Genomic DNA, 72,089 nt, shown 5'->3' on the forward strand with positions numbered 1-72,089 from the left:
TAAATGTCTGTTTTTTAAGCTAGTCAGTCTGTGGAATTTTGTCATGTCAGTCTGAGTGGACTAAAACATATGTTGTATTGCATTAGTTAATGCTTAGATTTTAAACCATCTTTGCATTCCTTTGATAGATGCCACTTGGCCATGGCAATTGATTCTTTTATGTATTGCTGGATTCAGTTGGCTAGTATGTTATGAGGATTTTGTACCTATATTTATATGGGTAGCTTGATCTTTAGTTTTCTGTCTTGTAATTTCTTTGTCTGGGTTTGGTATCAGAGTTAATACTAACCTCATAGAATAATTTGGAATATGTTTACTCATCTTTTATTTTTTGGAAGAGTTTGTGTAGGATTGCTGTTAATTCTTCTTTAAAGGTTTGGAACAATTCACTAATGAAGGATCTGGAATTAGAATTTTCTTTGTTGGATAGATTTTGATTATTTATTCAGCCTCTTTACTTGTTTCAGGTCTATTCTGAATTTTATTTCTTCTTCAGTCAGTTTTGAGAGCTTGTGTCTTTCCATAAATTTTGTCCCATTTGATCTAAATTATCTAATTTTTTTATTGTTGGTGGTACAGCAGTCCTGCCCTTGTCATTTCACTTTCCATAGTTCCAGTTACCTGCAGTAAATTGCAGTCCAAAAATATTAAATAGAAAATACCAGAAATAAACAATTCACAAGTTTTAAATTGCACACCATTCTAAGTAGTGTGATAAAATATCATGTCATCTTGCCTAACTTTTTTTTTTTTTAATAGAGACAGGGTCTCACTGGAGTGCAGTAGTGCAATGATAACTCACTGTTGGGCTCAAGTGATCCTCCAACCTTAGCCTCCCCAGTAGCTGGGACTACAAATGTGCATCATCACACCTAGTCGATCCCGCTTCATCTTGCCCATGACATAAATCATCCCCTGTGCTGCATATTATACCCACACATTAGTCAATTAGTAGCTGTCTTGCTTATCAGATCAATCTGACATCCAACCATTGATATTGTTAATCTCATGCTGAGCCAAATTGATAAATCTATCACAGGTATGTATGATAAGGAAAAAATATAGTATATAAAAGAGTTCAATATTATCTGTGGTTTCAAGCATCTACTTGGGATTTTGGAACGTATCTCCCACAGATAAGTCGTTACTACTACATTTCTTTAAATCTTTTAATTTCAGCAGTAATGTCCCCTCCATTCCTGATGTTATTAACATAATTCTTCTCTCTCTCTCTCTTTTGTTTCATCAGTCTAGTAAAAGGTTCTTCAACCTTATTGGTCTTTTTCAAAGAACCAACTTTTTGTTTCCCTGATTTTTATCTATTGTTTTACTATTCTTTATTTCATTAATTTCAACACTAACATTTATTATTTTTAATCTGCTTGCTTTGTGTTCAATTTGCTATTCTTTTAGTGTCTCAAGGTGGAATATTGGTTCATCAATTTAACAACTTTAGAAAAATACAGTATTTTACATTTATAAATTTCCCACTAAGCTGTATGACTGTGTTTAGCTGCATACTAAGTTTTGGTGTGTTGCATATGTATTTTCATGTATCTTTAAGCATTTTCTAATTCTCTTTGTGATTTATTCTTTTACCCACTGGTTACTGAGCAGTGTGTTCTTGAATTTCAACATATTTGCGAGTTTCTCAAATTTCTTTCTGTCATTGAATTCTAGTTTCAGCCCATTCTGCTTGGTGAATATGCTTTGTTATTTCTATCCTTTTAGATTTTCTAAGATTGGTTTTATAACCTAGCCTATGGAATCTTGAAAGATCTTCCACGTGCGCTTGAAAAGAATATGTATTCTGCTGCTTTTGTGTATTTTATCTGTGTATGTGAAGTCTATTCGGTTTATAGTTTGTATAAGTTTTATATTTTCTTGTTGGTCTTCTGCTGATCTGTTCTGTCCATTATTGAATGTGTAGTACTGAAGTCTATGACATGTTGAATTGTCTATTTTTTTCTTTCACTTTTGTCAGTTTTTCTTTTGTGTATTATAGGGCTCTATGGTTAGGTGTACATATGTTTACAATTGTTATATCTTTCTGATGGATTGACCCTTTATCAATATAAAATAACTCTCCTTATCTTTGGTAATATTTTATTTTTACAATCTATCATGCCTGTCTTAATTTTATATTGGCACTCTAACAAATTTTTTAAGACTTTGTGGCTTAAAATATCAATTCATTCTCTTACTTCTCTTACTTGTCTGCGGTCAGAAATCAAAAATCTGTTTCTTGAGCTAAATTCAAGATGTTGGTAGGCTGGTTCCCCTGCAAACTCTGAGAGAATTACTTTACTTGCCTTTTTTAAGCTTCTAGTAACTGTCTGCATTTCTTGGTTTGTAATTCCTTCCTCATATCTCTACAATCTCTTGCTTCTGTTGTCATATCTCTAACTTATCACTCTGACATCCTGGTACCCTCATAATGACTCTCGTTACTACATGAAGCTCACTTGATAATCCAGCATAATCTCCCCATCTTATCTGGGGAATATTCAGTCATCCTAACACAGTGTCTGATAGAAGCATAGCCACTTAAGTTTTCTTATAGTTACTGTTTGCATTTGTTGTATCATTTACCATTATTCTACCTTAAACCTATTTGTATCTTTCAGTATAAAGTATGTCCTCTAGAGAGTACATTGCTGAATCCGATTGCCCACCCTAATTGATTGTCAGCAATCTCTGACTTTAAATTGGACTATTTAATCCATTTGCATTTAATGTTATCATTTGGTATAGTTATATCTGCCATTTTAGTTTTTCTTTTCTATGTCTCATATCTTTTATTTTCTCTATTTCTCCTTTACTGCTTTACTTTGCATTAATGTTTCTGAGTGTAGCATTATTTAATTCAATTCCTTTAATAATTTTTTCACTATGTATATATTTTTTCACTATTTTTACTGTATTAATATACATATATATTTCTTTTAAACCGGGTTGACAAAGCTGGAGGGCAGTGGCAAAATCATTGCTCACTGCAGCCTCAAATTCCTGAGCTCAAGCCATCCTCTTGCTTTAGCCTCCTGAGTAGCTTGGACTACAGGTGTACATCTCCATGCCCAGCAAATTTTAATTTTTTTTTTTGTAGAAAATGGGGACTTGCTATTGCCCAGGTTTTTCTCAAACTCCTGACCTCAATTCACCATCTTGCCTTAGCCTCTCAAAGGGCTAGAGGAGCTACCACACCTGGCCTCACAATATATTTTTAAGTGATTTCCTTATTGGTTTCTCTAAGACTTAGCATACTTATCATAGCTTATCAGAATCTACTTCAAATTTATACTAACTTAATTTCAGTGAGATACAGAAATGTAACTTCTACATAGCTCTCTTCCCTCTTTCCTCTTTTGATGATATTGTTATACATGTAAACATCTATGCATATTATAAAACCAAAATCAAAATAAATTATTATAATTTTACTTTATACAATTTTATATTTACTAAGGAGACTTACAGATAAAAGCAAAGCAAGTATATTTATAGAGTTTGTTATAATAGTCTTCTTACTTACCATTTTAGGTCCACTTTTTTTCTCCTGTGGATTCACGTTACTATCTGACGTCATTTCATTATTCCATGGCAGCTTTGCTCCTACCCACTTCGTTTTTATTACCAAATTACATATTTATTTGTTGTAGACTGAATAATACAATTATGCATATATATTTTATGCAAGTTATTTACATAATTTAAGAAAAGGAGAAGAAATATGCATGTATACTGTCTTTTCTAATTACATAATTATCTTTACCAGTGCTTTTTGTTTTTTTGTGTGTGGATTCAAATTACCATATATGATTACTTACTTTCAGTGTGAATGACTTCCTTTAGTATTTCTTGCAAGGTGGGTCTGCTCACAAAAATTATGTTTTTGTTTCTAGGAATATTTTGTTTCATGTTCATTTCTGAAAGTGTTGTCGAATATAAGATCTTGTTTGACAGTTCTCTTTCAGTACTTTGAATATTTAATACCACTACTTTCTGTCTTCCACTAATCAATTCTGAAGATTAGTCAGCTGTTAATCTTATTGGGGATTTCCTTATACATGATGAGTTGCTCTACTTTTGCTGCATTCAATATTTTCTCTCGTTTTTCAGCATTTTTCCTTTGCTGTTTCTAGGTATGGATCACTTTGTGCTCATCCTACTTGGAGTTCCTTGATCTTGGGTGTATAGATTGATGTTTTTTATCAAATTTGGGGGATTTTTGATCATTATTTCTTTGGATATTTTTTCTGCTCTTTTCTCTTCTCTCTGGCACTACCATTATGCATATGTTGGTGCAGTTCTTTGAGGCTCTGCTCATTTTTCTTCATTCTTCTTTGCTCTCTGTGTTTCAGATTGCCTAGTCTTGATCAAGTTTATATAAACTTTATGAAGTTGATATTCAATTTTGCTGATTACTTCTGCCAGTTTGATTCTGCTGTTAAGCCTGTCTAGTGAATTTTTCATTTCAGTGAGTGTGCTTTTCAACATCAGAATTTCCAGTTAGTTCATTATTTAAAATAATTTCTATCTCTTTTGATACTTCTCTGATGAGACAAACAGAGACAGTTTGATGTAAAACCATTTGATGTAAAAACTGTTTTTACAAAAAGGAAATTATCCCATGCCATAGTCATCTTCCAAGTGTTTACTTTGCTCTAGAATATGACTATAAAACTGGAGTATCTATAGCATTTAAATTGATCCAAGACACATTCATTTAAACACTGCTGACAAATTGTCTTTTTTTCCTTATGACTGGATAAAGAACCAGGTGAACAAAAGTTGAATGTGCATTTATCCATAATGTACTACAATGAGCATTCTTATTCAAAGTAAATTCATGTGTTTTAAAGAAGACATCCTATACTTTTGATCAACCTTATGGAAATCTAAAATAGCTTTTGATTTCTATATACTAGGAATCATAGAAAGCCCTTGCTAGGCCGGGCGCGGTGGCTCAAGCCTGTAATCCCAGCACTTTGGTAGGCCGAGGTGGGCAGATTATGAGGTCAGGAGATCGAGACCATCCTGGCTAACACGGTGAAACCCCGTCTCTACTAAAAATACAAAAAATTAGCCGGGCGAGGTGGCGGGCGCCTGCAGTCCGAGCTACTCGGGAGGCTGAGGCAGGAGAATGGCATGAACCCGGGAGGCAGAGCTTGCAGTGAGCTGAGATCACGCCACTGCACTCCAGCCTGGGGGACAGAGCGAGACTCCATCTCAAAAAAAAAGAAAGCCCTTGCTAGATGTGGCCACTGGAACCAACTGAGCCAAACGCCCACTTTTCACAAGGCCCTGAAAGGTAGAAATATCATCCCAAGATCACACAACTTCTTAAATTATAGAAGAAAGAATCACTTTCAATAGCAGTTCAATCATATTTACAAGCTCATTAAATAAAATGAGACTTTTTATGAGAAAACTGTGACATTTGATAGAAATATAAACCACATTCGTAGGCAAAAAATAAACATTTTATATAGCTTGACTTTAAATTGTTAACCACATCACTATTTTGACAATCCAAAAGGAGGAGAAAAATACAAGGCTCCTTCACCACACATTCTATTTAAATTTCTCATTTTATATGTGGAACAGTGAAGATTAGATTGTGGGCTCTTTAATTTCAGGGTTCCTCTGTGTAAAGTATACTTGTTGACATCTTACAAGGTAATTCTAATCTAATCTAATATTCAGCTTGTCTTCCTCTTACTTGACCTAAGAAGCACAGCACCTTTGGTGAGAGTCCAGTGATATTCAAAGGAACCATGTAATGTTACCAGATGGACTACAGGCCTCAGCTTTCTCCAAAATGCTGATGATCGAGGCACTCCTACCATGCCCCTCACTTCTTTCTGAATCCACACCAGAAGCCCAGTTAATGTCCACATTGCTACCAACAGTCTCTTTAAGGCAATCTACACTTTTCGTAGTGCATTTCTCAAAATTCTTCTAGCCCTATTCACTAACTCCAAAGCTATTTCCCCATTTCCTCTACCAAAATCTGTATTATCTGCCTATGAAAGCCGTAATAAGTTACCACAATCTTGGAAGATTAAAACAATGGGGATTAATTCTCTGGTCATTCTGGAGACCACAAGTCTGAAAAAAAAACCAATGTGATAAACAAATTTTGTAAATACATCATATTCACACACTCTGTTTTTTTTTTTTTTTTGAGACGGAGTCTCGCTCTGTCACCCAGGTTGGAGTGCAGTGGCGCGATCTCGGCTCACTGCAAGCTCCGCCTCCCGGGTTCACGCCGTTTTCCTGCCTCAGCCTCTCCAAGTAGCTGGGACTACAGGCGCCCGCCACCGCGCCCGGCTAATTTTTTTGTATTTTTAGTAGAGACGGGGTTTCACCGTGGTCTTGATCTCCTGACCTCTTGATCCGCACCTGGGCCTTATATTTGAAGATACTCAAAAAATTTCTTTACCTTCCTCTCCCCTTAGTAAGATAGGAGTTATAGTCTCTGGCCAGATCTAATTGTTCATGCTTTTTAGTGTGTGACAGAATGTAACGAAAGATTTGGACAGTGAAATGGGAATGTGAAAAAACTTATCTTTCAAAATTAAGAAATAGTAATCTAAAAACGACTTCACCCTGGGATTCAAGTTGGCGATCTTTCAGGGTAGTACATGAGACACCCTAGTTCCCCCCCAGATCTACCCATACAAAGATGGACTCCAATATGTGAATTCTTCATCTTCCCTTTCAGGGGACCATTTAAGATTCATCATACACTTCCTATTATCCAACTCATTCTGACATATTCAAGCATGCACATTTCTTGTTAGGAAAAGCAAGGTATAGGCCCCTAAAGGCTGAGTTAGTATCAGGCCATTATTTGATCATTAAAAACCATTAACTAAAACACAAACAAGAGGAGGAAAAAAGCATAAACTTTTTAAAAAAGCATTTTATGAAATCTGAAGGCAACATAATTATGAAGTTAAAATGTATTCATTCCTAGATTCAATTAACTAAAGAAAAGCATTAGGGATTAGTCATTCACCAGTGGTTCATGTATAGTTTTAATATTAAAATGTAAAAGGGATAATACTCTCTGGGGAAGGAAATATAAATCTAACTTCTATTTTTTATCCACACCATTACTAGAATAAAATTCATTAATTTCAGTGCAAATTCAGGAATTTTACATAACCATTGAGGAAACTTTAATGTCCTACCATAAAATTCTAGATTAACAATTTTTTAAAAAAGATTGAATACAAACTATCTGAAGACATTAATCAAATTTTTAATGTACCAATTTATTGCATATGTCAGTACAGAAAAATAGAAAGTATATTTTAAAAGAAATTTATTGTAAAAAACAAATGTAAATGTTTGCTTGCCATGGTTAGCACACAATGTACTATGACATTCAAATTTGAGTTATAAAATTTTATTACTTCAAATAAAATATGGCAAATAACAAAAATATGATTTACATTATGAAATGGGATTAACTTATTTTATACTGAACATACTTGAATATGTTAAAAACAATTTGAATTTTCCATATACGCTGTACTGACAGAAATCATTATAAATTATGTTAAACACACACTCACCTGTTACATATGTATATACCGCACTTTTTGTAAAAAAGTGTCTAATACATAGTCCTATTTTTAAACTGCATTTTAAGATACAAAATATAAATGGAGGTATATTTGTGCCATTTGGCAAAAATGTGTAGACTAGTATTAAGATGACTGCATTTATCTTGCCATACAAACGAATATATTATTTCCAATTTGCTAAAACGATGTGTGTGTATATATATATATAGTATTAAGAATAAACAGAAGTACATTTCATTTTCTACCCTATCAATTTAAAAAATAAATGTCTGTGCTCTGTCATTTCCATCTTTACCTGAGTAATATGAAAATACATAAATTTAACTGGATAATTCAAAAGGGTTATTTATGACTAATTTTTCCTCTCACAGTTTTTAAAAATACATATAATTATCAAACATAATAGGAAAATGGGAGAGGAGAAGAATGAGTGGAAGATTTCAGTATCTCAATCATGACTTAAATTAAAAAGTGACTTCTGTGACATTCTTTTTACAACTTTACCTTACCTATCCCTATCCTCAAGGAGAAAAGGGTCTCCTTAATATAAACTGCTCTTAAGCTATCTGAGCTTGAAAGATAATTCATAAAAAATGAAATATGGCCTTCACTCTTTAATTCCCCCACACCTATTCCCACGAAGCCAAATCTTACAAACATAAGAAATTAATATATAAGCATCAGATGGTATGAATTCTCAACAGGTATTACAGCGTAATTACTCCAGTGACATATTACCAAAGCTGTAATCTATGTAATTATCAAGTGTCTACAGGTAATCATAAATTCAAGCAGCCCTGTAGCAAAACTCAGAACACCATTTTTATGAAAATATCCATTTTAACAGTCAAAAACATAATTGCAAAAACAGGGTAGTTGCAAGTGCTCCAGTCATTTTTTGTTAGAAATGCTTTGCATTCAAATGTTTTGCACGATTTCCTTTCACCAATCTCATTAACTCATTATTTTCTATATCTAAATTTAAAAACTGTGTCACACTTTCCTTTCTAGTTGTTTCTATCCTACTAGTATTCTATTACCTGTCACAAATTATTTCTTCTCTTATTTTGCAGAATTCTTTTTAGGGTCCTTTTTATATTTCTTTTTCACCAGTTTTCCCCCCCAATCATTCCCTTTAAAATAATGGATGTGAGATTTTATTCTAAATGAGCTGTATCTTGCCATATTTAAGATCACTCTAGGATTCCCAAATTTATAGTAACTTAATAACTTAAAGTTCTTTTGTAAACTCCTATAGCTGCTCTTGTATAAGTACGTCAGAAGTTAATACACAAGATAGATACATATACTTCCATTCCCACTAAGCAATGGGTCCACAGTGAAGGAGTGACTCCTGAAGAAGTCTCATTTTACTAAACCAATTGCTTTGGCTACAAAACTAGAAATATTTTCAAAAATGATGCCATGGGCTTCACGGACCCGACACTAAGTTTGTTTTCCACCTCTTACCCAACAGTCTCAAATACAGATGCTAGTGAAGAAAGACATGGTATAGCCCTAGGCACAACCTCTGCCCTTAGTGCAGAAAGAAAGGCTCCTTAACTCTAAGAGAATGAAGGTAGGGGACGGCAAACAAGTACTCTGCAATTTTTGAAGTCCTAGCTTAAAATTTAAAAAGATAGTTTATAAACCTGGAGTATCAAAAAGAAAAAGCAGCATAAAAGCAAAATACTGATGAAGAAATAGCTTTTATACCTCATCAGCATATTTAGAACTAAAGCTGATACATTTCTCCATAGTGTAATGACTGATTGCATAAAAACATAAGGTGTTTTTTTGTAAACTTTAAAGAATGATACAAATATAAGGTATGCCATGTAAGCTCGTGTCTAAATATACATTTTGTTATATTTTCTTTTTAATACATTAATATTTAGATTAGTCATTCTACATAGCAAGGACTGACGAGAATAGTCTTTAATTGTGGTGAATTTATACATACAAAATATGCCTTCCATGATATGCATTACCAACTTGTTTTAAAAAGCAAGACTTTTTACAATTAGTAATTTATAGAAAAACATTATTCTTAGAAATCTTACTTGCTATAATTTATTTTTTCTAAATACTGGCATAAAGTGAATAAGAATGCTATTTGGCAAAAGTATTTCTAGCCCTATCTCCATTGAAAGTTTTAAATTGAGGTCAAGATTACTGACCCATTATTTCTCTGTTCTAGTTGCTTGCAGAAAGCCACTAAATATAGCTAAAATATTCAAAATATTATATGTTAAAGCTGACATAATATTACACAAAGCTCAATTACATCTAATTTTTGAGGACTGCATGAAACAACCTGGCACAATTATGACTCATAGCGTGTATTTTTATTAAGGTAAATCCTGCAAGTTTCAAGGGGCTTTTTTCTAAGCAAGATTTTCTTACTTTTCTATACATCTAAATCCTACTTCCCACCTATAGCCATTTACTTGCTAAATGTGGTAATAGGTTTTGTGTCAAAAAGCTCCAGAATTCCTTCATCCACACTCCTACATGTAAAACTTTTAAAATAAATAAATAAGACTTCCTAAAACTGTCTTTTGATTGTAGGAGTTCTATTTCACAGCAACTGGAACATTAAAACCAAGAACATTTTTTGTTGTTGTTGTTGTTGGATTTTGTAACTTTTATTTTCAAGAAGTCCAATAAATGATATCTTTCCTTTGATAGGTTAGATATAACTAGGTACTGGGATTCAAAATCAAATGTGAGAATTTTTATAAAGCAGTATGTACAATCCTGTAATGATAAAAGACTTCCTAATTTAATTCTAAGTAGTGCTAATCTTCACTATGACTGCTATTAGTGGTTCAGCGAAGACTTACAAAATCGATAGAAGCTAAAATTCTCTTTGCCACCAAAGTTACAAATGTTAAAAAGTTCAAATATGCACACCAAAGCTGCAGTAAAATTCTAAATTTCTATTTCTGCATGCCATGATCCAGACTGTACCTAACAAAAACACGGTACATTTATATTGGAAAACAGGGTCCCATTTATTTGTAAGAAAAAGCTGGATCTCAGCATTCACCAGAGCAAAATTCAATGGCAACCTGCACATAAGTCTCAATTTCACTTCTTGCCAAAAAACAAAATAGAGTTTACATAAAAATAGATATAACCCGGATAACCATATACATCAGTATATGACCAGTGCTATTTACATGTAAAATGTTGCATTGCATAATTCAAGGAATAAAATACCGTCATGCATTTCATTTAACTTTTAAGGTGAAAAATGCAGTTACAGAACTAAGTTTGCTTACCATGATTGTCCCAATATTTACTTAAGAAATAATACCCAAAGGTTTCTTGTTTACATATCTCTTTCCACATCTAGCTATTCATCTGTGTAACAGATTACACCACTTTAGCAACAAGAAACTTTTGAACAATATCTATTATACTGACATATTAAACTAAAGATATGAATGCATAACCACATTGAAAGTTTTGATGAAAATGTATGAAATAACCCCAATAATTATAGTTTTTTCCAATGTAAAAAACTATTTGGAATATTGTAAAGGAGCAGTGAAGTCCTTTCAAAGTTTAATGTCACTCTTCAGACAGGTACAGACATAACACACTTCTAAAAGGAACATTCTTTATCATTCTGCACAAATTAAAATACAATGCAATAATCAAAAAGGGAAACATTATATAATTGTTACATTAGATGAAGTTTTTGCCATTTCTTCAGGAGAATGGCTCTTTACGACTTCTTTGATGAACTGTTCAAGTGCAGTGAAATAGCCTTGGCACTGCCATGTATCATTGTGAGTCCCATCTGGAAAAATGGCTAATCTCTTAGTCCGAGATGGGGAGAGTTCATAAAGTTGTTTCATCATTACTGGTGGAATTAATTGATCTGAGAGTCCAGAGATGAAAAGAGAAGGCATTCTGCACTGAGAGATTTTTCTGTAGGACAAAAATTTATTTTTGTAGCACCATAAAGGAAGGTAACGCATCGGAAAGAATGAAAATAAAGTGCTGGCCATATGTGGTATGCTTAAAAATGTGTTCTCCACCATAATGGCTGAAATCCTATGTGAATTTTCAGAAGCCAAATGAATAGCCACCGCTCCACCCAAAGAACGGCCAAAAAGAAAAATTTTTGTTTTATCAAGGTCAGGTCTAGTCATCACATAGTCTAACACAGCTTCAGAATCTAAGTAGAGTCCTTCTTCACTTGCTTCTCCTTCACTTTTTCCATATCCTCGATAATCAACCAGCAAAAGGTTAACTTTGAGGTTAACCAACATAAGTAATGCATTTGGCAACCTGTGACCTATGTTGCCTGCATTCCCATGAAAATAAATTATAGTTGGGGAATAGGGTGAATTGTCTCCAGTGTATCGTATCAAAATAAGATTCAGACGTATTCCATCTTTGGTTCTGATGAAAATGTTTTCATGTGGAATGCCAGTGGGCATGGGAACATAAAGACGTGAAGAGGATGGCTGTTCTGGAAAATAAAGCAATACATCCTGGAATTTATACAGAATACCTGCTATTGATATGAATATTAACAAAAGTAAGATAATGCCTCCATACAGATGAAAAGTCACTATTAAAGGTAAAAGAGAAATACGGCAGAGAGCCCAAGACCATGAAGCCAAGGCTATTAGCCATCTTTCAACAAAGTTCCACAGCATCCAGGACTTTTCCATTGTAGCTCTCTGTAAGTATCCTAGAGAGAGAGAGGGAGAATATCAATAATTCAACATCTATCTATTTTTTTTAAAAATCCGTAATAAAATAAACTATGGTACTAGGCCTCATGTAATTGTTAAATATGGTAATAGGTACAGTCCATCCACAAAAGTAGCTGCTATAATTTCCCTTGTCCTTTCTGTTCTCAACAGTTTCCTTTCTACCATATCCCTCCACTGTCATATTTATGAAACACTAATATTCTTCAAATTAATTTATTTTTAAAAAGTGCTTATTTACTGCCAGCTATCTTCATTTATATGTTCTCACTGATTTGACCCCCAAAAAAGTTGATGCGATAGTGTCTTTTTTTTTTTTTTTTTTTTTTTTAAATGAGAAAACAGAAGCTCAGGGGCATAAGTAGACTGGCTATCATCTGGTTCTCAATGTAGATGAGCTGGGAGGCAAAGAAGCATGATTCTAGAGATCGTGGTACATCTGCTGTTAGGTTACGTATGTCCAGGGCAAATTGCACTGAAAAGGCAGTTCAGAAATTCTAACATAGCAAGACCAATCTAATATACTTTGTCAATTTTTTTCATATACTGTAGCAAAAACTAAAGAAACTAGGGTAAGGACTTGGGCAAAACAAAGCAAAATAAAAAAAAACAACTAGGGAAAGAAAGAATAAAAGTATCCCCCCCTCTACCTCGAAGTTTTAATACTAAACTTAAATAATTTGCTTAAACACTAGATTCTAATATTGTATTAGTTTTAAAAAAAGATTAATGATTTATCTTTCATATGTAATTAAAAATAAATATCATATTGCTAGTGTCATGAGATCGGCAGTATCTTTTATATACTCTTTATTGAAGTTTCACATCCTAGGGTCAATAGATTGCTAAAATGTATTGATAAGGCAATAAATCCTTGAGAGTTCAGTGTGAAACAAATACACAGAAATCCTCTGAGAACCAGAGATAAATAAAGTAAAATGACTCACTGGATAACAATTTTTGAAAAGATTACTAAAATATGTAACTGATACAAAGAAAGTAAAAACTATTAAAAGAGAATTTTTTATCAAAAGGTTTATACATGTTGTCTTAAAAAGGCAAAAGAATTGAGATATGTTACAAATTTTCTTATGTACTATTTGTCTACTTATGCTTATTTACTGAACTTTTAAAAATATTACATTTCCTTCTTTCCCACTAACCAAACTGCTACAAAGAAGTTATAGATTGATTATACAAATAATGAGTTGGATGATTTAACAAATTTGATTTTTTACTATTATTTCACTAAACATAGACTTTTACATTTGAATTATTATTCAAATGAACTGAACCTTTATGAACATAAACCAAAATTTTTCTGATTTCCCAGAAATCAACACTGCCACCCAGTGGTAGCAAGTTTTATTACAGTATCACATCCTCCCTGAATAACTATCACCTATTTCCAGTCTCAATTGCCTTTTCAGTAGAATGAGAATTTTTAAAATGCTTACCTATGAGTATCAAGTAAGATACCTATTAGTATCAAGTAAGATTAATAATGAGATCATTCATAAATGTTATAGACACGTTAATTTTATTTGCTTTTGTGACTGGTATTTCTGGCTCTACTACTTTCTTACTGTGTTCTGTTCAAATTAGTTCTTATTTAAAAAACTATTATAAAACCAGATAAAATAGCTCCAAATACATGAATAAAGCATATTTTAAAATTTGAATCTTATATTTACATTTATATCAATTTACATAGTTAAATTTTCAACTAATGAACTTTGAAAAGTTATTTTTGTTTTAGTAGCCTCTAACATCTAATTTTAGCAAACAATACTGAATTAAAATTTATAAGGCTAGAAAGTGTATTTCTCTTTTTCACTATTGCATCTCTAATGTCTAGTACAGCACTTTATATATACTTATGACTAAAACATTTTTAAAATAATCTAATTACATATATGAATTATTCAATTTATTCTTTAAAAAAGTATTCTGAGCAGTGGGCATATATGTTTCAAACAACATCAGAAAAATGGGCATATTTGTTTGGCTCTATTACTGCCTAGGAATAATACGGGATAAACTTACAGTTTTCCACAAAACATTCCTGAAAAGTCACATTAACTAAACTGTTTTGTGATAAACAATCAGTTGTTGCACTATTGAAGTCGGAATAAAAGTCCATTCATCTTGAGTAATATCAAGTGAAAGTCATTTTTAAGAACAGGTTAATAAAAATTGCTCTGGGGTGGTGGAGTGCGTGGGCATGGACATCTTTTCTCCTTAAGATATTCTTATATTGCTGGTTTAGAGTAAGAACTCCCCTCACAGAGAGCCTGATTTTTACCTAACCCCACTTGCTAATAATCTCTGTTCCCTAGTCTGTATGATATATATTTCCATCTCAAAGATAATCTTAAAGGAACCAGGACAAGTGAACAATATCAGGAAGGATTTTTAATTTACTGAATTTGCTGAAAGTATCGGAAAAGCACAATTACCATGCGCCATCTGCTGAGATGTAAAAACAACTTCATACCCAGATGTTATGACAGTCAATAGAAACAAACACTGCCTCTACTAAAGTCGACTGCATGGATCCTACAGCCAGCGTTATGTTTTCTATTGACTTTGTCCATAAATTAGTGTGAGTAAATGGTTAACAAAACCTTTCTCCCTCTTCAGATAAAAAATGACCTCTCCTTAACCTTCCTGCACTGTTTCCCTGGAAACCTGATAAAGGTGGGATATCAGCTGTGTTTCTAAGCAACAGTGTAGTAAAAATGGCTCCTACTGATGAGCTACATCTGGACTGAGAGGACAGTGAGCAGGGCTAAACATGCCCAGTGGGAAGTGTAAACAGGGGCTTTTCTGAATCGAATATGACTTGTAATTGGCTTGTCATTTGCTTAGTCCTGGATGCTATACTCATATGCTGTCATAAAAAGACACTGTTTCCTGTGGAGCATGAAGCAGCTAAGCCAGGGTGGCACTCACTCCCACCCTTGTATCATTTTCCACTAGACCTGAGCTATCATCTGGGAACAATATACCTAACACTGACATGTTGGGTTTTCAAACAAGCAGAGAGGCTGATGCACAGTACGGTCCACTATGGTCTACTGGGTCTTGTGAGTATCAATGTCCAGTTGACCCCAAGAACACTGCTTCTAGTCATGAAGAATGAGTGAAGCAATCAAGTATGTCCTATGTGGTAAAACACCTATAAAACGTGTCTTCAGAGGAGATGTACTGTTTGTCAGGTTCTTCTGCATGTGAAATGCATTTGCTGGTAACATCTTAGCATCATAAAAATCAGGAAAAAGAATGCATTTAATACACTCAAACTTATACCAACTAGAAGGGCTGCTGAGTGGGAGAGCTGATTAGATCTGTTCTATGTAGAATACAGAAATGTAGATAATCAATAACTTCTCATCTTCCAGTCTTCTTTTACATCATTATTGTATGTATTTTTAACCTTATGTCTACATCTTAAATGAATACCTGACAGTCCCATTTCTCAATTTTCTGTTTGCTATTTTATCAGATCTGGTATTACATGTCAAACATTTCTAAAACCCACCAATCTGTGGTTTTAACCACCCCCAGTAACTCCTTAACCATTTACTATCTGGAACTTGCTGACTGACTTATCATAATGATCTCTCATAAAATGTAAACTTCACTTTAAAATAAATCTAGTGGATTTTTCTCAATCCACACTGCAACACCAGACCCCCAAAGTGTCATTTGCTGTTGGCTTCTCCTCTATACTCAAATTGCTGTTTCTCTCTGCCCTATACCCCAAAAAGCAGGCATTTTCCAAGGTCTTCTCCACTCTTTTAGGTTATTATGTCCCTTCCCTCAGTGATTTCATTCCTTTTCATGGCTCCAATTATCACACATGTGTATGAATTATTCCCAATCTACACGTCTACTCTTCATCTACAATCTCAATTTACCTGTTCCTCACGTACCTGATGCTTCACTGATATTTCAAACTTATCCAAAACTAAACACATCCTGCTCCCTTCCCAACGTTTTGCGGGCTTTATGTTAATTATACACAAAAAAAGCATGATGTGTAAACAAATATATTTTTTAAAAACCCGGGATATGTAGCTAAGATTTAAGTATTACAGTTTATTATAACCTGTACCAGTCTTGTATTTGAATAAAAAAAAATCAATCTTAGAAACAACTTTTGTGCTTTCTAAATGAAGTGGTTTGAGGTGTCACATTGATATTAGTGTGTCTCAAAAAATAATCTACTGAAAGCATGACTAATCTTTATTATCATGTACTGTATAAATTAGATATGATTGTTTTCCTTTTACAAGAATGGTTTTGTAGTATTAGTGACATCCTGCTATACTACATAAGTAGTTTGATCATCTGATGCAATTTAATATATGATGCTCATCTTGAGAATTTATGGTCCTAATTGGCTTGTTGTAGTCACCTCTAGTGCTCCCTACTTACTGTCTCTAAATTTAAGTCCATTACGGGTATAAAATAAACAATTTGAGACTAAAAATAAGACCAATCTAGAACTGTAAAGCTCTCAGACCACCTTGCTGGCTAACAGTGTTAGCTGAATCTAGAACTGTAAAGCTCTCAGACCACCTTGCTGGCTAACAGTGTTAGCTGAATGGTAAGGCAGCTAATGGCATGAGTGATGGCCATGCTTATCTGATGTCTACTAATCATCTCCTGTGTTCATATAGGATCACAAATGGTTCCATTTTTAAGGAAAAATACTTCATTTAAATAACTATTTTATAAACTGATTCTTTAAAAAAAGAGATCAATATTGAAGTCATGCCCACTACGAATGGTATGAATCCTCAGAATATCACTGCAGGCTCCCAGGGGAGCTGTGAAACCCAGCGTGGACCACTGAAGCAGGCCTATAGTTGATTTCCCAGCCTCTTCCGGAAGAGGTGGTCATCAGATTCCAATGCATCCTAGTAAACTATACAGTCCTTGCTCTCAAGTAGCTTGTGATCTACTCAGTAATGTTCAAGCAACTCTTGAGGTACTCGGGAGACAGATATGGATATAAATAACTACATATCTAACATAAGTTCATTTAATTATAGAGCAGACAAAGAAAAATCAAAGAAATACGACAATTGTCATTACATATAGCAAAGGAAAATCAAAACCTTAGCCATATCTTTCCTTCACAACATAATTTTAGTAGTCTCTGGATTTCATCAAGGTTGATTACTAAGAGAAACCAAGTGGAAACTTATGCAATGTTTTAAAAGCAGGACAAAACGTAACTCCAGGATTAAGAATCTCTATTACTTTCCATCAAACAGCTGTCTGTGACACTTATTTTTATTCATTTAGCACAATTATTCACAGAAACTGCAAGTATTCAGCATAATCTAAATAAATACTTGGCAAGGATAGCATAGAGGAATTTAGAGCTGTTAAACTGGATGAACTTTGAGGGCTCTATTAAATCTGAGATCTTTCTATGCCAGTGGTTCTCAAAAGGTGGTCAGAAACCTGAGGGTCCCCAAGACCCTCTAATGGGGTCCACAAGATCAATATTATGCTCATAATCATACTAAAATATCATTGGCTTTTTTCACTGTTTGACATTTGCACTAATGATGCATAAGCAATGATGGGTAAAATTGCTGGTGCCTTTACAAGAATCAAGGTAGTGGCCTCACATGTTGGGAGTCACTGTATTCTTTATCACCATGAGCTCACAGTAAATAAGGGAATAATCCAGTTTTACCTAATAATGTCAAAGAAGCAGCAGTAAAAATTATTTTATCTCAATTAACAAGTACATATCTTTTTAACACATTGTGTGACAAATGTGTGACAACATTGAAGTGTACATAAAGCATTTTGTGCTGTGTATTGAAATACATTTGAATTGAGAGCTGAACTAGCTGCTTTGTTCAGGTGACAACATTTTTATTTAAAAAGACAACTGACAAACTATGGTTGTTCAGACTTAGAGGTCTGGCAGATATTTACTAGAAAATGAATGAGGTTGCTAATAGCTCCTAGACACTTAAGAGACCTTTTTGATGGCACTGTGGTAATCTATTAATATTAAATGTGTCACCATTTGGAAGAATCTGCATAACTCAATAAACCAATATATTCCAAATGACCAATGAATGGTGTCACAAAATCAAGCAAACATGAGTAAAAAATTCACTACAAACCAACAGATTTTGATGTAACAAGAGACAAAAATTTCTCTGATGTAGGTTTCAGATGGTACGATATAACTGACCTTTAAGGAAGTGCCTCCTGTTGGGTGACGGAGCCGTACCAAAGAGTATCCACAATTCTCTATTACAATACTCTTCCCTTTACAACTACAAATTTGTGTGAGCCTGACTTTCTTCACGTTTCACTTAAAGAGCCTAATAATCTGCCTGTCTTCTATGAGGCAGACATTAAAGATAATTACAAAAATATAATCCCACACCTCTATTTTTTGTAATTACAATTGTTTTATATAAAATTTTATTTATGTGAGTATGTAATGAACTTACTACTGCTATTTTTAAATGAATTAAAACTTCCAGTTTTAATTTATACACTTTATAAACTTCCAGTTTTAATTTCTAACACAATAAATATCTATATAATCCACATACATACGAAAAAATCTTTGGGATCTTTACATTTCTAAAATGTAAAGGGGTCTGAGACCAAAAAGCTTGAGATCCACGGTTCCACACTATTTAACCATATAACTGTATTGCACCTTATGCCCCAGAGACTTGCCTTCTTCAAATTAAGAAAGATATATTACATTTATTTAAATCCTTTCTGCATTATAACATATATAAATATATTTAAGGATTTTACCCAGTAATATTTGCTCCAAAAATTAAAAATAAAAACTTATATATATCAAGAACTGAAACTCAAAAGTATAGGAGTAAATACATTTTAATTATTGCCGTAAGGTTAGTAGGAGAGTAAACTAGACAAATCTATTATACCATAGATAACATTTAATGAAGGTCAGAACTGCCCTACAAATTAAATTCTAGTTACTCTAATTATTTTTAATTAAAAAGTGTACACTGGGCCAGGCGTGGTGGCTCATGCGTGTAATCATAGTGCTTTAGGAAGCCAAGGCAGGTGGATTGCCTGAGCACAGGAGTTTGAGACTAGTCCAGGCAACACGGTAAAACACCATCTCTACTAAAAATTACAAAAAAATTAGCCGGGCATGGCGGCGCGTGCCTGTAATCCCAGCTAGTAAGAAGACTGAGGCACAAGAATCACTTGAACCCAGAAGTCGAGGTTGCAGCGAGCTGAGATCGTGCCACTGCACTCCAACCTGGGTGACACAGTGAGACTCCATCTCAAAAAAAAAAAAAAAAGTGTGCATTGTATTGCATATTGTATATCGAGTTACGGATTCTGCCACCAGCAAATGGTCTTTTAAAAATACATAAAAGTGCATTACCCATAGGTGAATTACAATGAATTTCCCAAAAACAATGTGGCAAAAGGCTAAACAATTTCAAATACAATTAAAACTCCTAAGTTATAAATGCACTATTATTTCTTTAAAGATCTTTAAGTCCATCCTAAATTGATAATTTTGGGAACAGCTTGTTTAAAAATAAAAACTGTTTATATTTTAAAAAAAAGATGCCTACAAGTGGAAAGAACAATGTGCAGGTTCAAGTGAAGACTGTAAAAAGTGGAAAGGGAGTTCATGTGTCAATGCCGACATCCACATCCCAGCAGAGAATGAGGACCCCACACCCCATGATGCTCATTAATTACTCCGGGTGAATCACAGCTTCCAATCACATGTGAAGTAATGTGGGAACTCAGATTCAGTATTCTCATATCAATCTCTCTCCTCTTCTGTTAAGCATTGGGAAGTTAAGAAACCATGCCAGCTGCACAGCTGAAATGGAAACACAAATAGCTGCTATCAAGGTGTTGGAGACACCACAGAATGAATTATCTATTTCCCTAATGGTTACCCACATGCCATCAATAATGAAAAAGTGTGTATTAATAGTCCTATGGGACAAATGAACAGTAAGTGCCTATGGAGATGCTGGATAATAACTGGATAGTTCAGACAGCATCTTTAACTAGGATTTAAATCTGTATGAGCAGATAGCTCAAAAATTATACCAGGCAGCAACTTAGTAGCTTTCTCGTGCTTGAAAATCTTGGCAAATAGAGTCAACTCTGGCAGAAGTAAAATGAGAGATTATTGTTGTTACTATGGAAGCCAACCACAATTTGTTCTGGGATTATAAATATCTGAAATGTTTAAAAAAAAATCCACAAGCTAAAACTGTAGTGATGCTAGACTGATAATGAAATTCACAAAGTTTCCAATTTATAAATGGGCAATGTTCTAAAACTTTACCTATAAACTAGATGGATGAAACTTAGAATATTTGTTTTGTATAAAACCAGTGTTATATAACATTGAGTATGTGAAAGTAAGCACAACTAGAAGCCTTACTAGAAGTATCTAGATTCTCAGGCTAGCTCATAAGTGCATGTAGTCCATGTACTGGAAATACTACATCTTTGCAAGGGATTTCAGCAGAATACACTGTTGTAGGAGTTCACACCATGTGAAACAGAAACATAAAATGTAATAATGTATTACAAAATCTGTCATTTGAGGAAAAATATCTTACTTAGAAGAACTAGAGCATTTTTTAAGTCTACACGAAGAAAGGCTATTTAGAGGTCTTAAGACTTTCCTGGGGCAACTAAACAAGGATTAGAAAGATTTCAGAATCTGGGTAGTACATTAAACAGAGAAACAGAAATAGATTCCCCTGAGATAAGTTATGAGGAGAGGTCATGGGAAAATGTTAGATCCAACAGTTTCCTGTACCTATCACTAAGTCATATTGGCAGCCCAGGGCAATTTGGTTAGTAAACCCTCTAATTCACATGCCAAGAGGTCTTTGATGTGCCCAAGAAGAGGTCAGTGTGCCAAGAGCTACCTGTAGGTACCTGGCTTGCTTTCATCACTCCAAGTTAACTATCAATGGGAGGCAGTGTGGTGCAATGGAAAGGAGACAGTCTTTGGGGTCATGGTCTGTTAATAGATAGGTAGCTTTTGCCAACTCGCTTAGCCTCTCTATATATTTCCTCATATGTAAAAGAAGGATGAAAGATTAAATTGAACTACTGTTGAGATAAAATGTAATAGTGTGTTAAGTGCAGCTACTTCTATGAGACAAAATTTAAATTACTTAATTATGTACTATAGCAGAGTATGTGAAAGTAAGGACAACTAGAAGCCCTATTAGTCCTGGATTAAATAATGGATATGATTCCCCAGAGGTACCGTATCTGAACACAGGAAGTAATCAGAGCAATGCACTCTTTTTCTGTTAAGACCAAACTCAGGCAGTAGATCCTCTAGAAAGCTTTCCTTGGACCCCTATTCCCTCCTGCCATCCATTCCATATTCTGTAGTTTGTGCAAACTTACGTGGCAGAAGTTACTATTACAGTGTAATTAAGCTGCTTACACAGGCTGTGAGTTCCTCAATGACAGAGACCTCACCCTATTATTCAACTCAACACTTTCAGTACGCAGCAGTGCCTGATACATAGTGGGCCTCTATTAACAATTATTTAATTGAGCAGCTGATGTCTTAGGATATCATGACATTAACACTAAATGGGCAATCATGAAATCTTACACAGTAAAATAAAATTTGATATTTTAGTCAAAGACGAGTGATTTCCCTAAGCATGCATACAAGTACGTATTGATCCACGAACCCTTTCCCGTCAAAAGAGATCAGTGAAAATCCAATATCAACACACAAAGCCAATATACTCATCTTTCCATCCAGTTACCATCACATAGTAAACACAAATAAGAGTTGTTAAATGCGGACGGACTTTCTTTTGGTTTCGATACCTTGGGCAGTAATACTAGTAACTCATTTTACTTAAATGTTGACTAAAATCTACAGCAAAATTGACTTCGATTGTATGGGGTGCTTTTTTGATGTTTCCTGAATACCCCAGAACTTCCTGCCATGATATTAACAGGTCTAAAGCTGTCACTGACGTGATTAGATCGGGGCTCTCCCTCTCTCCAACCTAGTAGCTGGAATTATTCTATTTTACTTTTCCTGTCTGTGCGGGAGGGTGGGGGAGCGGAGGATTGGATTTTAAGGATCGTAGGTTTGTACATATTACTGGAAATACAATTGACATAGAACACTAAGATACGTTTTAGGTTCCAATTACAAAACGACACCCGGCGAGCCTCTGGCAACGCGCGCACCTTAGTTTCCAAAATAGGTATGTGGCTTCAGTTGGCTGCCCCTGGTGAGGGGTGAGCGGAGTCGGGGCGGCCGGCAGGGCTGCAGCCCGGACAGACACGGCGCCCCGGGCTGGTCTTCCACAACCCCCGGCGCTCGGCCCCCGCACGACCCCCCCCCCCCGGGAAGCCGCACTAGCCCCGGGGCTCCCCCAACGGCCTCCCGGGAGGGTTTAGCTTCCGCCTGGAGGAGCCGGCGGCTCCCCGCGACCCTCCTAGAAGGCGCGGACCGGAGCTCGGGCCCCGCGGGCTCGAGGTCCCCGAACCTCACTTACTCAGACTTGCGGACAGGCTGCGCAGTCGGCCGCGGGCACGAAACCGGGCGCCGCGCAGCAGCGTACCCCCGCGTCGCTTCCGTATCTCCTCATCATCCTCCTCCAGCCCAGGGGCCGCTGCCGTAGCCACGGTCTAGCCCGGAGCTCCTGCGGCGAGCTGTGGCCCCACTTCCGGCCCCCGCTCGGGTGTTGCCGGCAAATGCCCCCGCCGGCTCCCACATAACCTGTTCTCTGTCTCCGCTCCCGGAGTGGGAACCCTGCCCCGTCTCCTGAGCATGCGCAGAAGCCGCTGCCTGGGAGCCCCCGCGACGGTGGCCCGGACGGAAAAGATACCTCGGCGGCGTGGGCCCGGCTCCCTGCTCCAGGACCTGAGGATCTTGACCTTCCGCCCTCCTCCGAGCACCAGGACTCCCTGCAGTTCCGTACCCGAGGCCTCCGGGGTGAAGAGGCGCCGGACCCGATGAGCTCGGTAGTCCACCACCGCTCTGCAAGCCGCAGGTTTGCGGAGGAATTTGTTCTGCCTGATAGGGTTGTTAGAGGGTGTCACAATGAGGTCCAGGATTTAAAGCCCTTCCATAACTATTTTTCTCCTTTTACCTCTACCAGAGTGGACTGTCAAAGGCGAATGCAGGTTTTGTGAGGCCTGAACCTTGTGCCATTTGGAGAGCCCTTTGAAAGAAAAATAATGTAAAATTATCTTATTTTTGCAAATTTTACCGAGGTACACGACCATAGGAACACCTCATTAGGGCCCCTCTCAAGGCCTTGGAAGTGTTCACCACAAAAATGGGCCCTTAAAGCTTGGGCTTCATTAGCTTCACTGTCAACCCCCCTACGCACTGAAGTGTACACACTTGTTTACAGATGTGTGCCTCCCCCTCCCTTGGGCTTTCCTTATTCTATGTCCCCTATTTTATATATACGGAGGATATTTCATAAATTTGTGGTTTTTGTTTTTTTTTTTCCTTTTGAGACGGAGCCTCGCTCTTGTCTCCCAGGTGGGAGTGCAATGGCGTGACCTCGGCTCACTGCAACCTCCGCCTCCCTGGTTCAAGCGATTCTCTTGCTCAGCCTCTCAAGTAGCTGGGATTACAGGTGCCCTCCACCACGCCCCACTAATTTTTGTTTTTGTTTTGTTGTTGTTTTGAGACGGAGTTTCGCTCTTGTTGCCCAGGCTGGAGTGCAGTGGCAAGATCTCGGCTCACCGCAATCTCCCCTTCCCGGGTTCAAGCGATTCTTCTGCTTCAGCCTCCCAAGTAGCTAGGATTACAGGCATGCGCCACCACGCCTGGCTAATTTTGTATTTTTCTTTAGTAGAGACGGAGTTTCACCATGTTGGCCAGGCTAGTCTCAAACTCCCGACCTCAGGTGATCCGCCCACCTCGGCCTTCCAAAGTGCTGGGATTACAGGCGTGAGCCACCGCGCCCGGCCTAATGTTTGTATTTTTTAGTAGAGACAGGGGTTCACCATGTTGGCCAGGCTGGTGTCAAACTTCTGACCTCAAGTGATCCGCTCACCTCAGCCTCTTAAAGTGCTGGGATTACAGGCATTAGCCACCGGCCCGGCCTGTGGCTAATTTTGTTTTTGTTGTTTTTGTTGAACATATGTGTCTTGCTACCAGATCGAGAGCTCCAGGTCAAAGCTGGGTTCTTGATTCATAGCTTCCTAATGTTGATCACGGAATAAGTGCTAAGCATATATAAAGTAGACCATTTACATAAATAAATTAATAATCATGGCAACTCTAGAAGATACTTAGTGAAAAAAACCCTTGACTGTCTTTGAACCAAGCAACTAAAATAACATGATAAAATGGAGACTGGGCTTTGAATCAATTTGGAGTTTGCCTGCTTTCATAATTCATGGTTCCTCTCATGTAACTAATACAAAGTCCAGCTTCTGACATTGTAGGAGCTCAGTAGAGGTTGAACAAGCTACAAACGTACACGGATAGGTACCCTCTGGTAAGATGGGCAAGTGGAGGCTCCTCTACCTTAACACTATTCATTTTTCCTCCAAAATAAATTGATAACTAAATTGAAGAGTAGATACTCACAAAACAATATCATGAGACTTTACAACATCACAGATGATTTTAGATATTCAGGCATCTTAGGTCAATTAGACATACAAAGCGAACAACTGAATGTTCTTGGGCTAGATGGAACCCTCAGTTCTAGCTCCACTACAAACTAGCCCTGAATTAAATGTGTCAGTTTTGAAAAACGAGGTTTTTATACATTACGCAACCTCTAAGGGCACTTAACAGCTCCAATATGTTTTATCAGGGCCCATTGCAGCAAAATTTGTTATATCGTAAAGCAATATTTTATGCTAAAATAAAATAGTTCTAAAAGTTGTTTCCACCACTCTATGAATAACTTCTCACTTCTCCATGGCGAAAGAGGACGGACCACAGCAAAAATTCGGTGGAAACCAACAGCTCCTGGAACATAAAAACTGGGGTTGTTTTTAATCTCTCTAGCCTGAATATCTAGCACCATTACTATATAATAATAGGTGCTCAATAAAGGTTTGTTAAATAACTTTATTTTTAAACCTTAAACAGATACTAGAAGAGTCCATAGTTGATTTCTGGTCATGCAACGGTTTATTTCTGTATTGTAAATTATGTATTGTTATGTATTATTTCTGTATTAAGAGAACTCAGACCACACTAGCAAACATCATGAAAAAAAAAAAAACAGCTCTGTATAGTTTGCAAAAGCCTATTTTTTAAAAGTTTAAATGAAACAACCAACGTTTTGAGTTGGGGGGGATGCCCTGTTCTCTCTTGCGAGCTTTCACAACCAGCGAAATCAGTATAGTTACCACTGTTTTACGTACAGAGAACAAGAATTAGATGCTATCACCAGCCAGGGCGGAAAGTAATCTTAGGTCTCCCTCAAGACAAAATCCACTGGCCTGTGGATCAATTGCTTGCAAAGAGCATCTGCTGCTGAGGCCAATGGGAGCCGTGTGTACTCAAGACCCTAACCAGGATCCTCCAGGTCCCGCCTCCGCAGCCCTGCGGGGCTGCCGGCCCTCCCACCTCCCACCTCCCACCTCCCACCTCCCACTGCGAGCCTGGCTGCGCCGGCGTGCTTGAGCAGGGTGACTGCACAGCCCCCGGGTCTCCCCTGCGCCTGCGCGGCGAGCAGCTGGCGGAACCGGCATCTTCTGGCGCCAGCTTCCGGCTTAGCGGCTGAGCCTCAGGCTTGACGTCAGGTGGGAAGGGTGTGGGATGGCAGGTGGGAGGGGGTTGGGAGGTGGGGGAAGGGGGTTGGCAGGTGGAGGTGGGGGTGGGTGGTGGCAGATTGAGGGTGTGGGGGGAGTCAAGTGGAGGGTGTGGTCCAGCAAGCGGCGAGAAGTCTGTGGGGCAGCAGACCGAGGGAAGGTCTGAGGGGCGTCAGGCGGGGTGTCTGTGGGACGTCAGGTTGGGGTCTGTAGGGCGTCACGTTGGGGGTCTGTGGGGCGTCAGGCGGGGGAATCTGTGGGGCGGCAGTTGGGGGGTGTTCGGGGCGGGGTTTGAGGTGTGGCGGCAGGTGGCGGAGGATGTCTGTGGGGCGTCAGGCAGGGAGTCTGTGGGGCGTCAGGCGGGGGTTGTGTGGGGTGGCAGGTGTGGGGTGTGTAGGGAGTCAAGTGAGGGGTGTGGGGTGGCAGGTGTAGGGTGTGTAGGGAGTCAAGTGAGGGGTGTGGGGTGGCAGGTGTAGGGTGTGTAGGGAGTCAAGTGAGGGGTGTGGGGCGTCAGGTTGGGAGTCTGGGGAATCAGGTGGGTGGTGACTGGGACGTCAGGCGGGGGACGGGGGGTCGTCAGGCGGGGGTTGTGTGAGGAGTCAAGTAGGGGAAGTGGGGCGTCAGATTGGGGGTCTGGGGGATCGGTTGGTGGGGGTGTCTGGGACGTCAGGCGGGGGGCCTGGGGGGCGTCAGGCGGGGGTTGGTCTATGGGGGGGCAAGCAGGGTGTTTGTGCAGCGGAAGGCAGGTGGTAGGGGTTGCCGAGTTCACAGCGCAGTAGACTGTGCCGCATTAGAAGCCTGGCCTCTTGATGCTGTGCTCTTCATCTAGACCCAAGCCCCAGGTCGTGGGACTATTTCTCCCATTTTCGACTCCCTGAAACTATGTTGCCTGCTTTACCTGCGTACATGCTGATTCTTTCTCATGGCAACCCCGCAGGAAAGCATCAAGATCTCATTTTACCGCTGGGATTCTCTCGTTCACAGAGGTAGCGGAGCTTGCCTGAGGCCAGGTATTCACTGGGAATCCCTTAAGGGTTGGGGGAGAGTAGGGGGAACGTAGAGAGGAATGATGTAGACTCCTTCGGGATTTTCCGGGAGGGCACAGGGGGCACTGGAGCGGGAAACCTTGGAGGGAATTACTTTATTTCTCTTCTTACACTTGGTCTTTCATTAACTTTTGGGATCCCAGAGCCCTTCTAGCCTCTTTGTCGGCTCATTTCTTTCTGCTGAGATTGTCCCAAATTGTCACTAAGTGCTGTGGAAGATAGGCAACTGTAAACTCTTTGTTTCCTAGGGAAACACAGCTTGTCAAGGGTTGCATGAAGGATACTTAAGTTGCATTAGTCACTTTCTCCTGTTTTTCCTCTCTCTTTTTTAAGTGCAATAACATAGCACTTAATCACCTTCCACAGTCACTGAATAAAACCTGCCGGTTTATTTTCATGTGTCACTTCAGGACAATTTAGTCAGCAACTGAATGAATGATGAATCGTTATTGTGTACTAATTGCTTGCATTCATTCTCCTGAAAGCTTTGCTTATTGTTAAAGAGTGAAGCTTCTTCCCACCTTTTTATCTCGTTAGTATTTTGCAATATTTATATTTTAAATGTTGCTTGGATCAGCAAGCATTATAGTATTAAAATTATCAAGACTTACTACTTTTTAAAGCACATTTTATAGATTATCTGATTTTATTTTCATTCTAATTTCTGCATAGTTTTTAACCCCATTTTATACTTTAGGAAACTGAAGCTTAGAGAAATTAAGTAATTGCCCAGTATCACACAGCTGTTAAGTGTTACCATCCACATTTAAACTCAGATTTATTAGAGTCTAAAACCTGAGCCCTAACCAGGAACCTCCTCATTTGTCTTACTGCAAATGGAATGAATCAGCTAAAATCTTCAGAATCCAAAAAATAAAATTAGCATGTAAAAATGAATGGAAGTCCTAATCTTTGACTTTTTATGCTGTTGTAATGAGCAAAAGTACTTATGCCTAGTTTATAGCAATTTTGGAATCCTTGTTATCTGTGTAGCCATTTTAGGATACATGTGTATCCACACCATTACCTACATTTTGTCATTATAAAGTAATTTAAGTCCTTGCCTGGGATTTGTTGAGCGAAACCTTAACTTTGAGACCATATAGAATCTATAGATATATCTGTAGAAACTGTATACCAATATTTGAATATTAAAGAAATATTAGTTAACCTACTTCATTTTACATAGTTTATATAGAAATTGTAGATATAGCATTGTGTACCATGATGTACTCCCCTGAGGGAGCATATTTTGAGAGATAGGGCAGTGAACATACATAACCAGGTGTTACAGTCAGTTATGCAAACCAGATTCAGAGAGAGGAAACAACAGTATATTCAAAGATAAAAGTTTCAGGAAAGTGGTCTCTCATGCGCTTATCCCTCGATCTAACCCACTCAGTAGAAGTTGGGTTTCCTTTGTCAGAAATTAGACTGAGAAGTGCAGCTTTTTTCTCTATAGGCCACCAAATGGCTGTTGTGAACCATTGCCAGGGCAGTCAGAGCTACTAAATATTTTTAACCAAACTGAATCTCACCCACTGTGTGTCTGCGTGCGTGAGTGTGTAGTATGTAACCAGACTATAGCTTTTCCTAGTGTGCTTATCCAGGAGTCAACTCTAGTTGTTCAGTAATTCATTCAGCAAACCTCCTACATGTCTGCCACTGGTAGCACAAATTACAGCACAATTTCTGGCCTCTAGAGACTGACAGTATAGTAAATGTAGTATTGTAATTAGCCATTTGATTTATTTTACTGGATACTAGATAATGTAGCCTTGTGCATGTGTGTGTTGCTCATTTGTTTGCTGTGATGGAGAATTGGAAGATGGGGAGTCACATGTTTTCTGCACTGTAATAGATCTCCCCACTCCCAGCAAAACTTCTCTGACTCCACTGGGATACATGGTGGTGTGCCAGGAGGTGTCTGAAACCACAGGATAAAACATAGTTTCTATTCATGGAGCATAATTTTACTTAAAATCTTTTTTTGGAAAGTTATTTTAACGTTTTTACATAGTTTAAACCATATTAAAATTACTCTAATATATTTATCTTCCAGTAGAACTTGTATGAATATTTAAAAGTAAAGAAATTTACACTTGTGAAATTTTAGGAAATATTCTTGCCCTAGCTCTGCAAGGTACCCTTTATTTGTTCTCTGACTTTAGCAGATACTTTAGGGAAAAGCTCTCCCTTCAGGACATTTTACGTTTGTTTTATTTTGTTAAAGCACTTGGCATTTTATTATACTCAGTTTCCATTACACTCCCCCACCTTTTTTTCTTTTCTTTTTTACAGAATATATGTTCTTTTAAAGCAGAAACATGAAGTATTTTCCCCTAGCACAGTGTATGTAGCACATCTCATATGTAGTCATTAAATACTTAGGGAATAACTGGCATGGAAATATGAAAAAAGAAGCATACTAATACATTTATACTTATAAGGCAGTAAGTAACTATGGTAAAATAGATAAAGTGAGGATTTTTGGGGTAGGGCATTTTGAGTTGGGACTGAATGCTGGTGTGATTTGGCATAGCTAGCAGTGAAGAAGTGAAAGGAAACATAGACGTAGGCTTTGTTTGGCTGGAAGAAGAAGGTACCAGTTTTTTCCTTTGTTTTGTTTTTTGGTCAAGGGCCCTGCCTATGATTAGGATTTCTAGGAAGTCAAATTTCAATTCAGCAAACGGGTAATTTGTTAAAAACATCTGTTTGAAGATCAAGTTCATTTCTGGTGCTATGTGGTAGTCTGACAGGGAAAGAAGAGACATACATGAAAGGCCTTCCCTCAGGAGCTCAGAAGTGAAGTGAATTCAGCCTGATGACTTTTTCTTGTCACCACTGTTAGCAATATTTGTTTGTATTATGTGCTAAATAATTTATAGAATAACTGGAATTTAAGGAGAAAATTAAAATTATTTCTGCATTATAAATACAGGAAATACAGCTATACAGCTGATGATACTTTTCATAATAACTTCAAATTAGGGTTAGAGCAAAATCGTTATTAAATGTAGAGGTTGAAAAGATACATCATTTAGAGCATTGGTCTATTTTATTTAGCAAACATTAATAAACATTTATTATGATCTCAGTGATCTGTGTAAGATCTTTACATTAAATATTTAGTTGAATCTTATCTTTTACTTAAAGTTATTATCTTTTTGCTTTACTAGTTAAACGAGAAGATTCGTCACCGCTTTGATGGCTGCCTCACAAACTTCACAAACTGTTGCATCTCATGTTCCTTTTGCAGATTTGTGTTCAACTTTAGAACGAATACAGAGAAGTAAAGGACGTGCAGAAAAAATCAGACACTTCAGGGAATTTTTAGATTCTTGGAGAAAATTTCATGATGCTCTTCATAAGAACCAAAAAGATGTCACAGACTCTTTTTATCCAGCAATGAGACTAATTCTTCCTCAGCTAGAAAGAGAGAGAATGGCCTATGGAATTAAAGAAACTATGCTTGCTAAGTTTTATATTGAGTTGCTTAATTTACCTAGAGACGGAAAAGATGCCCTCAAACTTTTAAACTACAGAACACCCACTGGAACTCATGGAGATGCTGGAGACTTTGCAATGATTGCATATTTTGTGTTGAAGCCAAGATGTTTACAGAAAGGAAGTTTAACCATACAGCAAGTAAACGACCTTTTAGACTCAATTGCCAGCAATAATTCTGCTAAAAGAAAAGACCTAATAAAAAAGAGCCTTCTTCAACTTATAAGTCAGAGTTCAGCACTTGAGCAAAAGTGGCTTATACGGATGATCATAAAGGATTTAAAGCTTGGTGTTAGTCAGCAAACTATCTTTTCTGTTTTTCATAATGATGCTGCTGAGTTGCATAATGTCACTACTGATCTGGAAAAAGTCTGTAGGCAACTGCATGACCCTTCTGTAGGACTTAGTGATATTTCTATCACTTTATTTTCTGCCTTTAAACCAATGCTAGCTGCTATTGCAGATATTGAGCACATTGAGAAGGATATGAAACATCAGAGTTTCTACATAGAAACCAAGCTAGATGGCGAACGTATGCAAATGCACAAAGATGGAGATGTATATAAATACTTCTCTCGAAATGGATATAACTATACTGATCAGTTTGGTGCTTCTCCTACAGAAGGTTCTCTTACCCCATTCATTCATAATGCATTCAAAACAGATATACAAATCTGTATTCTTGATGGTGAGATGATGGCCTATAATCCTAATACACAAACTTTCATGCAAAAGGGAACTAAGTTTGATATTAAAAGAATGGTAGAGGATTCTGATCTACAAACTTGTTATTGTGTTTTTGATGTATTGATGGTTAATAATAAAAAGCTAGGGCATGAGACTCTGAGAAAGAGGTATGAGATTCTCAGTAGTATTTTTACACCAATTCCAGGTAGAATAGAAATAGTGCAGAAAACACAAGCTCATACTAAGAATGAGGTAATTGATGCATTGAATGAAGCAATAGATAAAAGAGAAGAGGGAATTATGATAAAACAACCTCTATCCATCTACAAGCCAGACAAAAGAGGTGAAGGGTGGTTAAAAATTAAACCAGAGTATGTCAGTGGACTAATAGATGAATTGGACATTTTAATTGTTGGAGGATATTGGGGTAAAGGATCACGGGGTGGAATGATGTCTCATTTTTTGTGTGCAGTAGCAGAGAAGCCCCCTCCTGGTGAGAAGCCATCTGTGTTTCATACTCTCTCTCGTGTTGGCTCTGGCTGCACCATGAAAGAACTGTATGATCTGGGTTTGAAATTGGCCAAGTATTGGAAGCCTTTTCATAAAAAAGCTCCACCAAGTAGCATTTTATGTGGAACAGAGAAGCCAGAAGTGTACATTGAACCTTGTAATTCTGTCATTGTTCAGATTAAGGCAGCAGAGATCGTACCCAGTGATATGTATAAAACTGGCTGCACCTTGCGTTTTCCACGAATTGAAAAGATAAGAGATGACAAAGAGTGGCATGAGTGCATGACCCTGGACGACCTAGAACAACTTAGGGGGAAAGCATCTGGTAAGCTCGCATCTAAACACCTTTATGTAGGTGGTGATGATGAACCACAAGAAAAAAAGCGGAAAGCTGCCCCAAAGATGAAGAAAGTTATTGGAATTATTGAGCACTTAAAAGCACCTAACCTTACTAACGTTAACAAAATTTCGAATATATTTGAAGATGTAGAGTTTTGTGTTATGAGTGGAACAGATAGCCAGCCAAAGCCTGACCTGGAGAACAGAATTGCAGAATTTGGTGGTTATATAGTACAAAATCCAGGCCCAGACACGTACTGTGTAATTGCAGGGTCTAAGAACATCAGAGTGAAAAACATAATTTTGTCAAATAAACATGATGTTGTCAAGCCTGCATGGCTTTTAGAATGTTTTAAGACCAAAAGCTTTGTGCCATGGCAGCCTCGCTTTATGATTCATATGTGCCCATCAACCAAAGAACATTTTGCCCGTGAATATGATTGCTATGGTGATAGTTATTTTGTTGATACAGACTTGAACGAACTGAAGGAAGTATTCTCAGGAATTAAAAATTCTAATGAGCAGACTCCTGAAGAAATGACTTCTCTGATTGCTGATTTAGAATATCGGTATTCCTGGGATTGCTGTCCTCTCAGTATGTTTCGACGGCACACCGTTTATTTGGACTTGTATGCTGTTATTAATGACCTGAGTACCAAAAATGAGGGGACAAGGTTAGCTGTTAAAGCCTTGGAGCTTCGGTTTCATGGAGCAAAAGTAGTTTCTTGTTTAGCTGAGGGAGTGTCTCATGTAATCATTGGGGAAGATCATAGTCGTGTTGCAGATTTTAAAGCTTTTAGAAGAACGTTTAAGAGAAAGTTTAAAATCCTAAAAGAAAGTTGGGTCACTGATTCAATAGACAAGTGTGAATTACAAGAAGAAAACCAGTATTTGATTTAAAGCTAGGTTTCCTAGTGAGGAAAGCCTCTGATCTGGCAGACTCATTGCAGCAGGTGGTAATGATAAAATACTAAACTACATTTTATTTTTGTATCTTAAAAATCTACGCCTAAAAAGTATCATTAGATATAGGAAAACAATAATTTTAATTTTTAAGGTTGAAATGACAATAGCCCAAAGCCAAGAAAGAAAAATTATCTTAAGAGTGTAGTATTCAATGATTTCTTATGATTAAGGTGAAATAATTAAACAGTCTAAAAAAGAGGTGTTTTTAGAATATCCATATAGAAATCTAGAATTTTTACTTAGATACTAATAAAATACATTTAGAAACTTTTAAAGTCATGAAAAGCATTAACCTTCTAAACAGTATATTCTAAAAAATCAAAACTTTAATAATAGTTTTTATCTAAAAAAAGCATTGCAAGAAAATAGGGTAGAATTGTTACAGTTGGACTTGTAAAAATATGTCTTTTTACTCAGGGTTTAAAATGTCCCTTTAAATGTGAAATGTAAACAAATTTGTTTTTTAAAGTTAAGGCCAAATGTAACAATAAAACCCTGTCAATGATGGTTTTAGCTAAATTAGAGGAAGTTGTATGAGACTTAATGATCTAAAAACTTAAAATTGAATGGGTTTGATTAAAAATAAAGCTTGCAATTTTAAAAGCTCACATTTAATTTCTTGCATGAAATAGAACATGCTTTAAAGGAAGTATTTTTATGTGAATTTGCATTCCAGTATAAATAGTATTCACAAAAAAGATTTTCCTAGATTTTATCTATTGAATAGGTGTCAGTATGGCATGCATATTGTAACTTTCATTAGAAATAAATTGCTTTGACTTTTAAAAATGACTTTTATAGTTAGATTATTTAAAGTCAATGTATATAGTATATATTATGTATGGATTTATGTACCGAATTTTGGAATACAGCCTATCTCATGACCATATTGAAATGAATGGAATTTGATCCGTGAGATACTATGTGTGCATTATTTGAAAGTTATTGGAAATTTTATCCAAACCGTGGAACAAATGTATATGATTTTGTTATACTTCTTAAATAAAATATTTAATGTACTATTAAAATAATTTCTTATGTTCTATTCTTTTTAAAACAATTCATAAGTTGTATCACATAGATTTTTCGGTGTCAGTAAAAAAAATTTTTTTTTTTTTTTTTTTTTGAGACAGAGTCTCGCTCTATTGCCCAGGCTGGAGTGCAGTGGTGCAATCTCGGCTCACTGCAACTTCCGCCTCCTGGGTTCACACCACTCTCCTGCCTCAGCCTCCCAAGTAGCTGAGACTACAGGCACCCACCACCATGTCTGGCGAATTTTTTTTTTTTGAGACGGAGTCTTGCTCTGTCACCAGGCTGGAGTGCAGTGGCGCGATCTCGGCTCACTGCAAGCTCCGCCTCCCAGGTTCACGCCATTCTCCTGCCTCAGCCTCCCAAGTAGCTGGGACTACAGGCACCCACCACCATGTCTGGCTAATTTTTTTTTGTATTTTTAGTAGAGACAGGGTTTCACCGCGGTCTCGATCTCCTGACCTCATGATCCACCTGCCTCGGCCTCCCAAGGTACTGGGATTACAGGCGTGAGCCACCGTGCCTGGCCCAGTGTCAGTAAAATTTTTGACTGGTGCCAATCTATTTCCTCTTTAAGAGCCTTTGTATTTCACATTACCCATGAGCTGTATTTAAAATTTTAAACTTAAGAAAAGTACAAAATAAATATTTAGTGTAACACATATGTATAAAGCAAAGTATATGCTTCATTTAATCAGCTTTTCTCAATGAATTTTGAAAATATTTACAATTCACTAAAATATAGCTCCATCATTTTAAATTGTCGTGCAATATTTCACTGAACTCCCTTTATGTAGCCCATTATTGTTCAAATTTTAGACTATTTCACCATGCCACCCCCATCTTTTTTTTTTTTTCCTTTTCCTTTTTTTTTTTTTTTTTTCTGACAGAGTCTCACTCTGTCTCCCAGGCAGGAGTGCAGTGGTGTGATCTCAGCTCACTACAACTTCCACCTCCTAAATTCAAGCTATTCTCCCACCTCAGCCTCCCAAATAGCTGGGATTACAGGGGCCACTAGAATAAAGTACATGAATAAAGGCACTAGGTCAACTATTTACAGGATAAATATTCTGAAGCCAACTGAGAAACACACTTGGTTCTTAATTCTCCAAGGCTATGGGGCTATGGTTTCTTGCCAGAAAACAGGACAGCAGATTTACCAAGAACTGCTCCACCCTATTCCATGTATGTGATGACTTAGAAGTGTCCTCAAGGAGTTCATTTCAGGCTGATGGCAACTTCTTTGAAAGTAAGGTGGCTAGAGTAGCTGCCTTATACTCATGTGCTTGACCTGGGATCTACGTGAACAGGGCTCCTTTGGCCCCTTGGAATTCTCACTTTTGGGAAAATACATTGTGTTTAAAATGTCTGACATGGAATTATTTGAGCCCCAGAATGTATCCTGTAAACAACACTACAATTCACTTTCATTCAGTAGAATAAGTTCTTACTCTCATTAGTAGCCCTTTGGGTAAAAAGAGGGATAAAGCAATCCCTGCCCTCAGAACTCACAGTGTATTGACAGATAAAGATAATTGGAATACAAAAGGTAAGTGTATTCCTGGTTAAAGGAATGATGGATTGTCCTGGAAAGTCATATGGTATAGGGGAAAGAGCACAAGCTTTAGAATCAAGTCATTCCAGGCTCAATTACAGCTCAGCCACCAATTATCTGTTATTTTGAGCAATCACAACTTCTTTGAAACTTAGTTTCTCAAGTTTCAAATGCAAATGACACCTGTCTTATTAGAATGTTTGAGGACAGAACCATAGCCCCCTGCACATACTAAGGACTCTGGATTTTACCTGCTATTCTTACCCACACCCAGGTTAGTAAGTGAGTAACTGGGGGAAAATGGGTAGAATTTCATCAGGCATAGTGGTATGGAAGGTTTTTCCTGGCAGAGGAGAGATTACAAATAAAGCCATAGGGGATACAAAAGTGTGTGGAAATACTTGTAAAGCACTGAGATTTAGGGGTGAGGGATAGAGATAGATTAAAGTAGTCTAGGGTAGATTTTGAAAGGTCTGAAATGCCACACTACATAATATGTAGTGTGCTCAAGATAAATGCACAAAGAATTGTAAGCAAGACATTTTAGCCTCTCGTGTAAGGCTTTTTTTTATATCATTTTTTTTTGTTTATTAGACCACTTAAAGTATGATAAACATACAAAAAGCAGTACCTATTTGACGTATACAACTTGATGAGTTTGGAGGTAAGTATACACCTTGTGAGACCACCACATTCAGGCCATAAACTTATCCATCAGCTTCAAAAGTTATCTTCTTCCCCAGTATTTATTGACCGAGTCCCCACCTTGCCTTCTGTTATTTAATGGTTCACAAATATGAGTCCCTCTTGAATTCTAGGCTTTGTCCTAGTCCTGGACAAACAGCAGTAATCAAAGTGGGCAGAAATTCCTGCCTTCGCTGAGTTTACATTTTAGTGGATAAAGAGAGGAAAGAGAAAAATTCATGTTTCCTTCTCTCTCTGATTCTTCCTCTTTGGAGGCTATTTCCCTCAGCATTTCAAAACCATATATTTTCTGGCTGTTTCTTTTCACATGCAAGCATTTCTAAGAATTGTCTAAACTTCTAGTTTCACCTTCTGGCTTTTCACTCTTAAAATTACATATATAATGTTCCAACAAAGTCTTTGACCTCTTCATTGATACACCCCATAAATGTTAAAGAGCTTGTTGGGTGTTCCACTAAAGGAACGCAGGCACTTACATAGCGTTCACCAGGAAGAAATGATAATCATGTTCTGAAGTTATGTATCTGGAGTGAACATTGAAGGAAAAAGATAATCTACCCAACTAGTCAGCTAGATGAACCAAATAAGCATTAGTAATTCTGACTGATAGACATCATGAGGAGGTTGCCTTTGATGGAACACATGCTTCCTTTGATATTTGAAAAATTTCGGAGCATAGAAAAAACATGGAAGCCTTCCAAAATCATTTCTTAGGGCTTAGTAATCTTGACATCACCCTCTATCAAAAATAGCATAGAATGTGGAGCGACCAGAACTTTCATATGTTGCTAGTGGGAACATGCAATGGTGCCACTTTGGAAAACTGGTGATTTTTAAAGTGATATACCTATTCTGAGACTCTTAAACATGTGATCTGCTCATTTTACTCTGAGTAAATTGTACTTCAAAAAATTATTTAAATAAATATTTGAAACAACTATTGATTGTATAGTTACATAGATAAAACATCCCAATAATGTATTTTAATTAATATTGCAGTAAGAGGAGCAAGAAAATGTTTCCAATGTTTTAAGAAATGTGAGGATAATACAATATTATATATATATTATGGCATGTAGCTGTATTAATAGACTAAATGCAGCAATAAAAAATTGGTGTATGAAATTCAAAGGCATTCTTTTTTAATAAGAACAAAAATAATTTAAATAAAAATTCTTAAAAGAGATAATGCTACAAAAAAAAAAAAAAAAAAAAGCCGGTAGCTTTTGGGATTTTAGGATGATGGTGGCAGTGGCATCATAGTTTTTGAATTCCTATAAATTCCCACACAGGAATGAAACACAACTGCATAGCAATCAAAAACCCGTGAACAACATTTACAATAGGACTAAGTGATCAACAGATGAAAACAGACAGGGGACCATAATACTTGCATGGCATACACATGTGTGTGAAGAAAACAGACGGACCTGAGAAAAGCAGAAACTCCTTAGTCAGCAGGGATTTACTGGAAAGCACAGTGGGCAAGACTGAGAGCAGCACCTGAAACTAAGAGGGATTTTGTCCAGTGGAATAGCAGGTGAGGGAAAGGAGCCCTGGGTAAATCTGAAGGTACCTATGAATTCTCAGAACTGAGCCACCATTGATGCTTTCCAGGTCAGGACCTGATAATGAAGAAAAACTGGTGGGAACGGAATAAAATGTGAGCAAAATAGGGGCAACAGAAAGACAAAGGAAATAGAAGGTCCACATGAAGGTGAAGAGGAAGCAGCCAACATTTTAGGAAGCAAACCATTATGGTTCTGAAAAGCAACACAAGTAGGAATTCTGTGACATTAGAAAAATTACCATTAACTACATTTTCTTCTAGATGTTCAGTGAAGCTAAGCTAACCTAAAAACGAGAAACCAAATGATATGGGGGCTAAATTTACACAAATAAGAAGAAAATAGTGTAATTGAAAGAATACATTTCCACAGAGAATGAACTCACATAAAAAAGAAATGCCCCTAAAGCATTTGTAACCTGTAGCTTCAAAACATCTGAAAGACTTTTTTTTTTTAAATACAAGATGTGAAAGAACAACGTATTATTTCAGAACTGGAAAAACTCAGAAATTAGCTGACAGAACTTAGGAACTAGATATAAAAGAAAAAAAAATCTATGCGCTATTGGAAACTTAAACCCATAGAAGTTGGCCGGGCGCGGTGGCTCAGGCTTGTAATCCCAGCACTTTGGGAGGCCGAGGCGGGCGGATCACGAGGTCAGGAGATCGAGACCATGGTGAAACCCCGTCTCTACTAAAAATACAAAAAAAAAATTAGCCGGGCGTGTTGGCGGGCGCCTGTGGTCCCAGCTACTGGGAGAGGCTGAGGCAGGAGAATGGCGTGAACCCGGGAGGCGGAGTTTGCAGTGAGCCGAGACTGCGCCACTGCACTCCAGTCTGGGTGACGGAGCGAGACTCTGTCTTGAAAAAAAAAAAAAAAAAAAAAACCCATAGAAGTAATTAATATGTGTAACATAAAACATATTAAACTACATAAAATATTGAACAACATAAAATATCATTAAGTCAGCATTGGTAGGTGTGGAGCAAGAAGAGGTCTGGGACATCTGCCTTCTTCCGACATCACCCTTCCCTAAATCTAACCCATTAAAAGGCACGTAACCTCCTGGTCCTTGGTAGTTCAGTAGGACATAAATGTGATGATCTCTGAGGTCCTTTCCAACTTTAACACTGTGGTACATCCAAGAACCATTTACTGGCAACCTTGAATTAATTTATTAATGCACCTTTTATATTTATTTATTTACCTACTTACTTGAGATGGGGGTCTTGGTTTGTCCTCCAGGCTGGAGTGCAGTGGTGAAATCGTGGCTCACTAAAGCCTCAACCTCCTGGGCTCAAACGATCCTCCTACCTCAGCTTCCTGAGTAGCTGGAACTACAGGCACATGCCACCATGCCCTGATAACTTTTCAAAAAAAATTTTTGTAGAGATGGGATCTAGCTATGTTGTGTAGGCTGATCTCAACTTCCTGACCTTCAGCAATCCTCCTGCCTCAGCTGCCTGATCTTTTATTTTTATGGTGAGATCTTGAGCTAGTATCCATGGTTGGTTTGGGAGATGGGACTGGGTGGCCAGCTGATAGAGTGATCTTGGGGAGGTGAGGGAATCTGTATACATGCATCTAGCAATGGCTTTTTCAAGTCATGGTTTTTCCAAGGAACGGCTCTTCATTTCCAACAACCTTTGGTTTGGATACACGAGATTCTTCTATCTTATGTAAATAAAATGTCTTTCATAGATTTGATACTTTCATTAATCTCTAACATCAATATGTGTATGAACAAACCACTTCCTAAACAAATGCACCTTTGAGACAAATAATCATGTCCTTTTCCCCAGAATACAATTAGATGGAATTCTCTCCCTTTTGTAGAGAGACTGTGTATAAAAATTCAGGAGCAGCATTGCCTAGTGATTAAAAGCCAAACCTTACTTACATAACGCTGGCAGAGGATTGTTGCTCAAATAATACTGAGTTTTGTTTTTATATTAGTGCTACATGCTTTCTGTTATGGGATAAGATAAATAAATGAAACAAAAATCATGAATTCTTGAGACTCTTGATGAGCTGGAATTTACCCAGTTTGAAATAATGATGGTAAAATGGCCAAAGCTCTTGATGCTCTTAGTGAAAAGCACTAGCATTTCTTAGATTTTTCTACTTGCTGATTAAGGAATAGATAGGCATCTGGCAGCTACTGTTAGATTTAAGGGGTACCCTTGCAAGATATAAAAGGAAATTGAATTCAGTGACTAATACGAGTCTTCAAATTCTTACAAAATATATCTCTTAGTATTTAAGGACAAAAATATCATTCAGCACTATGAATTCCTGAAATTCGTACCTTATATAATTTAAGGGAGTAAGGTACATTCTTTCCTTATGACTCTAACAGTGGTTTCTACAATTATTGGAGCAAGACTGTTGGGGTTGCTGAAACTAAATTACCAAAAGAAGTGTACTGACTTTTTTTCCATTTCATTCTGTTAATTATTTCCTTTCTGCTGGAAAGTTGGTAGTGGTAACAGCTGTAGAGCATGCTGTGAGTTATGTAATTTAGTCTTAAGTTGACAACGAGCTATTTATAGTGTGTCTGGCTTTGGGGTAGAGCATCATTATTCAACAGATAGTTTGGGAACCTCAAGGGTGTACAAAGAAGTTTCCATTAAAGTTAGTAATGGTTTTAATATCTTTGGCTTTTTATATAAATTGATAAATAACTAATAATGTTTCCTTTAAAATTGAGTAATTTGAAAGCCTCTGAGTAGAAATTCAGTAAGCACTTGTAATAGTTGAGGCTGACAAGTGGCGAATGACTCATTTACTGAATCATATCATCATTCAGCTGAACATCCCGTGCTGACATAGAGGTTATGGCCATTATTCAGTTTTGAATAGTTTTTATTCCTAATCATATACAACTTAATTTGTCTCATAATATATATTTAATAAAAGAAGGAAAAATAAGGTACATTAAGACAACACAAGTTAATGAAGAGCATGTACATAATAATATTACAAATACATACCAAGATAATTGTCACCAGATTAATAAATTGTATTCACCTGATCAAAATTCTTATATATCATATCAAATTTTTCCTAGCAGTTCCAAAAGCAATGTTACACAAAGGAGAAACTATATTGGTAATCATATCCAGTTTACCTTTTACTTGTTAGTAATAGAACACCATTCATAACCTCAATGTATTTATTTGTAGAGTTGTTTTCACAAAGAACTCCAAACATTCTCTTTTTCTAGCCACTTAGAGAAAAACCATGACCTTTTTCAAAAATCTAGTCCACTTGACTTTTTGGAAGTCCAATTTGCAAAAATTAAAAATCAGAAAATTAAAGTATTTTAATATATTCTTGGTGCTGAAACATACAGTTAATTTTTAGCATATATTTAAATATGCAAGAGGATATAGTATGCTATTTTAAAATTTTTTCCAACAAAGCATGGCTACTTTCATAATTTATATAAAGAGAATTCAACTGAGTTTGCTTATTAAAGAAACAAAAATTGGACTTATGAATATTGTTCCAGTTACTATTATTACACAGCAAGTTGATCCAAAACTTAGTGGTATAAAAAGCCATTTTAATTATGGTCAGGTATTAAGTTTGTTCATAGCAGGAATGTCTTACATGGTTCTATTATGTCTGGGGACTTAGCTGGGTGTAATCTTCTTCTCACTCCTTGCTAGCTTTGAAGATGTGATAGAACATGGATCTCACGGTCTCCAAGAACTGAGTTCAAGCAACAGTCGTGAGAGTAGGGAAGTAATAGTTCCCTAGTTTAACCTTCAGAAGAGAAAGCAACAGTAGAAAACTAATGTAGATTTTTAGTCCCAGAAGTGGGGTGCTGCTTAACAAATACCTAAAAAGTGACTTGGGAAAAGAGTAAACGGTAGAGTCAGAAGGAATGTTGAGGTGTATAACACAAGAAGGGTAAGTTACTAAGCAGACTATTATTAGAAGTCTGGATTTCAAGGTCACTGCCAGTGAAGTCTCAAAAGGAAGCAAGGAATATATTATTGGAAAGTGAGGGAAGAGGGATCATTGTTATATAGTGGTAAAATCCTTAGGCAAATTGTCTCCTGTAGTTATGTAAAAATCAGAACTTGTAGGTGACAAACTCAGTTATAGAGCCACAGAGATTTTCAAGCAAAGTGCTGGTTTCTTGTTGCTTATAAAATATGGTAAGAATTAAACAAATCTGTTTTTGTCTTTTAAAAAAAAAGAACTGCAAGTTGATGATATTGAAAATTCTCAGCATCCCCGGAAAGCAAAAACTGCTGAAATTAAGAAATTGCTTCCAAAAATATGGTATGCAGAAAATTCCAGAGGTATGATTGTGCAAACTTTACTCTAACCTCAGATATACCTAAAGATCAGATTATTCAATTTCACAGAGTCCTTTCAAGAGATCCTCTTAGATCTTCACAAGCAAGCTATGGGGCCTGTAGGAAAGTTAAGTATGTTGTCTTTAAGCCATCTGATATGGTTTTGCTGTGTCCCCACCCAAACTTCAACTTGAATTGTAGTTTCCATAATTCCCGATGTCATGGGAGGGACCCAGTGGGAGGTAATTTAATCATGGGGGCGGTTACCCTCGTGCTGTTTCCATGATAGTGAGTGAGTTCTCACAAGATCTGATGGCTTTATAAGGGGCTTTTTCCCCTTTTGCTTGGCACTCCTCCTTCCTGCTGCCATGTGAAGAAGGACGTTTTCTTCCCCTTCCTCCATGATTGTAAGTTTCCTGATGCCTCCCTAGCCCTGCAGAACTGCGAGTCAATTAAATCTCTTAAAAATAAATACCTAGTTTTGGGTATGTCTTTATTAGCAGCATGAGAACAGATTAATGCACCATCTCAGCAAGAAGATGAAGTAGAAGAAGACTTATATTGCACTGATCTATTGTGTAGCTTTTGTTTAGTGGAACAAACTCAATTAAAATCTTCAGGAGTCAATATTGTTGAGAAAATTATTTTAGCATAAACACTACCAGCTTGGAGTACATGGAACAGAGAGACTATAAAATAAAAGGAGTCTGAGGGACCATAAAAATTCTACTGGTGGGAAGCAGTCTCAGAAAACTACTCAGCTGCAAACATTTGCTTTCTTTCATGAAAAGAAAAGAACCAAAAATGGCATATGATCTGTGACTTTAGAGATGAATAGCTTTTAGAAGTTTGAGGACTGCCATGGCATGTACTCAAAGAAGGCATTTCAATAGAGGAAACAGGATATAGTTGGATTTTGAAAGAGTAAAGCATAACAAGTGAAGAAAGGACAAATGCATTTTTTCTATAATGCACCTCCTTTTATTACTATATATTTCATGTGCGTCCCTGTGAAGAGACCACCAAACAGGCTTTGTGTGAGCAACATAGCTGTTTATTTCACCTGGGTGCAGGTGGGCTGAGTCCGAAAAGAGAGTCAGCAAGGGAGATAGGGGTGGGGCCATTTTATAGGATTTGGGTAGGTAAAGGAAAATTACAGCCAAAGGGGGGTTGTTCTCTGGCTGGCAGAGTGGGGGTCACAAGGTGCTCAGTAGGGGAGCTTTTGAGCCAGGATGAGCCAGGAGAAGGAATTTCACAAGACAATGTCATCAGTTAAGGCAGGAACTGGCCATCTGGATGTGTACATGCAGGCCACAGGGGATATGATGGCTTAGCTTGGGCTCAGAGGCCTGACATTCCTGTCTTCTTATATTAATAAGAAAAGTAAAATGAAATAGTGGTAAAGTGTTGGGACAGCGAAAATTTTGGGGGGTGGTAGGGAGAGTTAATGGGCGATGTTTCTCAGGGCTGCTTCAAGCGGGATTAGGGGTGGCGTGGGAACCTAGAGTGGGAGAGATTAAGCTGAAGGAAGATTTTGTGGTAAGGGGTGATATGTGGGACTGTTAGAAGAAACATTTGTCATTTAGAATTATTGGTGATGGCCTGGATACGATGTTGTATGAATTGAAAAACTAAACGGAGTAAGAGAAGGAGAAAAACAGGTATTAAAGGTCTAAGAATTGGGAGGACCTAGGACATTTAATTAGAGTGCCTAAGGAGATTCAGCATAGTCAGCAAAGATTATTTATTTACTTCAAGAGTTAAGAGTGGCAGGTTGGGGATAGCACCAGGAGATATCAGCTGTGATGGCTTGGAGAAACAGTGTAAACTGGCAGTGTAAACAAGAGCAGGGCATGTATGAGCAGTTGAGAATGGTGAATAGGAGTATGACTAGACAGAAGATAGTAGGGATGACAAGTTTTTTGGGGGCACAATCTAAGTTGGTCTGGTGTCTGGAATGAGACTGGGGCCTAATAAAAAGGAGCATCTATACAGGAGCTCAAATGGGCTGTACCTTTTAGCATTCCAAGGACAGGCCTGAATTCTGAGAAGGGAAAGTGGTAAAAATATTGTCCAGTCCTTTTTAAGTTGGTGGCTGAGCTTGGTGAGGTGTGTTTTTAAAAGACCTTTAGTCTGTCACTGAATACTAAGAGCCAGAAAAAATGCTTGGCTGAGTTGACTAATAAAGGCTAGTCTGTTATCAGACTGTATAGAGGTGGGAAGGCTAAACTGAGGAATTATGTCTGACAGAAGGGAATGACAAGGCTAAACTGAAGAATTATGTCTGACAGAAGGGAAGAAATGACTGCGGTGGCCTTCTCAGACCCTGTAGGAAAGGACTCTATTTATCCAGTGAAAGTGTCTACCTAGACTAAGAGGTATTTTAGTTATCTGACTCGGGGCATGTTGAGTAAAGCTAATTTGCCAGTCCTGGGTGGGGGCAAATCCTTGGGCTTGATGTGTAGGGAAGGGAGGGGGCCTGAATAATCCCTGAGGAGTAGTAGAATAGCAGATGGAACACTGAGAAGTTACTTCTTTGAGGATAGATGTCCATGATGGAAAGGAAATGAGAGGTTCTAAGAGGCGGGCTAGTGGCTTGTACTATAGCATAGCCTGCCTTTGCTGGTGTGTGGTGATTAGGCCTGGTGGAACTGCCATCAATAAACTAAGTGTGATCAGGGTGAGAAACAGGGAAGAAGGAAATGTGGGGAAATGGGGTGAATGTCAGGTGGATCAGAGAGATGCAGTCATGAGGGTCAGGTGTGGTATCTGGAATAATGTGGGAGGCCGGATTGAAGTCTGGGGCAGGAACAATGGTAATTGTGGGACTTAACAAAGAGTGAGTACAGCTGAAGGAGCCGGGGAGCAGAAAGTATATGCGTCAGGTGTGAGTAAGAAAATAGATTTTGGAAATTATGAGAGCTGTAGAGAGTGAGTTGAGCATAGTTTGTGATTTTGAGGGCCTCTAAAAGTATTAAAGCAGTGGCAGCTGCTGCACACAGACATGAGGGCTAGGCTAAAACAGTAAGGTCAAGTTGTTTGGACAGAAAGGCTACAAGGTGCGGTCCTGGCTCTTGTGTAAGAATTCTGACCGCACTAACCATGCCTAGGAAGGAAAGGAGTTGTTGTTTTGTAAGGGATTGAGGTTTGGGAGATTAATTGGACACGATCAGCAGGGAGAGCACGTGTGTTTTTATGAGAATTATGCCGAGATAGGTAACAGATGAGGATCAAATTTGGGCTTGACTGAAGTAATGGGAGCTGTCTGTGAAGCCTTGCAGCAGTACAGCCCAGGTAATTTGCTGAGCCTAATGGGTGTCAGGGCCAGTCCAAGTGAAAGCGAAGAGAGGCTGGAACAAGGGGTGCAGGGGAAGAGCGAAAAAAGCATCTTTAAGATCGAGAACGGAATAGTGAGTTGTGGAGGAAGGTATTGAGGACAAAAGAGTGTACGGGTTGGGCACCACAGGGTGGATAGGCAAAACAATTTGGTTGATAAGGCACAGATCCTGAACTAATCTGTAAGACTTGTCTGGTTTTTGGACAGGTAAAACGGGGGAATTGTAAGGAGAGTTATAGGTTTTAGAAGCCCACGCTGTAGCAGGCGAGTGATAACAGGCTTTAATCCTTTTAAAGCGTGCTATGGGATGGGATATTGGCGTTGAGCGGGGTAAGGGTGATTAGGTTTTAATGGGATGGTAATGGGCATGTGATCGGTTGCCAGGGAAGGAGTAGAGATGTCCTATACTTGTGGGTTAAGGTGGGCGGATACGGGAGGAAGATGCGAAGGAGGCCTTGGGGTGGGGAGAAGGGCGGCAGTGAGATGCAGCTGTAGTTCAGGAATAGTCAGGGAAGCAGATAATTTGGTTAAAATATCTCAGCCTAATAAGGGAACTGGGCAGGTGGGGATAAGTAAAAGGAGTGCTTAAAAGAGTATTGTCTAAGTTGGAACCAGAGTTGGGGAGTTTTAAGAGGCTTAGAAGCCTGGCTGTCAATACCCACAACAGTTATGGAGGCAAGGGAAACAGGCCCTTGAAAAGAAGGTAATGCGGAGTGGGCAGCTTCCGTATTGACTAAGGGGACGGACTTACCTTCCACTGTGAGAGTTACCCAAAGCTCGGCGTCCGTGATGGTCTACGGGGCTTCCGAGGCAATCAGGCAGCGTCAGTCTTCAGCCGCTAAGCTGAGAAGGAGTCAGTCAGAGGGCCTTGGGCCGGAGTTCCAGGGGCTGTGGGAGTGGCTGCCAGGTGAGTTGAACAGTCCGATTTCCAGTGGGGTCCCGCACAGATGGGACACGGCTTAGGAGGAATCCTGGGCTGCAGGCATTCCTTGGCCTGGTGGCCAGATTTCTGGTACTTGTAGCAAGCTCCTGGGGGAGGAGGTTCTGGAGGAACGACTGGCCACTGCGGTTCAGGCATTTGGAAGTTCTTGTGTGCTGGAGATGTGGCTGGGGTTTGTCTCACAGAGGAGGCAAGGAATTGCAACTTTTTTCTATTATTGTACGCCTTGAAGGCAAGGTTAATTAAATCCTGTTGTGGGGTTTGAGGTCCGGAATTTAATTTTTGGAGTTTTATTTAATGTTGGGAGCAGATTGGGTAATAAAATGTATTTTGAGAATAAGACGGCCTTTTGACTTTTTAGGGTCTAGGGCTGTAAATTGTCTCAGGGTTGCTGCCAAACGAGTCATGAACTGGGCTGGATTTTTATATTTGATGAAAAAGAGCCTAAACACTATCTGATTTGGGAGAGGTTGGATAAAGAAAAAGGAGCATTAACTTTGACTATGCCTTTAGCTCCAGCCACCTTTTTAAGAGTAAATTGCTGGGCAGGTGGGGGAGGGCTAGTCACGGAATGAAACTGTAAGCCGACCCGGTGTGAGGAGGGGAGGTGATAAAAAGATTATAGGGTGGAGGAGTGGAGGCTGAGGAAGAATTGGGACGTAGCTTGGCCTGGGGAGGAGGGGAGAGGTCAGATGGGTCTGTAGAAAAGGAAGATTAGAAAGACTCAGTGACACTTGAGGTTGGGACTGAGGAGAGAGGCAGGAGGGAAAGAAGGAAGATTTGGGACGAGTTGCATTGGGCACAGAGACTAGAAAGGGACCGATGTGTAAAAGAATGCCTGGACGTCAGGCACTTCAGACCATTTGCCTATTTTACGACAAGAATTATTTAGATCTTGCAGGATGGAAAAATTGAAAGTGCCATTTTCTGGCTATTTGGAACTACTGTCGAGTTTGTATTGGGGTAAAGTGGCATTGCAGAAGAAAATAAGGCATTTAGGTTTTAGGTCAGGTGGGAGTTGAACAGGTTTTAAGTTTTTGAGAACACAGGCCAAGGGAGAAGAAAGAGGAATGGAGGGTGGAACGTTGCCCATAGTGAAGGAAGCAAGCCTAGAGAAAGAGAGTAGAGACATGGAGGGAAGGGGTTTGGGGGTTCTTACCTTCCAGAAAAGGGGGAAAGGGGTTGGGGCACAGAGATAAGAGGTTGGGGCATGGAAATAAGGGATTGGGGCACAGAGATAAGAGGTTGGGGTGCAGAAATAAGGGATTGGGGTGCAGAGATATGACGGTGGGGTACTTGCCCCTCCTCTAGAAAAGCGGGACTTGCCGCTCAGCGTGAAGGAGAAGGGGTTGGGGGTTTCTTGTCCCCCAGAAAGGCAGAGAAGGGGTAGAGACATGGAGAGAAGGGGTTGGGGTACTTGCCCCTTCCCCAGAAAAGCGGGACTTGCCGCTAAGGGTGAAGGACCAAGGCAGGCGTCCCTGCGTGGTCTGACACCTCTGAAACCTGGGTGAATAATCAGAGAGGCGTCCCTGCAATGATTAAACACCAAGGGAAGGCTGCCTTCCCAGTCCATGACTGGCGCCGGAGTTTTGGGTCCACGGATAAAACGTGTCTCCTTTGTCTCTACCAGAAAATGAAAGGAATTGAAATTAAGAGAAGGGAGAGACTGAAGTGTGGCACCAAGATTGAAAGGAGAAAGAGGTTGAGGGATAGTGAGGGAGGTTGGAAAAGAGAGTAAAAAGGGGCCACTTACTGGATTTGAAATTGGTGAGATGTTTCTTGGGCTGGTTGGTCTGAGGACCTGAGGTCATAGGTGGATCTTTCTCATAGAGCAGAGAGCAGGAGGACAGGGGATTGATCTCCCAAGGGAGGTCCCCCGATCCGAGTCATGGCACCAAATTTCATGCGCGTCCGTGTAAAGAGACCACCAAACAGGCTTTGTGTGAGCAACATGGCTGTTTATTTCACCTGGGTGCAGGTGGGCTGAGTCCAAAAAGACAGTCAGCAAGGGAGATAGGGGTGGGCCCGTTTTATAGGATTTGGGTAGGTAAAGGAAAATTACAGTCAAAAGGGGGGTTGTTCTCTGGCGGGCAGAGTGGGGGTCACAAGGTGCTCAGTAGGGGAGCTTTTGAGCCAGGATGAGCCAGGAGAAGGAATTTCACAAGACAATGTCATCAGTTATGGCAGGAACAGGCCATTTTCACTTCTTTTGTGGTGGAATGTCATCAGTTAAGGCAGGAACCGGCCATCTGGATATGTACGTGCAGGCCACAGGGGATATGATGGCTTAGCTTGGGCTCAGAGGCCTGACAATATATCAGATCACCTCTGCATCTATTATTTTTCCTTCTCGCATCATGTACAAAATTTAATTATACAGTACAGCATTCTAAACATCATCCTAATACACACATGTGTGTACATTTAGTCCTAAAAACAACTCTGTAAAATAGATACCATTATTAAACTACTTTATAGAAGAGGAAACTAAGGCATGGGAAGTTGTATAACTTGCCCAAGTAGAGTAACCCGATTTCAAATCCAGTTTCGTTATTTCCAGGGTCTGTATTCTTTATCACAGAGCTACACAGGTGTTTTCTTTCTCAAGCAGAGAGGTTTTCAGCAGTGGACATCATTTCACACATGTCAGTATTAATCTCTGAGAAACAACAGTGATACTATGGATAACAAAAGAAGAAAAGTTTCAAAAAGAAATGGGGCGAGACAAGACTGTGTAGGCGTACTCCAAATATATTTATGAAACATTCAGTAAACACAAGAGGCACTGAAGCATAAAAGATTCATTCACATAGAATTATTCATAGCCTCAAAGATCTAAACCCTTTCTTTCTTCTAGACAATGGTTCACAATTGGAGATGACAATCAAAAAGTATCTAGATGTTGCTACCTGGAGGGATGTCAAGACTGGTGGTGCTACTAGCATCTAGTAAGCAGAGACCAGGAATGCTATTAAATATCTTACAATGAACAGAACAACCCCCACAGATAGGAATTATCCAGACTAAAATGTCAATAGTACTAAAGTGGAGAAAACTTATTCTAGAATCTTCTGCAATGCATGAGAAAAGACATATTACTTGTTAGTAATCCTTTTAAACCATGCATATTCACAGCTGTATTGCAAATCAGTGTGTTCCATTCATAAAACAAATGCTAATTCCTACTTATTTCCTTTAAAGGGGTTAGGATGTAGGTTAATTAGTGTTTGCAAACTCCTCTGAAGATGTAAAGTCCTATGTAAATACTACTTATTATTAACTACCATTCTGGAAGAACTGCACTGTGACCCTATTTGTTCCCTAGTAGAGCCAAGCCTCAAAGACCTGAGCAATGCTGAATTATTTCTGATAAGTTAGAATATTGATAATGAGAAAGACAGACATCAGGGACCTAAGCCAATTTTAGATAGCTGGGATATGACTGTATATAAATTGGCTCATTGAGATCAAGAAAACCACAGGTTTTGTTTTGGGATTTTTGCTTTACTGGAGTAAATTTCTTTCAATTTTACAATAGTATATGTCAGAGAGGGTGGTAGCAAGAATCTAAAACACAAATAATTATAAACAACCAAAAATAATTTATAGAAATACATTTATATTATTTATATTGCAAACTGATTTTCTCTGGCCAATGAGTCACTATGTTATTTGGAGTGTGTCTGTCTGTTAAGACAATAAAATGATCTATAAAAACTTTAAAAGAAGATACTAGGTATGATAAAATTTCTTTCTATATGGAGTATAAATCATGTCATGTAAATATAATATTATACTTTGCATAAATATCTTTACATTTTAAGATCACTCTTGTTCTTCATGATTATGACATTTTCCTGTTAGGGCAGAGTCTAACCCTACAGATTTATACAGCAATTACATTGTGATCTGCTAAAATGCCTATAGCCCTTTTTTTAACTCAGTATCAATCTGGACAAAGGACTTGTTGGTGACAGTGTAAACCAAAACTAACATTTTCAGTCTCCAGTTGACTGAATGGACCTCTCCTCTCAGCCAAGGGCATTCCAAAGTTAACCTGAAAAACTAGTTCAAGCCATGATGGGAAGTGGGGTTTGGACACGCCTCATTATACTCTTTGGAATTCAGGCAGAATTGACCAGCATTAACATTAAAACAGAGATCTTAAGACTGACAAAACATATTCTATATAGCAATAAGATACCAAATTGCAAATTGACACTAGTATAGCATTACATGACAGATAGCAAACCATGAACGAAATTTTACCCAACATTATATTCCTTTGACGTGTTTTGAAATGGCCCTGCAAAGCTCTCTCGTGGAGGAAATTTACATACTATACTGAATCTCCTTCTCTTTCCAATCTTTTTCTTTCTCATCCTGAAGAAATTAGCTGAGAGTATAGCACCTTTTAAAGGTCTGAATAGGAAAAATTTGCCATCTATTGCCTCTAAGGACAGACACCTATGGGACTTCATCTGTGTAATAAGAACACTGGTCTCCACAACTGTTCATCTTAACCCAGACACTCCTTTCTATTGATTCTGTCACATGATCCTTTGGGTGTTACTTCACCAGCCAGAAACCTCTGTGGCTGGTGGCACCTCTGCTTGGGTTTTGCCTGTGCCCACTGGGCTCATTCCACCCACTGGGCTTGGCAGGCTGCGCTCAGCTTGCACTAAAGGCCTGGATCCCACACCTGCCAAGGGCAAGCCAGGTGTTGAGTGGCAAGGGGTATGTGAGTAAGTGAGCACAAGGTCTGGCCACTGTGCATAGCCGGGCATTTCAGCTGCAGTGGGGCAGGCAGCTCTAGGCACTGGCACAAGCAGCCCGGCTCCATGTAAGGCTGTAACTGAACCAGTCATACCGCAAGTGCCTTCTGCTGCAGGCACTGGTGAATAAAGTGGCACCTGAAAGCTTGGAGATGTCAGGAACCACATAGCCCCAAAGAGGGTGTTACAGTATGTTACAGCCCAGGCTCAGAGAGTCCTGAGGTTTGGGCCCCCAGAAAGGCTGCAGCTCTTCTCTCCTTCTTGCTGCCCACAGTGCGGCAATTGGTGGGGGTGTGTTTCAGTGGTGGTTCAACCTGTTTGTGTTGCAGATCTCTCATTTCTACTGCCCCACCCCAGCCCATAACTCCTGGGCTGGCCCAGACTTGCCACGGCTTCCCATCATGTGGGGTGGCCACCTGGAGCCAGTGGAGTGTGGGAGGCCTGTAGTGCTACCGCAACTCTGGCTTGGGGAACTGCAAGGTCTGGGACCACAGAAAAGTCACCATGCTTTACTCCTGCAGTCCAGAAGCATGTCACTATCTGCATCTTGGTGAGCTGACCAGCCAGGAATGAGTTACAGCAACTTTCACTCCCACCATTTGGCAGGTTTCAAGTTCTTGTCCTGCATCCAGGAAGAACAAGGTAATGTGGACTATTGGAGGGTGAGTGAGGCAGAGAGGAGCTTTATTGAGTGACAGAACAGCTATCAGGAGACACAAAATGGGTAGCTCCTTTCCACAGGCAGGTCATCCCAATGAGTGTCTAAGTTTGGCTGGGGTTTTTATGTGCTCAAAATGGAGGAAGTGTGTGCTGATTGCTCCATGGACAACCATGGGTGGGCCTCGAAAAAGCACTATCTGATTGGCCAAAAGACATCAATGAAATTCTCACTCTGGGTCAGACTCAACCTGGAACTGGCAGCCTGGACCCCGGGCTTCAGGCCATCCCTGGCCTGAAAGTGAGGTTTCACAGGGACCCACCCCTTGCTGCCTAGGAACCTGTCTGCCTCCTGCCACCATCAACATTCTGTCTACCACGCCCAGTCTGCACTGAGCGGAACCCTCAAGCCGATGCTGAGCCTCCCTCTGCCCCCTAGCCTCCTTTCCATGCTGATTGGTGTCCAAAGTCCAGAGGGGGCCGAGGCAGCAGGGGGATGGTGTGTCAGTACCATTCCAAGTGTATGCACACCTAGCTGGGTCATGACAGTGCCTGGGCTTGGCCACAACTTGGCTCTGCACTGGAGTGGGCACAGACAGCAGGGAGAGGCCAGGCAGCAGGAACAGGTATTTCTAGGCCTGTGGGGGCAGGGGTTTTCCCAGGCCCCTGAGAGCACAGGGATCCCTGAGTCCAGAGCCATGGCTGGGCAGCTGCAGTTGCACCCAGGAGCATGGGCTCCCCGCCTGCCAACTCGGTAGGGCATAGGGCTCCCACTGGGATCACCTGTTCCCAGCCCCCACTGGCTCCACAGAGCGCCCAGCCACACTTCCCCCACTGCAGCTGGCATCCTCACAGCGGCCGCTTCAAATAGGCCGCTGCCACCATCAATTCCAGGTCTTTAGATAATTAACTCTTTCAATCAATTGCCAATCAGAAAATCTTTGAATCCACCTATGATCTGGAAACACTTGCTTCAAGTTGTTCCACCTTTTTGGGCCCAATCAGCATACACCTTACATGTAGTGATTGATGTCTGTCTTTAACTTCTGCCCCCTAAAATATATAAAATCAAACTTTAACCCAATCACCTTGGGCACACATTCTTAGGACCTCCTGAGGCTGTGTCACAGGTCAAAGCCCTCACATTTGGCTCTGAATAAATCTCTTCAAATGTTGTACAGGGTTTGGTTTTTTTCATCAGCAACATGCTGGGGTACATCTGGATTAGGTGTCCTTGTTGAGGCATAAGTCAGAGCTGTAGAGTTTGGCTTTGTCAAATCCTGTTGGAACATATTTACCTGCATGAATCAGCTTCACATGCATGCTGATGGAATTCATTCCTGGGTAACTCATTTTGACGGTGAAATTTGAAATACAGAACAGTGATAGGAGAGTTACCAGGGAAGCCTTGAAGTTTGACCAGGAAAATTTTCAGTGTACATGGCAACTTTCTTTAAATTTTGAGGAACTGACATGAGAAAAGGGAATGTCTTCTCTCCTGATGACTTCTGGAGGAGAATAGAAATACTGAAATTTGAAAATGGCAGATTTTTCCACAATAGGAGAACAGAATATCAGACCAAGTATAGGATGAACTGCCTCCAGGGCTGAGTTATCTGTATATTGGAAGCCCACTCAAGGTGGCCGAGCCCTCTGAATTCTGCAGACAGAGACAACAAAGCATGGGAGATTGGGACACATGCTAAATTAAGGTCTCATATGTTCATGAGATTTTTGCCATTATAGTCTGGTTTTTATGTGCTTTTCTTTAGTCACTCTCAGCTCTCCCTAATTAGACTGGGTTCTCTTAAAATCCCAAGGTAAGAGTCTTCTTGTAGAAGCTTTTGATCTTCTAAATTCTATGGCCAGTCACAAAAAGTTCTATATCTATCAGCTTAGCTTATTTACACTGTTTCGGTGTTGTGATGTAATCCCACTTTCATTCAAAGATTAACTCAGAATGGGTTCATTGTATACCTTCTATGTGCAAAAGCATGATGCTTGGCACAGCGTGGGTTCAGATACTAGAAAATTTTGATCCATTAAGAGCTCTTAATTTAGAAGGAGAAATATGATTGCAATATTTGATCATATATTAAACTAAGCAGAGTGATATTAAATGTGATGTGTCCATATTTGGAAGATTCTTTTTTTCTGAGATGATCCGGGAAAGAAAGTGGCACTTGAGTTGGTACTTTAAGGATAGAGAGGAATCGATAAGGATGGGTCAGAAAGAGGCCTCCTGCTGCATTGTTGGATTTTAATATTTTGTCTAAGGTGGTTTGAGCCTTACAAAGAATGATATATTTTGTTTTTGCTTGTTTTAACTGCCTCTCAACAATTATTTTTGGCAATTGGAAATATCTGTTTTGGTTTCAATGAGTGAACTTTACAACTAAATCTAATAATACCTTTAATGCTTTATTTTTCTTATATTTTAAAAATGTACTAGCTATTTAGTTCTCTATTAGGGTCATGCTGGAATTAAATATGGCCCTGACTTTTCTTTTCGTCTCCTCTGGTTTGTATTTTGATACAATATTCTTTACTTTCAGTTAGCACCTAAAATGAAATACCTTCTACTTTCCATACATTCTTTCCCTTCTCTTCCCATTCTTATAATTGTATATATCTAGCATTATATGTATTGTCATTCTTATGTCCATGTTTTAAAATGTTTCAATGAATATTATTGTGTCAAAACTTCTATGATTATTTCTTGGTGGATTGAGACTTTTTTTCTACAGATTCATCAGGTAATACTTATGGAAACAATTTCCCAAATTATTTCATTTTTATAATAGCTTTACTATGACATATATCTACAGTTTAGTTAAGAGGAAATAAAATCAAAGGCTCAAATTTTCTTCATTTAAATATCTTAACTCATTATTTCATTGTATCTAGTATAATGCATTACTGTCAAAAGTCTTGGTATCTTTTTCTTTTAAGGAAGGGATTTTCCCTAGATGCCAAAATAATTTATTTTTCAAATGTTTCAGTTATTTTCTTAGAATGTTTTTTGGTGTTCAGCATTCAGAATTAGTTCTTCCAGGTACACTGTATGCCTCTTTAAAATATAAGTTCAAGTCTTTTATTATCCAAAATACTTTCTTGGATTATATTCTTAAGCACTTTTTCTAATATTGCTTCAGTTTTCTTCTTTGAGACTCCCATTATATGTATGTTGACTACTCTTTATTTTCCATTTCTCTCACTCTCTCTAGAATACCTTTTATCTCTTACTTCATTGCTTTATGGTTCATTTTCTTCGAATTTTTATTTCCTATTTTCATTTCTCCTACAATAATTTCTATGCTCTTATGTTCCTTTTAGTTTAGGCTTAATTTCTGAAATACCATTTTCTTTTATTTCAAAATATTTTCTGGGCATACGCAACTCTCTCTTAATGTTCTCCTATTGTTCAGATATCTCAGTACTGATGTTTTCTAATTTTGAGGTATATTGCTTTTCCTGCATATATTTCATTATTTTCATAATTTACTATGGCATTCTTTGAGATAATAGATCATATGTTTTTCTTTCTTTCTTGGTTATATTCTTTAGCTGTGTCTTCATTTTCTATAGAATGTCACTGATATGGTTTGGCTATGCCCCAAATCTCATCTTGAACTGTAGCTCCCATAATTCCCATGGGTTGTGGGAGGTGCCTGGTAGGAGATAACTGAATCATGAGGGCAGTTCCCCCATACTCTTCTTGTGGTAGTGAATAAGTCTCACGAGATCTGATGGTTTTGTATCTGCTTGGTTCTCATTATCACTTGTCTGTTGCCATGTAAGACATCCTTTTCGCCTTCTGCCGTGATTGTGAGGCCTCCCCAACCACGTGGAACTGTGAGTCCATTAAACCTCTTTTTATTTATAAATTACTCAGTCTTGGGTATGCCTTTATCAGCAGCATTAACTCATCTTTCTTACAACATCTTTGTATGGATGTGGCCTGCAGACCTTGTATGGTGCTATTATAGTAAAGTAAGATTGATTTTCCTGTATGTTTAGAAAGAAGTTTCTGTTGTGCAAGATTTCGACATGAGCCAGGTTGACCTTGCTAGCTTCATATTTGTGGGGTTTCCTCTCTTGTTGTTTCTGCAACATACTAAAAATGCAGCCTTTTCATGTAGCCATCTCTCCAACACTTTAAGCTATCCACCTCCTCTTGTCTCCCCCATCACTAAACCTCCTATTTTCTTTACTTCCAGCATTTCTGTTATGTTAAATGTGAGATATGTTCCTCCACAGATCCCCCTCAATATGAGGCTCTGTCCTTCTCTGAAAATTTCAGAGATCCCTAATGACCTAGGCTTCCATAGCCCAGCCCCAAATGCTCCACTGACATTCAAGCTTTCAAATTTTCCTTCAAATTCTAAGCATTGTTTTCAGATCCTTCACCCTCAGTGGGGACTCCTCTTTTTGAAAGTGAGTGTTGGTAATTTCTGAATTTCCAGTTTGTTAGAACCATCAGAAGTCCCCCTTGTCTTCCTTCTTCTTTGTCTAGTACAGCTTCTATGTCCACACAGTTCTTGGTGTTGTAATTGGCATAATCCCATCCACTTATATTCAACAGTTTGTAGAGATACTTTCCTCCTAGTTTTGTTGAAAATGTTCATTTTGGAATTTTTTTGGTAATTCTAATTGTTATGTCTGTTTTAATGAATACTGTAGACAAGACTTGAAAGCTCTATCTCTTTTGTTGTTGCTTCCATCTTGCATTTCCAGGAGACACATTTAGATTTTTGCCTTTGAAAGCACTGTTCCCTAACATTTCTACATTAAAGAAAGTTTTATCTTGAATTGGAAATTCACCCCTTTTTTAGATTAAAAAAAAAAAAAACCTGGCTGTGTATTCCCAAAGGGATTTAAGAAATAAAGTATTTCTATTTCTGCTTTTTAAGATTTAAAAGCATTAAGTTTATATTGTTCTTAAAGGTTTATAATTATACTGTATGAGATCAATTTGTAAAATGGGGATATTATATTCTAATTAGAGCAACACTGATGAGGTGCCATCTTGGTTTTTGTTTATGGCGTCTTGCTTTCAGGAGCACTGCAGTGCAGGAATGTCCACACACACCCAGAGCAATGACGCTGAGCATCAGGTGTGGGTCTGGGTGAACTCTAGAATCCACATTTTTAAACACACCTAATTTTAGGCATTAAAGACATATGGATTTTTCTTCTCGTTTGGTAATTGCTATTGGGTTTTTCTGATACCACCAACATTGAACAGATTGGGAAGTTAGGTTTATTTGTTCTTGAATACAAAAGCAAATGTCCCCCAGAAACAATTGCAAATGCATTAAATCAATCACAATACTGCCAATTTACAATGTCCAGCTATAGAGTAGGGAAAATATGACACCCTTCTTCCCATGAGATTCTAATCTGATTTGGGGTTAAACTCTGGGGAAATAGAAGTGCAAAGGAGGCTGGGTGTGGTGGCTCACGCCTGTAATCCAAGCACTTTGGAAGGCCGAGGCAGGCAGATCACGAGGTCAGGAGATCGAGACCATCCTGGCTAACAAGGTGAAACCCTGTCTCTACTAAAAATACAAAAAAATTAGCTGGATGTGGTGGCGGGTGTCCCAGCTACTCGGGGAGGCTGAGGCAGGAGAACGGTGTGAACCCAGGAGGCACAGCTTGCAGTGAGCCGAGATCTCACCACTGCACTCTAGCCTGGGCGACAGAGCAAGACTCCGTCTCAAAAAAAAAAAAAGAAGTGCAATGGAATGGGGGCTTCATTTTGCCTCTAAATCTGAGCATCTCACTCGTGGTATCTTTTCTATATCTCCTCCTTTTCCACCCCGTTTAGGAGTGACCATTTATACCATCCAACCAAGATAGTGTCCTTTACTTACATTTGCAACTACATTTTGTCTATAATATCTCAGTTTATTAAGAACTTAAATGAATCTTATCTCATTTGTTCTGGGAGATAGGTGTAATTATGTTCCCCATTTTAAGGAGTAACCTAAGCCTTACTCATCTGATAAAATACAGTGTTCTTAATTGTCTACCTTCTTTCTAAATCATTTTTCATACTGCCATTACATTTTCCTTTTTAAAATACTATGTATTTTATGTATGTATATATTGTTACAAAATTTAGTCCAAAATCTGTAACATGACATATGTGATGCTAATAAATAGCTATTCTTCAGTGAGTGTTTATAGTGTGTCAAGAATTATCCTAAATTCCTTACCTACACTATTATTTCACTTAATCCTCACACCAAAGCAGAAATAAGTACTATTCTAAACTTGATTTTATGGAAGAGGTTATACGGGCACAGATAAGTTACATAACTTGCTCAAGTTTGGACAACTGGTAATGTATGTATTCAGAATTTTAACCCAGACATCTGCTTCACCATCTCTATAGTTCACCGCTGCCTAAATGCACTCAATATTTCAAGTCCAGTTTATACCCTGATCCATACATGGAATCAGCTGTTTTGCATGCAAAATGTTACATCCTCAGTTTCTCTAATAAAACTATCCCTTGTATTTTTTAGTTAATTTTATCTCTTTTTCTTTTTTGCCACTTTTGTGAACTAAAAATTAAATATGTGTCTTTAACCTTGGCCATTGGCTAAACCCTACTACAGTGTTAATCACATTAAAATCCATTATGTAAAAGTATTATGTCTGTGTACACCCATGGTAACATGGTAATGGGCATCAGAGTTAAAAAGAAACCTGTCCTATGAGTATTTGCCTGCAATGAGATGTACACTATCATCAGAAATTAAAGGAAACGAAATCCATGCTAGACTAAAGCAGAAATTACTTCCTGGGCTACACACTAAAAGTTGCCTCCAGGTCTTCAAAAAAGAAAAGCTGGACATTAATGATCACAATTCTGTTGTATAATATCCTTAGAATTTTTGTCTCTATTTTTAGTGTTTCATCATAGTAAAGTATGTACATAGATCTTATTCTAGATTGTGTTTTGATTGTCTTCCTAAAGATTCATGTCATAGATATCAAACGATTGTTACGTATTCCTATTCCTTCTTGGTTGGTTCTTACATGACTGTCAAGGTCTAAATTATGTTGCCCTGGGTAAGCAAATCAGATAAGCAACACACTTTACTGCCCAGCTGCCCAAATGATATTTAAGTTGATCTGTGTTCATTTCATTAGATGGTAAATTCCCGGATGGCAGAGATTATATCTTTTATACCTCCCCAACCAAAACAAATAGTATAATGTGAGAAAAAAACAGACATTATAAAAATAGTTTTAGTTTTTAACCTAGAAAATAGGATTCAAAAATATTACTTGAAAAAATATTATGAAAGAATATCAAGAAATATTGGGAAAGGAAGAGAAATGAAGAGGAATATTACACAGATTACAAAATTGATTTCCATTAGTGAAAACAGTGCAAGCTAAAGTATAAAGCTGTAGTAAGGAAAACACTGCAGTTTTGTTACATGACTAAACAGATCAAGGACTTAGAAATTCCAGAAATAAGCCCAATTGTATGTGAGCTTCAGTATATAATGAAGGCAACATTTCATGTCATGGCAGAAAACACATATTATTTAATACACAGTTTGAAGATAGTAGTCATCTAGAAAACAGACAGTAAATTTGGAACCCTCTCTCATTGCTTAGACCAAAGTACATTTCAGATAAAACAGATATTTAAAAGAAAATAAAGTCATACAAATAATATAAATTTAGGGAAGGCTATTTTAAGTATTAAATATATAAAACAAAACAAAAAACAGAACCCAGAGGAAAAAAGAGGACTGAATTTAATGTACAAAATTCATAAAAGTGCTATGTGGTAAACACCATAAATCAAAAGAGTTGATGCAGTAGGAAAAATTTTGTAGTAAAATAGCAGAATAATGACATTTTTCTTTATTATAGGAAGGGCATCTCTAAGAAAGGCTATTAACTAAACAATAACAAAGAAAATTATATATAAAAATATTCAAAACCATAAAATATAGATTAAAGAAAACAAATGACTATAATACTTATAAAAAGATATCCCCACCATCCATAAGAAAATAAGACAAACTAAAGTCATATTTTTCTTACTGTTATCAAATTTGGAAAGCGAAACTTTGATAATACTTTGTGTGGTAAGGGTGTGAGAAAATAGATATTCATTCTTTTTTGACAGAAACATTTATATTTATATTATGTGTTGATTCTGATTTACTATTGGGGGGCACATGGCAGTTCCTATCATCAAAATTTAAAATGCATTTATGCTTGAAGTAATTTAATTCCTACAGATTTATCATATAAATATAGTTACACATATACAAAAAGATATTTTCAAGGTTAGTTACTGTACAATTATAATGCTGAAGAAGAGGAAGTAATTTAAATGTTAACAGAATTTTGATTAAATACATGATGATATATCAGGCAATAATAACATGCAACCATAGTCATGCATCGCATAACGACATTTCCATCAAGAAAGAACTGCATGTACAACAGTGATCCCATGAGATTATAATACCGTAGTGTTACTGTCCCTTTCTATGTTGAGATACACAAATGCATACCTTTATGCTGGAATTACCTGCAGTATTCAGTAGAGTAGCATGCTGTACAGGTTTATAGCGTAAAAGCAATAGGCTGTAGCAAATGGCCTAGGTGTGTAGTAGGCTGTACCGTCTGGGTTTGTGTCATACACTTTACGGCATTCACAAAAATGACAAAATTGCCTAACAACCCATTTCTCAGAATGTATCCCTGTCGTTAAGCAACACGTGACTGTATTTAAAAAGAAAAAGGCATTTTGATGTGTACTGCTATGAAAGGATCTTCAAGATACATTAAGTAGAAAAAAATAGAAGGTGTAAAACACTGTGTGGAGGCTTTCACCATTTGCATTGTTTTATAAAAGAGGAATGAACGAGTGTGCTCACACATGGTATCAGCTCTCGTCAGAGATGCACAGGAACTGTCAAAATGTCGCCTCCAAAGAAGGAAACTGAGGATCTTGGGAGACAGAGGTGATAAGAAGTTTCGCCTTTCTCGTTACACACTCATTTGTACCCTCTAAATTTTGTTCCATGTTTATGTATTATCTATTGAAAACAAAAAGGACCAACCAATGAAATACCTATTTACACGAATAATTATAATCACTGCTGTCCTTTGAGCTTTCCAAAACACAGGCCCTGTTGTCTGCTTAGAGGTGTAGGAAACGTTATTGCCCTTGCCTGTGTGACTGTGCAGTGACCATCTTTCTAATATAAAAGTGTTATCTTTGTATGAATCGTAGTATTGAGAAGCTACATCAATTTGGTTATTTAATATGTAGAAATTAAAAATAAAAAACATGTTTATTAAAAATATTAAAAATAACATGGGCCGGGCAGGGTGGCTCACGCCTGTAATCCCAGCACTCTGGGAGGCCGAGGTGGGCAGATCACGAGGTCAGGAGATCGAGACCATCCTGGCTAACATGGTGAAACCCCGTCTCTACTAAAAATACAAAAAATTAGCCGGGCGAGGTGGCGGGGGCCTGTGGTCCCAGCTACTCAGGAGGCTGACGCAGGAGAATGGCGTGAACCCTGGAGGCAGAGCTTGCAGTGAGCCGAGATCGCGCCACTGCACTCCAGCCTGGGTGAGAGTGAGACTCCGTCTCAAAAAAAAAAAAATAAATAAAATAAAAAAATAACATGAACAAAAAAGTGATTTTAATCACATGGAAGTTCTGTTGGGGTTTAAGGCATGTCACCTAACTGAAGCAGCCAAGATTAAGGAGACTTGACTACATTCTTCACACATTTTTATAATGATTACATTTAGCTGGCATTTATGTTTGACATCAGAACAAGCCAAATTCAAATGTTTTGTCTTATTTTTCAGGAATAAGTAATAATTCTAAGAACTTAGTCTAATCACAACAGAGATTCACTGCTTTCTGTTCTTGCTGTTATTGCACTGACAACACAATTGGGCATTAGTTCTTGTACTGTAAATGTAAATAAAAAGATAAAACCTGGCATGTCAAAAATGGATACACCGGATTGGCTCTGAGATGGGAAATGAAAGAAGAACTTCCCAAATGAGTTCAGTTTCCTCTCAGCAGTGTCGTCTTTCTCTGATCAATGTCACAGTGGAGATGCTTGGGTAATATAGTTTCCCTCTAGAGTGTCTCTCAAATGGGAGTTCTCCAAATACAATGGTTTTCTTTAGCATACATTTATTAATTGAAGGAGTTGTCTTTTTTTTTTTTGTATGGGAATCCCCAGTGTAAAATGAATTTGAACTTTTTTCAATAGAGAAAACTAGTGATCTGTTTCTTATCATATTGCCTCCTAAGAATAAGTTCATGAGGATATCACCAGCAAAATGCTTTTTCAGACAAGCTGTGAACAGCCAGGCACAAATGCCTGCCTTGGTAGCAACAGCTGCCACATTATGATTCACTGAACAGGACAATAAATTTCAGCCTTATTGGATTTTGTTAATTATGTAAATGAGGTCACTGTAGAGGCAGTTGCTAATTATCAGTTACTATTGAAAACCTGATGGGAGAGGTGGAGTTGATATGCATCATTTTAATTATACTCATTTATTTGAACAGAGTGAGAGTGAATTACAGTTTTCATGATCTAGTTCTTGGTTAGCATCCCTCTTTAAAATGAAATCCCACAGATATGGAAAGAAGTATATGCAAGGATGTTTATCACAGTATTATCTGCAATAGGAAAAAATCTAGGGCCATCTAAACAGATTAAAATAGAACATTTCATATGATACATAACTGTGAAACTATTGAGGAAGATTTAGTCACATATATGCAATACAGTTGATATAGTATGTAATTTAAAAAGTATATTTTAAACGCATAGAAAAATAGAACTGTAATCATATGTCAAAATGTGAACACTATATATAAGTGATGTAAGTATGGGTACTTTCTTTGTTTTGTGTTTTTCTGAGTTTTTCTAATACTTTTGTAGAAAGGCAAAATTTCAAATAAATGGAACTGGTATGAACTTCAAAGATGATGCTGGGTACTGAAACTAAACACCAAAATCAGAAATCTTATTTTGCTCTCCACATAGAATTCTTAAGATACGTCCTTTTTTCCTCTCAGCTCATTTTAATTGCTCAGTAAGTTAATTTACTAAAAAGTTAAGTTTAATTTGAACGATTTAATTTTTTAATAATTCCTTTATGTATTTCACGTTTTTATTAATGGGAAAGTAGGAGTTATGTTTTCTCTAATTGTATGTGGTCAGGCATAATCTAGTAATTTATTGATAGTATGGCTGACACCAAATAGAAAATGGAATATCACAGAGCTTCACTTATTCTTCTCTGCTGTAAAGTCTAATGTAAAAATGATGACATGGCCCAGTCTACAAAGAAGAATTCTATGAGAATGAGCCTTAATACACACATTTTTTCCTACTTTATCTTCAAACAAAGAACTGATTTTGTAGCACCATATACCAGAACAAAGTAAGATTAAAAAGTGCAAATTCACCAGGTGTTCCTTGTGAAAATGATAGAAACTATGAGTTATGAAGCTAGCAACATACATCAGATGCATTGTAACCAAATCGTATGATACCTGTTTTCTGTCTTCTCTAGGAAACCCTTAGGATGAGCCTGATAACTTCGTGCAGTTTAGCTTTCCTAACCCCCATGTAGATCATAAATCTTGCTTGAAGACCATGCCTATTAAGAATAACAAACAAAAATCAGAAGAGAGAGAGAGAGAACAACTTTAAAAAATGGCTTAGGGCTGAGAAACCAGAGAACCTCATTTCCTGGTAATGAAAGACGCCTCATGTAACGATCCCCAGTATCTATTCATCATTGCTTCCTCTTCAACACTCAAATTATGCCTACATTTCTCAACCTGATATCCTCTTTCTAATCATCAGGCTCTCCATTGGCCCAGCTCCCTCACCAGTCTACAATAAATCATTCCTGGAAAGATACAGGAAATATACATGTATTACCATTTTTATCATTGCCTGTGTTCACAGAGATTCCGGAGCACCCCTGGCCCACCTCTCTGCCTGAAAATGTCCATAATATTTTGCATGGCTCATTCCTAGTCTCACCTGCTCCATTCACCCCTCTAAACTTTCCCCTCTTGGAACTGCTGTTGTGATTCTAGCATAACACATATAATTTGGTATTTACTCACTCTCTGATTTATCTAGATAGTCTTAATAGTTCTTTGGGGGAAATTCAGTCTTTTATCTACATTTTTAGGTTTCTCCCTTAATTATGACTTACAGTATAATAGTATACATTAAATACCTATTAACAAATTGCCTAGATATTATTGTTCTGTTAAACTTCTATGCTTGTATTTTTTAGTAGTGTTTCCATAAAAACAAGTTGGGAAGTAAATATTCTATAAGACTGCCGATTTTTCATAAATATTTAGATAAAAAGAATCTCCATGGTAGGTCAATAATGTCTAATTTCAAAGGAAAAAAATATCTGGGCCAGCAAGGATAAGTGGAGGAGGAAATAAAGTTAACTTTAGAAATATCCAAAAACGAACTGCAGAAAGGAAATGATTCAACATGTTTGGGTGGGGCCTGGTATTGGCAATAGCTGGATGCACCTGCTACCAATTTTAAGTTGTTGTAGTGTTGTTTATGTGCTTGGACTCTGGAGCCAGCGTGCCTGAGTAATATTGCTGGCTGAGTGACATTGGGAAATTAGTTTACTAAGAAAAAGCTGTGTGATTCTGGGCTGTTAGTAACTCTGAGGTTAAGTGTACGAGTAGGTGAAATTGTGACAATACGGGATCTCCCTCAATGGACTGTTGTCAAGATTAAATGTGTTAATACCTATCAAGAACTTAAAATAACCGCTTGATACCACGGACAGTTAAACTTTTGTGAGGCCTGAAACTTATACAACTTCCCAGCCTCTCTATAACAAAACTTTCAAAAATTAAGAATGTACAATTAGATATGAGATCAGGTGATATCACTGAGAAAGGCTGAATAAAGACTTCAAACATCCTCCCCTCCAAAAGCTATGTAAACACTGGTAACTTGTCAACATCAACCTTTTCAGCATGCTGTTAATTAACTAAAGGCTTCAGCAATCCAGGGAAGAGTTATTTAAGCACAGCTTGTAGAATTGCTCCCAAAACTTTTTGAGGTAGTTTTATCTTTATTTTACAAAAAGAAGAAACCGAGGTTTGGGGAGGTTAAAATCTTGTCTTACTGTATTGAAAGTGGGAAACAGGCCACGCTCGGTGGTTCATGCCTGTAATCCCAGCACTTTGGGAGGCCGAGATGGGTGGATCACTTGAGGTCAGGAGTTCGAGAGCAGTCTGGCCAATGTAGTGAAACCTCGTCTCTACTAAAAATACAAAAATTAGCTGGGCTTGGTGGCACACACCTATAGTCCCAGCTACTTGGGAGGCTGAGGTGGGAGAATTGCTTCAACCTGGGAGGTGGAGGTTGCAGTGAGCTGACATTGTGCCACTGCACTCCAGCCTGGGCAACAGAGAGAAACTCCATCTCAAGAATAAAAATTAAAAAATTAAAAAAAAAAAAAAAAAGAAAAAAGAAAGTGGAAAACAACTAATGTTATGGTGGAGAAATTTGGCAGACTCTGTCTTAGGTGATGGTCAAGGTCAACATGGAAAGTGATGAACCCTATTGATAGCATGGACCCTTGATATGATATGTGAGAATAACACTCTACTGCTGTGTTTTTTCTCCCCCAAAACTCATAATCCAAGCATAATCTTGAAAAAACCATGAGACAACTCCAGATAGAGGGACATTCTACAAAATACCTGACCCAAACTTCTCAAAACTGTCAAGGCCATCATAAAACAAAAAAAGTCTGCGAAACTGTCACAGCCAAGAGGAGCGTAAGGAGACATAAAGAATAATTGTAATATGACATTCTGGATGGGATCCAGAACAGAAAATTTACCTAGATGAAAAACTAAGAAAATTCAAATGAAGTATGAATCTTAGTTAATAGCAAAGCATCGACACTGGCTTGTTAATTGTGACAATACTATTTTAATAGTACCATATTAATATAAAACGTTAATAGTGGGGGATACTGGGAATGGGGCTATGGGAACTCTACTATCTTTGCACCTTTTCTGTAAGGATAAAACTATTCTAGGCCGGGTGCAGTGGCTCACACCTGTAATCCCAGCACTTTGGGAGGCTGAGGTGGGCGAATCATGAGGCCAGGAGAGCAAGACCAGCTTGGTGAACATGGTGAAACCCCGTCTCTACTAAAATACAAAAACTTAGCCAGGCCTGGTGGCACGTGCCTGTAGTCCCAGCTACTCGAGAGGCTGAGGCAGGAGAATCGCTTGCACCTGGGAGGCATTGGTTGCAGTGAGCCGAGATCGCGCCACTGCACTCCAGCCTGGTGACAGAGCGAGACTCCATCTCAAAAAAAAAAAAAAAAAAAAAAAACTATCTAAAATTTTAAAAAGTTTATTTTTAAAAATCTGCCCCCAGAGAAGCTAGTTAGTATGCAGGGGAATTGATATGCAGACGCGAAGTGTTTGCATTATACAAAGCTACTGCATTAGTGCCCTAACAAAATGCCAGACTGAGTGGCTTAACCACAGAAACTTTTCTCACGGTTCTGGAGAGCAGCCAGAGACCTAGGTATCGGCTGGTTGGGTTTCTCCTGAAACCTCTCCTTGGCTTGCCGATGGCTGCCTTCTAACCACGTCCTCACATGATCTTTCCTCTACACATGCATCCTGGTGTCTCTGTGTCCACATTTCCCTTCTTGTAAGGACACCAGTGCTAGTGGATTGGGCCCGACCTAACTAATTCATATTAACTTCATTACTGTCTCTTTAAAGACCCTATCTTCAAATGCATTCTGAGGTGTGGGGCTGGGGGATGGGAGGGTCAAGTTCAACATAGGAATTTTGGAGACACACAACTCAGCCCATAAAAGGTACTTTCCAAATGTGGGAATAAAACCACGTTTATTTAAGAATGATTCCATGTTACATTTTCAAAGGGATGGACCATACTTTGGCAGCTCTAATTGTGTGGGAATCCTAATTGAAGTTTCAGGCCTGGCTTTTCATTTCCTCTAAGGCGCCCGGGGTCTCTGCCTGGCATTGGCCGCTCAGCCCTCATCTTCAGACCCCTGTATTTTCTCCTTTCCTCCTGCACACAGACTTTTCTCTCTCATCTTGTTTTATTCTCATTGGGATTCTCAGCCCTTACCTGCACGTGTCTAGCAATGTTCTTTCCTTACCCCAGCCCTCTTCTTTTTGAGACTGTTACCATTTAGTTACTACCAGATTTTTGTTTTTTCTATCCCTTTTAAAAGTTAGTATGTACTAGCAGTTTTAAAAATACTCCTAGAAATGTTGATGACATTTTTACGATAATCTAACTTTCCTTTTCCTTGCTAATCCTAGGTCTTGGGTGAATCCAAAGATTCAGGTGGGTGCTGTTTTCTGAGGTTCTGACTTCTTGGAAATTATAGCTGCAAGAGAATGTTAGGAAATACAAAAATGTCAAAGGATTTAAAATAATAATAATTTGAACTGGGAATTTTTTAGTTAAGCTTTAAAATTACGTTATATAAATAAATTTCAGGGGTTTGCATGAGCTATAAGTTTTCTCTAAACATCTAAAGGATTTTGAAAGAGCAAGGATGTCTATAATTAAAGTGGTAAATCTTTAAATAAGTAGTAATTAAATTATGCAGAAGCTCTTGAAGAACTTGCTGGAAATAAAGATGAGGCAGGAAGTTAGGGTATAAATTGCTAATTATATATGTATATACACGCACACATATATTTGTATGTGTATATATACATACACACTCTTTGGTATGGTTTTGAGACATTAACTATATTAATATTAAAAATTAACTATAAATTTATTACTCAAGAGATAATAGAATAGATTAAACATCTTGGAATCATGGATTTTTTTTTTTTTTTAGATGGGGTCTGGCTCTGTTGCCCAGGCTGGAGTGCAGTGGTATGATCTGGGCTCACTGCAACCTCCACCTCCCTGGTTCAAGCGATTCTCCTGCATCAGCTGGGACTACAGGCACGTGCCACCACTCACGGCTAATTTTTTGTATTTTTAGTAGAGATGGGGTTTTACCATGTTAGCTGGGATGATCTTGATCTACTGACCTCGTGATCTGCCCGCCTTGGCCTCCCAGAGTGCTGGGATTACAGGCATGAGCCACTTCGCCCGGGTGGAATCATGGAGTTTGAGGGAGGCTTAGCAATCATGTAAATTCTTACTTTTAATTTAATAAATAAAAAAATCTAGAGACCTAGGAAACCTGAGACCCTGAGAGATTATGTACATTTCTCAATAGTAACAAGCATATTTACAAATCCAAATCTATTTCATAGTACAATAGCTAAGTGAAAGGAAGAGACATTGAAATAAATTCAACTTGAAGATTTTTAAAGGAAAACAATCAATATAAATATTCCAGTCCTTGCTACTCCTCAAGAGGTGTACAGACGTGCACAGGTTCCGGGAAGCTGATTTGCTGTCTTACAACCACTGTGGGTGATTCAGGACGACTGCACACCCTTGGCATTCTCGTTGGGAAAAGTCCAAGATCATCTCTCCTTCCCTGGACCTTGGCTGGACTATGAAGTCTTTGACTAAGAGAATATATTGTCAAGGACATGATTCCAGTTCTATGCTCACCTGTGTGAAGGCTAGCAGCTTGGTCTTAGTGTGTCCGGAATTTATTCCTTCTGGTGGGTTCTTGGTCTCACTGACTTCAAGAATGAAGCCACGGATGCTCGTGGTGAGTGTTACAGTTCTTAAAGATGGTATGTCCAGAGTTTGTTCCTTCAGATGTGTCCGGAGTTTCTTCCTCCTCGTGGGTTCGTGGTCTTGCTGGCTTCAGGAGTGAAGCCACAGACCTTTGCAGTGAGTGTTACAGCTCTTAAAGGTGGCACTTCCGGAGTTGTTTGTTCCTCCTGGTGGGTTCATGGTCCCGCTGACTTAAGGAATGAAGCCTCAGACCCTCGCGGTGAGTGTTACAGATCATAAAGTTAGTGCGGACCCAAACATGAGCAGCAGCAAAATTTATTGTAAAGAGCAAAAGAACAAAGCTTCCAGAGTGCAAGAACAAACCAACCACACTGTGGAAGGAGACCCAAGCAGGGTGCGGTTGCTTTATCTGGTGGCCAGCTTTTATTCCCTTATTTGGCCCTGCCCACATTCTGGTGATTGGTCCATTTTACAGAGTGCTGATTGGTCCATTTTACAGAGTGCTGATTGGTCCATTTTACAGAGTGCTGATTGGTGCGTTTACAATCCTTTAGCTAGACACAAAAGTTCTCCAAGTCCCCACCCAATCCAGAAACCCAGCTGGCTTCACCTCTCATTAGGATCTGAACCATTGTGTAAGATAAGAGGCCATCTAGTGAGTCCTCATAACTGTGGGATAAAGAGAGGCTCAGATAAGTGCAGCCTTCCAGTCACTACTCTTCAGACATGTACACTGAGCCCTCTGGGACCCTCTAGACCAGATGAGCTGCCAGCTGCGTACCACTGGGTGACCTCAGCCAATGCCTGCCTGAATTTCTGGCCCATGGAACCATGAGATAGAATAAAAGCATTGTTGCTTGAAGCCACTAAGTTTTGGGAGCATTTGTTATGCAACAATAGATAATCAGAATATTATACTTTGGATCAATTTAGGAAGAGAACTAACATTAATTTCAGGAAATGACTGCTTTTACAAAAGTTAATCAACATACCAACTCAACTAAGTATATTAGGTCAAAGTATAATTTAGAATTACTTAAGATTCAACTAGGGGCCATCAGACACCTAGTAATTTATAGGCACAGATTATTCTTGTCCTTAACATTCTGGAAATAATTGTACTCTAGGTCCTTACTGCTGAAATTGTGGTGTGTGGTCCAGTGCCCTAATCCTCACCTGGGAGCTAGTTAGTAATGCAGGATCTCTGGCTCTGCCCCAGGCCCAGTGCATCAGAAGCTTCCTTTTAACAAGACCTCTGGTGATTCCTACGCACTGAGAACCTTGAGAAGTCCTAGTCTAGGTAGTTTTATTAGAAGCAGTGGGAGGCTGATAAACAAATGTGGGAGGAACAGTCTTCACATTCATTTTCCTCTTCCTTGTTTGGTAATAAAAGTTTCTACTTATAGATGAATTTGTTTTCCTTCAATATTAAGTTGTTACAGTCAGAGTTTCTTCAAGCCCCAAACATTCAAGAATAATAAAGCATACTTTCAAACTGGAGCATGCATTACAAATGTATTTACATTAGACTTAATTAATCAGTAAAATATATAAACCCATTTTTTCAGTTCTTTGAAAATACGATTTTTTACAATTTAGGCTAGTAAGGAAATAGATACAAAAGAAATATTATTACATATGGAATAATTAACCCAGTTTTGGTTTCTGGTGCTGGAAAAAGGCATCTAGAGAAGAATAAATTTATTAACATAAGAAGGTGACTTCCGGTGACAGAGGGAGGGCAGTTGGTGGGTGGGGGAAGAACAGAGGCCTTTTCTTTGACAGCTTCTCACTGTCGCCACCTCGTGGCTGAGGATGAATTTCCTTCTGGTATTGCTGTTTCAATATTCGTTTTCTTTTTTCTTTTTTTTTTCGGTTTGTTTTCGTTTGTTTGTTTTTGAGATTGAGTCTCGTTCTGTAGCCCAGGCTGGAGTACAATGGCGTGATCTCAGCTCACTGCAACCTCCATCTCCCGGGTTCAAGTGATTCTCCTGCCTCAGCCTCCTGAGTAGCTGGGATTACACCTGTGCACCACCACGCCCAGCTTATTTTTGTATTTTTAGTAGAGATGGGGTTTCGCCATGTTGACGAGGCTGGTCTTGAACTCCTAACCTCAGGTGATCCGCCTGCTTTGGCCTCCCAAAGTGCTGGGATTACAGGTGTGAGCCACCGCGATGGGCCTCAATATTGGTGTTATATGTTTGTCTCTCAATAACTCAGCAAAGCTAAATCTCATGGACGGGATCAAGGATCAAAGCAATTCAGAGTCTCCCTGATGGATTCCTGGGGGAGGAGAACTCACCTTGAACAAAGAAGTAGAGAGCGTGGCATAGACCCTGGGGTACAGGTTGGTCTTCAGCTATGGTGGGGAGATTATCTGGTGACCTCCTGGAAGGTGATCCAGTCCTAGGCCACTCAGAGTCTTTATAAGAAGGGACTATAGGGAGGAGAAGAATTCAGGCCACCTGATTGATTGGCATCAATGATGTATTTGTAACTGTTGGAGACAAGGTCCTCCCTACTCCAGTGAGAACGGGGGTTCTTCACATCTCAGGGACTGTGAGAACAGGCACACCTTATTTCCCTCATACTGCATTTCCACAGCCTGGTGACTGGCACAGAGCTCGGTAAATGTCTGGTCATTCACTGACTGACAGGAAGAATGGAACTCACCAAAAAATGAGAAAATCGAAAGCTGGAGTGAGATCACAGACTAGCAACAGCATCACCGCTGGCAACACCAGGTGAGGAAGGCTCCCCAAGGCTAAGTGGAGATGGGCTTCCCCCAAGAAAAGGGATCCCCTGGCCATCTCAGCTTGTTTTCCAAGGGCTGGGAGGGTTGTGGGGCAGAAAAGAGGAGTATTTACCCTGCTGTCTTTGGTTGTTCTTCCATATAGTCTGGGAAAGCCCAAGTTACAATTCAACTTATATTTTTGCCATATCATTGGATATATTACTGTTTCTAGCAATATCTGTATTCACAATTCACCCAAAATGAACCTTGTATTATATCCCTTTCTCTAAGCTGCTCTGAAGTGCTCCTTTTCCTATGAAAACACAGTAATTTACAAGAAAAAGGTTTTACTTTTGTTATATTTCCATGTGCTAAGAACTCAAATATTGAGTTCTCATTTGCAAGCGAAAAGTAACAAAGAGGGAAAATAATTATAATCTGTGAAAGTATGGCTTATATAAATTGCATAAATTGAGGTATAAAGCTATCAAGTAGTAAGGTTTGTAGGAAACACAAATGCAGTGGTTTCA

General features: G+C 38.4%; 2 protein-coding genes across 11 annotated transcripts; one reads left to right on the plus strand and one right to left on the minus strand.

Annotated features, from left to right (window-relative positions):
* Positions 1-9,521: 9,521 nt before the first annotated feature.
* On the minus strand, positions 9,522-23,158 carry ABHD13 (abhydrolase domain containing 13). 2 transcript variants are annotated; one of them, XM_055244278.2, is made up of 2 exons: positions 22,900-23,158; positions 9,522-12,312 (listed from the first exon to the last, which is right to left on the minus strand). In XM_055244278.2, exon 2 carries the CDS (start codon positions 12,290-12,292, stop codon positions 11,279-11,281), a length of 1,014 nt encoding a protein of 337 aa, XP_055100253.1. In that variant the 5' UTR covers positions 12,293-12,312; positions 22,900-23,158; the 3' UTR covers positions 9,522-11,278. The 2 variants fall into 2 exon arrangements, with proteins under 2 accessions (XP_055100253.1, XP_063474712.1); XM_063618642.1 differs by having other exon boundaries at positions 22,589-22,905.
* On the plus strand, positions 23,131-34,220 carry LIG4 (DNA ligase 4). Of its 9 annotated transcripts, none has more exons than XM_063618640.1 (3): positions 23,228-23,397; positions 27,075-27,147; positions 30,443-34,220. In XM_063618640.1, the coding sequence occupies exon 3, from the start codon at positions 30,592-30,594 to the stop codon at positions 33,124-33,126; it is 2,535 nt and encodes an 844-aa protein (XP_063474710.1). In that variant the 5' UTR covers positions 23,228-23,397; positions 27,075-27,147; positions 30,443-30,591; the 3' UTR covers positions 33,127-34,220. The 9 variants fall into 9 exon arrangements, with proteins under 9 accessions (XP_055100251.1, XP_063474710.1, XP_063474709.1 ...); XM_063618639.1 differs by having other exon boundaries at positions 23,228-23,368; positions 30,363-34,220; XM_063618638.1 differs by having other exon boundaries at positions 23,228-23,368.
* The last annotated feature ends 37,869 nt before the right edge of the window (positions 34,221-72,089 follow it).

This window comes from Symphalangus syndactylus, chromosome 15, assembly GCF_028878055.3.
Source record: "Symphalangus syndactylus isolate Jambi chromosome 15, NHGRI_mSymSyn1-v2.1_pri, whole genome shotgun sequence".
NCBI classification, from domain to species: Eukaryota; Metazoa; Chordata; class Mammalia; order Primates; family Hylobatidae; genus Symphalangus; species Symphalangus syndactylus.

Excerpts from the sequence above, each read along its gene's own strand:
- ABHD13 (XM_055244278.2), bottom strand. The coding sequence starts at position 12,292 with ATGGAAAAGTCCTGGATGCTGTGGAACTTTGTTGAAAGATGGCTAATA.
- LIG4 (XM_055244273.2), top strand. The coding sequence starts at position 27,060 with ATGGCAACCCCGCAGGAAAGCATCAAGATCTCATTTTACCGCTGGGAT. Across the intron at positions 27,148-30,442 it reads CGGAGCTTGCCTGAGGCCAG|ATTTGTGTTCAACTTTAGAA; the intron begins GTATTCACTGGG and ends TTCCTTTTGCAG.